The sequence below is a fragment of the Akebia trifoliata genome, chromosome 14 (genome assembly GCF_017979445.1).
Source record: "Akebia trifoliata isolate Shusen 1 chromosome 14, ASM1797944v1, whole genome shotgun sequence".
NCBI classification, from domain to species: domain Eukaryota; kingdom Viridiplantae; phylum Streptophyta; class Magnoliopsida; order Ranunculales; family Lardizabalaceae; genus Akebia; species Akebia trifoliata.
This window is the reverse complement of record NC_141388.1, coordinates 25,256,726-25,328,814: the sequence shown is the minus strand read 5'-3', so window position 1 is coordinate 25,328,814 and position 72,089 is coordinate 25,256,726. Positions and strand designations below refer to the sequence as shown.

At 33.0% G+C, this 72,089-nt stretch overlaps 1 protein-coding gene, 1 long non-coding RNA gene and 1 pseudogene across 27 annotated transcripts in view; all 3 read right to left on the bottom strand.

The window, feature by feature from the left end:
• Positions 1-12,888, bottom strand: part of LOC147386607 (putative disease resistance protein At4g27220) — a 13,110-nt gene extending 222 nt beyond the window's left edge. For 2 of the 17 annotated variants that reach the window (XM_086422164.1, XM_086422153.1), the window contains exons 1-8: positions 12,588-12,880; positions 8,823-11,569; positions 8,191-8,278; positions 7,757-8,103; positions 5,835-6,797; positions 5,373-5,497; positions 300-1,109; positions 30-152 (exon numbers count right to left, since the gene is read on the bottom strand). In XM_086422164.1, coding sequence (XP_086278290.1) covers positions 7,760-8,103; positions 8,191-8,278; positions 8,823-11,561 — 3,171 coding nt within the window. In that variant the 5' untranslated portion in view covers positions 11,562-11,569; positions 12,588-12,880 and the 3' untranslated portion in view covers positions 30-152; positions 300-1,109; positions 5,373-5,497; positions 5,835-6,797; positions 7,757-7,759. Of the gene's footprint in view, positions 1-29; positions 153-299; positions 1,110-1,167; positions 1,278-2,887; positions 3,470-5,372; positions 5,498-5,834; positions 6,798-7,403; positions 8,104-8,190; positions 8,279-8,822; positions 11,570-12,587 lie in introns of those variants that run through there. The other 15 variants (XM_086422170.1, XM_086422157.1, XM_086422162.1 and 12 more) reach the window with 15 other exon arrangements.
• A 7,136-nt stretch (positions 12,889-20,024) lies between these two features.
• LOC147386606 (uncharacterized) lies at positions 20,025-24,786 on the bottom strand (annotated as a pseudogene).
• Positions 24,787-38,600: 13,814 nt separating this feature from the next.
• On the bottom strand, positions 38,601-44,391 carry LOC147386605 (uncharacterized). 10 transcript variants are annotated; one of them, XR_015171786.1, is made up of 5 exons: positions 41,993-44,045; positions 41,067-41,170; positions 40,350-40,402; positions 39,867-39,935; positions 39,471-39,785 (listed from the first exon to the last, which is right to left on the bottom strand). It is a non-coding gene; the product is annotated as an uncharacterized LOC147386605 (long non-coding RNA). The 10 variants fall into 10 exon arrangements; XR_015171789.1 differs by lacking the exon at positions 41,067-41,170 and having other exon boundaries at positions 39,471-39,574; positions 39,679-39,785; XR_015171790.1 differs by lacking the exon at positions 41,067-41,170 and adding an exon at positions 38,601-38,817 and having other exon boundaries at positions 39,679-39,935.
• Between the last annotated feature and the right edge of the window lie 27,698 nt (positions 44,392-72,089).

Here is a 72,089-nt window from a genome sequence, read left to right as displayed (position 1 = left end):
TGTTAAAATTTAATTAATGACATAATTACCTCAAGCCAATTATTTGCAAGGCTTCTAAAGCCAGTTGCAAAAATTATGGCATCAAACGCCATTGCCTTTCCATCCTAAAAACCAACTTGTTTCCTTCTACGCTTTGATATCTCCAGCACAACCTGCATATATTGATTATTGACACACAAATTGAGTGTCATGTTAGTATCATACAATTAATAATATAAGCGATAGATGTGATTTATAAGGTGTATCCATATGCATTGTATCATGATCTCACGAAGATAAACTTAACGCTTTTATGGTACCTTTATCTCTTTATTTCGGATCATCTCCACCGTCCCAACACCTATAACTGGAGACCTTCCCGTGACTCCTTCGAGATAAAATGGCCCTTGTGTCGGCCTTTTTATCCTAAATTTGGATAAATCTAGGTACATAAGTTTGGCAAGCGTCACTAAAAACAATGGAAGGGACCTCAGCAGTAACAGCGGGACCCCTGTAGCTCAGCGTAGCACAACAGAATACAAGACATTTACACGAAAGTGAGGACATGGAACTGCATCCGCCCGCAAGAATTGAAGCTAACAAAATTACAAATTAAACGAACTAAACATAATTATAAAATACAGAAATAAACATTTATAAATTTTCAAAGTGAAGGGGAGACTCAGGAGGATATAAAGAGAAATGGTTACTATCATCAAAGTAGTTGTTGCTTATCTGTCACAAGTAATGGCCATAAAACATAATTATTCCCAGAAAATACATGAAAATAATGCAAAGAGGAGTGAGAAGGACAGGTTTTTACTATTGTATGTAGGTTCTCATCTTCAGTAATGTTGGTTATTGGAACAGCTAATCAGGTTTCATCGTCAATTGGTTTGTACAACGGTGAATCCTTCTAGCAGTTTGAGCCGCGGCCGTCGATGATACCTTCACCTTGAATTGTAATCCCTCTCAGCTTTGTGAATTCAAGCCATTGAAACAGTCCTCAACCCTAAGCTTTGAAGCTTGTTGGAGCAATGATGGTACCATCCAACTGCAAGAGATCCAACACTTCAATACTAACATTGGAGGCATACCACCAGGATTATTCCCGATGTATCCTTGCAAACCTACAAATCAATATAGAACCTCCCCAAGTGAGAAGATAAATATATAAAAAAAACATGTAACGATAATATAATCTGCGAGGAAGGTAAAACCTAATTTCTTTCATGAAGCAACCAAGCTTCAAAGAGACTAATGAAGAATTCATATCAGTAGATGAACAACATCCAAACCTATAATCCATGGATTTTATAATGAGCTAATCATATAATGAAGTTCAGCACAAAGTAAAACTTCCAAAGGCAGAAAAAGTAACAAGTAGCATAATTTATTTGATTTTATGGTATCCCATAAACAAACAAATAAGTTATTCCACTTAGAGTGGACAATGAAGAGAAATGGAAATTATATTGCAGGAGTCAAAGATCATAATCATAGAAATAAAAAATAACTGGAACTAGAAATTCTTAGACTAAACTGTAAGATTTTTCTGGTATGTGGCTCACATGGTTGGGTTTCTAGAAATACTTGGAACTCTCTAAATTTCAATCCTATTGAAAACTCTAATCGAAGTTAAATTGGGAAATAAATTTTTATTGCTTGCAGTTTTTTTCATGGGTTAGGAAACATATTGGGATAGAAACTTTGGCTCTCTCTCTCCATCTATAAATGCGGATGTAATCTCATCAATGGTATTATCACACACAAGTCAAATATATTTGGAAACCATATAAGAAGCAATTGGGGATGTAATCCCATCAACGGTATTAGTTTATCAGTTTTAAAAAAAAATGAATTTGAGCCTAGAGCCCTTCTAACGTATGTGTCACTCACTAAGTCAAACCTCATAATGTTGCTAACCATGGCAATAAAGCACCAATGTAGGCTGAACAACAGAATAAATCATGTCATTCATAAAAAAGCATCATAAACAGGTCATGAGTCATAATAAGATCAAGCAGATTGACACAGTTCAACAGATTAGTGAAATCTGGAATAGATAACACTCTTATCTATAATATAGCTTTTGGTTAGAGAAAAAGAACTTCATGCCAGTATTCTTCTCGAGACTCTTCATTAGTGTAAATTGTTTCAAAAACAGTAAGAGGTGTAAATGAGAGTTCTTAGAGTTTCTCAATACAAATATACCATCACCGTAAAATAACAATCTCGGGTTTAAACCAAGTGACATGAAGTTGTGTCCAATATAGTTTCTTAGAGTTTCTCAATACAAATATACCAAGACCATAAAATAACAATCTTGGGTTTAAACCAAGTGACATGAAGTTGTGTCCAATATAGCTTCTTCTTCTTCTTCTTCTCTTTTCTTTTCTTTTTTTTTTTTAACGGAAAAAAGCGAAGTTGTACTTCAAATCAGTATTGATTTTGAGTATCTTCATGTGTTTTGTTTAATTTGTTTCACTGTCCTACTGCTCTCTGTTATAATGTGTGTACAAAAGAAAAAGGTGGTGTCAAGGTCCAAATGAGTTCTTAGTGTTTCTCCATACAAATATACTAGTTTTGAACATTTGAACAAAACGATCTCAGGTTTAAATGTCTAATATATATTTTTTCTATTATTAATACAACTCTCGATTAAAGAAAAAGAATTTGAACTTCATATCATGCCAAGTATCTTCATTACTGTAATGGGTCTAAAAAACAATCAAAACTAGCTTCTTACATGCCTAGGTTGAACTTATCTCTTCATCTTTTGGCAGAAATAATTCAATAATATTATTCAACAAGACCCATTAGTATCAAAAACCCTCCAAATTCACAACCTTAGACAAGGAATTGAGAATGTCAATAATTTCTATTGTTTTTAGACTAGAAAGATCACCTGCAATGAATTCAACGACCACGCCATCGACCTCTATCGAACTATAACCAGGTTTCTTCTTCAACCCCAACTCTTTGAGCAAGCTTCTAACTCTCTTGGCTTCAGATTCCCAACCAGCTTCTTTGTAGATGATATATAGGATCACATAAGTTCCACAATCTGCTACTATCAAATTAGCAAGCTTTTTCCAAACTTTTTTACCTACTTCAACATTTCCATAAATTCTACAAGCACCCAATAGAGCCCCCCACACGTTAGCATCCCCTTCACAGTATCCTCCCATCTTTTCCTCTATAAACTTCTCAGCTTCCTCTAACATACCCGCTCGAGCCAAGAGATCGACCACACACACATAATGCTCAAGTCGAGGCTTAATTTGATAGACCGAACCCATTTGATTGAACAATTTAAAGCCCTCAACAACCAAACCCCTTTGTTTATCGCTTATTACAAGCTGCCATTCTCCAGGTTTCCATCTTCGTCACCATGGTTGAAACGATAGCGAGTCATTGTCGTCGCAATAGAGAGGAAGAGGATTAGGATTTGAGCTAAAACGAGGAGAAGAGATGAGAGAAATCTGATCTGCGTTTAGAGTTAGGATTTGAGTTAGAGAAGGCAAAACAAGGAGAAGATAAAAGAGAGAAGAGAGGAGAGAAATCTGAGTTTAGTCTTTATTCAGGGAGGTGTTTACAATTTCTAAAACTTTTAAGTGATTTAAATCAGACGTGGGTTATTAACATCTCAATCCGATCTGCGCCGTTAGATCTATCGTGATCCAACGATCACGATAAGTTGTATGGATGTTGGTTTGAGAATTTGCCTGTTGATCCCTTCCCCTCTATAAATATTTTAATAATGTGTTAAATATATTTTTAATGGGTGGGTGTTCAAACAATTTTATTGAGCTTTTTGTTGACCCAATATCTATCTATTCAACAAGATGGACATGTTTTTCAAGTCTAAACCAAACATTCTAAAGGAATGTGAGGGACTCCCATAAAGCAAGCCTGAAAATGGGATCATGCCCCCTACTCTCGTAGTAACTCATCATGGGGGCATACTTACATGTGGAAATCAAACAATCCCTTCTATCATCAAAGACATTATCCCTCAAAATCACCTAATAGATTTATCGTTTACTATGTCGTACCTCCTTAGAACCATGGGAAATTGCATATCACTTTGTAAATCCAATAAATATTCTCCATCCGAATCGATGGGGCACGAAAAGGTCTTACGAATATCGAAAAGTGATGGCAAGATCCTCGAATATAGAACGTCGATCCTCATGAAGGATCTTTTGGTAAATTTCATCGGAACTGCCGTATGTATCTCATAAGAAAATTCGTAACATCATCTTCCACCAAATTATGAGTTGAAGATTGGCCATATGTATTATCTTGTTAGCTGCCCGGGTTATCTTGATTCTACTAATAAGGTGGAAAGGTGAATCTATATACTTATAAAGTCTTTTATTTTGTTCATGTTGAATTTGTGGTATGCCTCTTTTGTTACTAGCACACATCGGGATTCATCCGCAAATGTACAAATTTAGTTCAAAAGGGACCTCAATGATAACAGTTTGGTTTACTCTTCATATTCAAATTTGGGTTCATGTTCCCAACTCAATTCAAGACCACCACAACAGCATGAAACTTATCACTTATTTTTATTCGGTCTCATGAGAGAAGTGCGGTTTTTGTATAGATTTATGTTGAATGCCACAGTAATGCTACCGAATTCGTGGTCACTAGACTGAACCACAAATCGGTGGTTTATACAATCAAGCGAACAACAAACCCACATAATTTTGGTTGGATTCAACAAACCCAACAATTTAGTTCAGTGAACCAAACCACCAATTTATTATATTTTTTTCATTATTCATATTTAAAATTGTTATTTAACTTAGAATTTTTTAAAATTATAAGTGTACTTATAACTTGTACACTTGAATTATATATATGCACAAGAGCTAAGTAAGAAACGAATGACCTCTACCAACCCCCACAAATCAGATCCATTCTAGAGTGGTGAATCACAAAACCCGTATTCGAACCGAGCAAGAACCACGAAACAAGTAACATAACCCTGAACTAGGACTATCAATGGATCGGATTGGGGTTAATTTGGTACTGATCTAATAAGGATCGAATTTGACTGATCCGATAAGTATCTGATCGGCTTTTTATCCAAACCCAATATTAAGATCCAAATTCAATCCATTAATAATTAGGTCAGATCTGATTTTATATACAAAATCTAAATAAACTTCATACATCTCAATAAATATATAATATAATTTATATACTTTGTAATATAATTTACATTAGTCTACAAGCTGGAAAGGTGAATCTACTATTTCAAGAAATGACAATGAACTATCAAATTCAAGTAAATAGATTTACCATAAACCAAAAATAATCAAAAACAGCAGCACATTGTATTTCAGGAAAGTAAACAAAAAATTGAACCATAAACTCACCTGAAATCTGATTTCGTCCAAAAAGTGATTAAGATCAAAGCTGGAGTACGACCAATAAAATCTTTAAAAACCTGTCTTTTGGTGTTGAAGCTCAACTGAGTTGATCCCCTCTCGATATTAAAAACCTAGAAAATGAAATCTAGGGTTTAAGATTCGATTGCTACACCGTAATCAAAAGTACCACTTTCTTTGATTAAAATCTTAGCTATAAAATAAGAAGTTTGGGTTTTGGTTTGAAACGGAACCAAAAATTCAATTAAAATTATAAAAATTGGGATTTTGGTTTGAAATTAAATCAAAATTTGGATTAACACTATAGAAATTAAGATTATACAGAGAGAGAGAGAGACCGAAAGCTCAACCTCACAGATTGAAAGAAATAATAAAACAAAAATCATTAAGTGAGATCGAGAGTTCAAACCCTATAATAGAAAAATCAACAAAATATGCAGGAAAACATACCTTTTCTATCCAAGGAAATCTATTTCTCAAAATTTCGGGAGGCCGAGATTAGATCGGATCTGTTTAAATTGAACTCTCACACGTTTGAGAGATCAAGAGATAGAGATTGATAGAAAGAGATAAATCGACGGAGAGAGACCTTAATTTGAAGAACTATTTCAAAAGAGATCTTCAAGTATGAGATAAGAGAGAGAAAGAGAGACTTCATTTTTTGAGCTTGAGATGAGAGACAGAGAGATTAGCGAAATCAAGTTTGAGATGAGAGAGACGGTTTTGATTTTGAGACGAGAGACAGAGAGAGTGAGTCAATGAGAGTGTGAGATTAGAGTCAGTTCGCATGTCTAAATGGCTCTGTAGCGACGATCAAAATCTGACCGTCACTAAAAGTCGTTGCTATGTCTTTTTTCCTATAGTGACTTCCTAGAAGAATACATGTATAACCCAAGCTCACTCTACTTCGGAAAAGGTCCCTTTTGATTTTGCCTCAATCTTGAAGCCCAAGACTAAACACGAAAACAAGACATCCAAATTTAACACGGTCACCTTCTGATTCAAACACTTGCCGAATGGACTTGACAGAGAACCGAGGAAAAAAGGGTCAGCATAGAGCGCTTTCACTTGGAAGCTTTGAAAGTAAAAAAAAGAAGATAACTTGGAAGGTTTTAGAAAAGAGTCGTGATAATTTGACTCCCTCATGTGGTATACACAAAATACTCATCTGACGCTAGGTGTGTCAGAACTATAGACTTTATGTCTCGAGATACACGACTGCACATCCCCATAAATTTGTGCAGTTGTGTATCTCGGTGAAATAAAATCTATAGTTCTGGCACACCCCATGTCAGGTGAGTATTTTGAGTATGCCACGTGGGGGTGTCAAATTATCATTACTCATTAGAAAAACCTCAAACCTCTTAGATGCTTATAAATGTGCATCCAGGCGAGATCGGACCAAATTGCCATCTACAAAACAAGAAAGAAAAAAAAACTATAAGAAAATGCATTAGTGCCTGTAAGATATGGAAGAAATAGACAGATCATACAAGCAAATTAATGTAACAGTGATAAAATAAAGATAACATGTATCAACCTTTTAATTGTAGTTGGCCACATTGTGATAGGTGAACCGTGATGAAGAAGAAAGCATAAATTTTAAAAGCATTGAAATGCAAAGCAATACGATCAAAATTGAATTCATAGGATGGAGGGTATAGATTTCTTTATATATCGAAATTTTGCTGAAGAAATCCATGGCATTGTATATCGAAAAGGATTCATGGTGTTGCACTTCAACTGAAAGGTATAAAAAAGAATATTTAAATAAGCCAAACCTTGGTTAGGGACCATTAAATCTGGACAAACATTGTGTTTTTAGTTGCTATATTTGGTTCAAAAAACAAAAATATCATAAATGTAGATCATTTACACTTTGTAAAGACAAGGAAAAAGGAAAAATAGAATATCAAAATTGATTTAAAAGATCAGAACGATCACAGCATCATGAAGATACATAAATCTCAGAGATCTAGTAAAATTTGTCTGATTTTCTCAAATGATAAGGATCCATACCCAAAAACCCATGACATGAGTCACCTTCTATCGAATGCCATCAATTTCCCCCTCCATGCATTTAAATCATCCAGGCTTATCACATGAAAGTACTTCACCACCTTTAAACATTTCTTTTTTATATTCTTCAGCAAGCCTTTATAAATATAAAACCAAAATAAGCCTAATATTCTATATTATACTAAAGGTAAGGTGTCTTCGTGGCCTTACCTTTAGTATAAGATAAACCACTACAACATCAACCGCCCAGTCCAGTCCGATCCGATCGGATGGACGATTCCTCTAATCTCTCTCTCTCGTCACTATTATCCATGTAATTCTCTTTATTTACATTATTATTATTTTATTCTCACCTTTTACATAATAGAGCAAGCATTCGGATTCTCATCGCTGAACATCTGAGGTGCATGTGCATACCCCACGTACCCATGCTCGTGTCCGTGTCCGTGTCCGTACCCATACCCGTTTACATAGTAGTTGTTGATGTCCTCAATTTTTACTTCTCCGGTTTTCTTTTTGCCCCCACCACCAGTACCGTTCTCTTTCTTCTCTCCACCCCCAACATCATCTTTCTTAGGAGGAACGATTTCTACATTTCTGTTCAACTTCTCTGTCAAGTAAGGTAGAAGCTCTTTCAGGTCCATAAGCCCCTTCACTGTTACTAGATCCTTCTGTGAGTCAATTTTCAATACTTGAACTCCTACAACAAACAGTACTTAATGTTAATTTATAAAACTAATTTTGAATTAAAAAAACAAAATTAAAAGTCTTAATTAATTAATCTGACCTTTGGTTTTGGATATAATTCTGCGAATTTTCTTCACGCATCCTTGACAATGCAAACGGATCTTCAATACGACAGTCGTCACTGGAAGCTGTAAAGGAATCGAAACAACAAAAAGCAGACTTTTTAGTTAAAATACGTGTTGATTTCAGCAAAACTTGATAATTTTAAATGGAAGTCTAGCTAGCCGGGTGCTCTACTGTAACTATAACCTAGAAAGGAAACTCACGATTCCGATTCTAACGATCTGGCAGGAAACCTAAAAGTCTTTAAACAAAGATGACATCTATTTGTTGTATACCATGTAACCAACGAGGTTGAACACAAAGAACTAAATACTTGTGTGGAAAGACATCAAACAAAATAAACAATTTCGTTCTTCTTTGATTTTACCGAAAAAGGAACTCTTTATCAATAAATAAATAAAAAGATTTTTCCTGTAAGAAATAGGGGATGTTTGCTAACAAAGTTGAGATCTTTTAAAGAAATTTACTCTCGAAATTCAAAACCTCAAGTTTCAAACACATTGTTCCATCCCTACTTACTTGACTAGACCTTTATTATGATGATACATGTGGGGTTTTACTGCGTTTGGATTTTGACATATGATGAAGAACAAAAGAGTAGCGACTTACAAAGAGGGGTTGTAGGCGCAACTTGACACTTTGGTCTTCCCATTCCAACCCTTCAAACCATTCAACATCTCCAGAAAGCTCCCTCAGTTTAGTAGCGCTTTGCAGGCCCAAAGGACGCTTTTTCAAGTTAGGACAATCGTGCACATGTAGTAATTCCAAGGAAGGCCAAAGTATATTGGGCCGATAGAAACCCAAGAGCTCCGGTAATGCTAGTAGGTGTAATGTCTTTAATCGAGGGAACTGAACCATCTCGTCCTCTTCTACCATTATTTCATCTTCCTCATCCTCCTCTGATTTTATTATTTTCTTCATTTGGTTGCAGTCTTGAATCTCAAGATTCTCTAATCTCTGAAGTCTTTGAACCATGGTTCGTGTAAAGAGATATTTTTCATTGCAGCTTGCAATTTTAAGAACCTTCAGGTTGTCAAATCCTCCTTCACCAACTTTTACAATACTCTTGAGACTCTGGCAGTGGTGCAAATAAAGTAACTCTGTTTTTCTCAACAATACGTTCACCCAGTTCGCAAGTGGATCTGATATAGCATTAAGTTCCATACTCCTCTGGTAATCAGGACGCTTAAGTTCCATACTCACCCTCTGGTAATCAAGAAGCCCAACTCTGGGACAACTTACAGTTATAATAAATTTTTTCAAGTCTTCACCAAATATGGAGCTCTCTTGGGACAAACATTTGACATTGTTTACTACATTCAAGTGTAGGGTAGTCAACAATTTCAAAGATCCCAACTCTGGTAATCTAGCATTACTTTCCTCTCCCATTTCCCTATCCCCCAAAGAACCATAAATCCCCATGTACAACTCTTCTAAGCAAGACAAGTTCAATAACACAGTTTTTGGAATAATTTTAAGATAGGGGATGTTTGAAAAGCTTAAAAACCTTAGATTGGTCAATCCCCCTATTCCTTCTGGCAAGCTTTGTATCTCAGTTTCACTTAAATTAAGATATTCAAGTTTCTTCAATTCTCCAACTAGAGATACATCACTCAGTGGATTATCCTCTAGACAAAGTGTTCGAAGGTTCACAAGGCATGAAAGTGATGGTGGTAGAGATGAAAGTAAATTTTGACTTAGATCCAGGGCTACAAGGGATGTCATTCTTTCAAAAAAGCAATCTGGGATTTTGGTAAAAGAGGCATTTGATGATAATGATAAGGACAAGAGTTGTGGACATTCCGGTTGATCAGGGAGCTTACTGATTTTATTGCCTATTAGTGATAATCTTTTGCATGTTCTTAAATTTTTCATAACAGGCCACCTTTTCAATCCCAAGCCAGCTTTTACAATAAAACTGTTACTTTCCTCCTCTGCAATTGATATGGCTGCATCACGAACAATGTCGTGCATCATTACACATCCAACTCGCCGCCTATTATCACCTTTTAACAACAAACATGAAGCCATAAGTTTGTCGAATATTGTATGCAACCTTCTTCTGGTATCTTCTAAAGTGTCGACATTTGGAAGCAGTTCCTCTCCCAATACAAGCCATATCAAATCATCCACATTAAAATTTGTATCTTCAGGGAAAAAACAACAAAATAAGAAGAAATGTTTGATTTCTTCGCTTTGCAAGCAATCATAGCTCAACTTTATCGAGGGGAAGACTTCCGACATACCTTGGAAGTAGATGGACATTTTCAGTTGGTTAGCCGCGTCTTCCCACACAAGTTGGTCCTTGCCTCGTAATGCCCTTCCGAGTGTAAAAATTGCTAACGGCAAACCTTCACATTCATTAGCAACCTCCATAGCCAATTTTTCGTCCACGATATCACCCACATTCAATCGAAACAGATCCCATGAATCTTGATTCGATAGCCCTTCAACTTTGATATTCTTTTGGGTATCCAAAGCATTACAAATATCTTCGCTTCTGGATGTGAGTAGAACTTTGCAAGACTTCTGATCATTTCTGAAAGAGATTCCCAAATCAGCCAAATTCAGATACTTCCATATATCATCCAAGATAACAAGGATTTTCTTTTCCTTCAACCTCACCCCTAACTGTTCTGCTCTTGTAGAGATGTCGGGTGCAAAGTTTTCAATTCCCAATTTCACTGCTAGTTCACCTTGAATTTTAATCAAATCTGGGTTTTGGGACACAGTTGCCATCACAACCCTGTCAAAGAGTTGTCGATCTCTCCTCACTTGTACTCCTACTTCTTTGATCAAGGTTGTTTTACCCACTCCTCCCATCCCCCACACCCCGACTCTGTTGATCTTCTCATCCTTCAATGCTTCAATGATTTTATTCATAGTAGATTCTCTGGATGAAAAAGCCTGAAAATCTCCAGAGGATTGCAAGTCAGGAAGAGGTGCGGGATCTGATACACAACTGGCGCTACTGTAGTTTCTCCCTTCGTATATGAGTTCATTCATGATGTCGATCTTCTCGTGTGCATCTTTGCCTAGATGATAACGAGCCAAGCACCACCAGCCTTGGAACCACCTATTGATATCTTCGAATGCACGAATCAATACCGTCGCCTCACCTTGAACGGTGATCACCTTATTTCGCCAACTTTCAACAATTGGTTTGATCAAATCCCCTTTCTCCTGAGCTGTTTGGACATATCGTTCAATGCCATCACTCATACTTCCCAAATCAGTCAATTTTCCTTCAAGGATTTGAACATTTGTCTTGCAGTTAAAAGGATAACCGACGTGAGTCAGGATACAAGGAATTGAGCAACTAATGGCTTCTCTAGCAATCGATTCCATTATTGTACCTGTTGGACAACGAGTTGGTTAAAAACTAAAATGAGTTATGCGTCCATATATATATTTAATTTTTCATGGAAAAAAATAGGACAAAATGGGTTGTATAATAGAATTTTGAAAGAAATTAACGAAATTGAAACAGAAGATATCTATATGGAAGTTTTGTTGAAGCAAAAAAGAAAAAAAAACAGCTTCTTTTGAAGAATTGCATGCAATTTTAATTGTTAATTCTTTGGTTTTCATAGATACTCATGAATACCGAGATAATTAGCAAAACGTCATCAACTAACATATCATATTAGGAAGTTCTGTTGAAGATAAAAAAAATAAAATAAAAGAAACACTTTCGTTACTAACATAGTAAGATTTATTCCTTACTAAAGGTTGTTTGGAGAGAAGCAGGAATTCTCTAGTTTTTAATTCTTTTGAAGTTTTGCCTCAACTTGGCCTTGGTAAATTTTTCAATCAATAAAATTTGCCAGCAAAAAACCAAACAGGTCGTTTTGCTCAAATGGATTATCGCATTAGCAATCCAATACCACAGACCTCTAGATTTCATGAAAAAACTCAGATTCAAAAGAAAAAGAAAAAAATCAAAAAACAATTATTTTTTAGGGCTTGATCTAAGGTGTTGAAAATGGACGACTACCAAACTTCAACGGAACTCCCAAATTTAAAATTAAAATATAACGGTGAAAAAAAATACACTTATTTTAGAACAAAAAAAAAAAAATTCAAAGTTCATAGAATTATATCCTCTACAACCCTGAAGCATCGGTTCATGCTCTTGGATGCCACAAGGTTAGCCCAAGGACCCTTAGTAAGAGTGGAATCCTCACTTAGTAAGGTAAGTCCAACTCAATGAAAAAAGAGAGTAATGTTTCAGCTTCTTTGGCTGTCATAGATATTCAAGAATATACATATTTTCCTTAAAATGAAATGAAAAACCAGGAAAGAATAGATATCCATTCCTATACTTAAACCATCAAAATAAAATGAAATGAAATGAAGAAGAAGACGACTTACTGAGCACAAAGGATCACAGTGGCTCGTTCTTCAGCAGTAGAGGGGTAGAAGTTGAGAGAGAGAGAGAGAGAAAAAAACTATATAAAGGACTAGTCTAGGTCAAAAGTTGACAGCTGCACATAATTTTTAATTTGCTATCGGTTGCACGCATCTCACTCTACTTTATATTTTTGACAGTTGCACTCGAAAAGAGAGAAGTTCTAAATTGAATTTCCGTGGACACTTTCAGCTATAGATTTATTTCCTCAACTTATAGATAAAAAAGAAGATTAATATGTGTGCGCCACCACATTAAGGTGTCCCCCATGTGTCCCTGCTGAGGTCACTCTAGCACGATTGAAAAAAGAAATCTATGATTGCATTGTATTACTCTCTCTCTCTCTCTCTTATTGAAGAATAAGGAAGAAACTCTTTTTCTTTCTCTGGTTGAAAAAACAAAGAAGAAGAAAATCTTTTCTATTTTTTGTTGAATGTGGAGTACAACTAACTTTTATATATTATTCAAAGCTTTATTTGTTCCAATTTTCAAAAACAGGGAAATCTACAATTTGGTCACTTTATGTACACAACCGAAAATTCTTTTATATATATATATATATTCAGGAAATACAAATTCAAAGACAGATCTTCATAAATTTTACTCCATCCTCTAGGTAGAATTTCACACCATCCTCTTCAACTTTAATATCTTTTTCCTTGAACTTTCATATTTCTCAAAAGAAAATTTTTATTTTCATTTAATATTGTCAAGATATATAATTTTTTGGGCCACTTATTGTGATGGGTGACTTTTGAACAGTAAATTTAACCTAAAAAAGAAAAAAATGTCTAAAAAAATAAGATAAAAAGAATTGGTTCATGAGAACCAACATTTCGTATGATTGAACCATTGATTTATAAACAAACCAATAGTTCTATATAAAGGACCGGATCCAAAGTAAACCAAACTGATATTTTTGAAAATCCGGTTTATGTTGAAGGACAATGAGGAAGCTCTCTTTCTCTCTCTTGTTGAAAGACGAAGAAGAAGATGAAAATTTCCTCTCTTCTTGGTTGAAGAAGATGGAGTGGGACTAATTGTTTTCTTGATTTTTTAAGTGATGGGAAGCAATCAGTCGAGATCTTTTACTCACAAAATAATTAATATGGGATTTCATAAATTCTCGATTGATCAATAGCATAAAGCCTAGCTGGTAGTTTTGTATATTGAGTATGCCCACAATACAAGTGGATTCATGTGATTGGTCGATCTGAGATTCTGTGAAATTCAAGATTGACTTTTCTATGAGTAATTTTTATTTTTTGCAATGGGTCATAGGTAGCGTGCAATTAGTCTATGGCTAATTTATCTAATGCCCCTGATGATCATTTTTTTTACTCTAGTTAAGGCATATTAAAAATGTGAATAATTACATTAAATAAATCTAGAGTCAGTGATTCAGAGGCCCCACACGACATTATTGTGTGTTCACATCGTAACAATTATTATATTATACATTGATTCCGTTTTAAATAAATTTATAGTCGGTGATTCAGAGACCCCACATGGCATTATTGTGTGTTCACATGCTAACAATTAGTATTATACATTGATTCTATTTAAATAAATCAATAGGCGATGATTCAGAGACCCCACATGGCATTTTTGTTATTCCCTTGAATGGTTGAGGTACAAAAGTCTTGTTAGGATGTGATCACATACATCCGGTTTATGCTAGTTCAAAATCACTACGACATAAGCACCGTACAACAATTTATATTTTCATTAATCTAACTGACCTCATTTTTTGAAGGGATGGTATATCATAAACCAATATGACTGAACAATCTCAACCGTTTTGCGTGAAGAGTACGAGAAAGACTGCCTCATCAAAAAGTGGGCTCTTAAATAAAACGGTTGGATCTATTTGCTTGTTTTTCGGGGTCTGTTACACCATTAGTTTCAAAATTGATGCGATGGTGTTGAAATTAGGGTTGTCATCGGAACGGATTGGATCAGACCCAAAATCTGATCCAATAACTTTGCATTTGGATAGATGTTTTGGATTTCGATCCAATATCTTAATGGATCGAATCTGGATCAATCACGTCTATATATGATTTCTTAATATGTTAAAAAATATATAAATTATATTATATAGTTATGGAGATGTAGATCTTGTATAAAATCATGTTTGGCACAATTTGGGTCCAATCCAATTGTTAATGGATTGGATCTGAATCTTAATATTGAGTTCCAATAAAAACTTGGGGATAACTTCATGCAACTCACCTTAACAAAAGTTTCCCTAACGACAGACCAATTATCTCTCCTTTGAAGTTTTTAGCATTAGAGGTAAGTTTACAAAAGAATAAAAAATCGGGATGAAGCAGTTACAACAGCTAATTTTGCTAATGCATCTGTAATACCATTGCCTTCCTTGAACACATGGTGGACCTCCCATTGGAAAAGGTTTGAATTATCTATCTAATTTCATATCATAAGGATTTCAATTTTCAAGGAATATTTTGACCATTGACTATATCAACAAGGAATTTAATTATACCCAGTCTCAATAATCAAATACTTTCCCAAGAGAAACATTAGCAGCAAACCATGAAATAAGGATTTGAGTTTTGCCCAGTTATTAGTACACCTACTCCAGTTATTAATACCTATGATCTCGCTACCTCATGTTTTAATTTTATTAGTGAGATTGTCATCTTAAAATTAGAAGAAATATTTGTGATCTCACCACCTCATTATCATGCATGTTTTGAGAATTAAAATGAACACCGTACTTAAATAAGAATTTTACCAAAATTATGCATTTTTTTGGAATTTTCTATACATTAATAATTTTGAAGATATGAAACTTTCGTTTGCTTATATATGAAAATGAAAATGAAAATGAAAGGAGAATGACACACTTAAAATTTTGAAGATTTAATCATAATGCTTGATCAGAGTATTTTTTACACCTATAATATCTAAATTTTTTATATTTTGAAAATATCCACCTAGCGTTGAACTCAAAAAATTTAAAATACAAAGTTGTTGAGATCGATGATTGAAAACATCTATCTTGACAAGATTTGGAAATGTTAACCTTTAAGGGGCAAGAGCATGAGTCATACATTTTGTGCTATTTGCGATCAATTGATGAGTACATGTTTCAAATTTAATAGATTTGACAAGAGGATATATCCATTGGACAATCCCTAATATCATATTCTTCGTTCATTTTATACAATTTTCAGCTTTCTTCTTGGTATAATTATTTTTCTTTTGATTTGCATCAAATCTTTTTCTAGAAACTTTAGATTTCAAATTATGGGTGTTGCAAAAGATTTTATTATTGTGGAGCCTAATGGTACAGGTCAATAAGGAGTATTGTTTATCATTTAATATAATACCTTTTACTAATTAATGTTGCACCGGTATTTGAGATTATGGGTGCCACAAATGGTGTTTTCATAATTTCACAACTATTATGTCAAACCTAATTGTGTTTCTTTAGAGTACATATTTTCTTTTTTCGATGAAAGGGTGTAATTTGTAATTATAGTTTTTCTCTTCATAGTGGAATCGGTGTGATCCATAGATGTATCTCAATTTTGAGGGAACCATGTAAACCTTCGTGTTCTCTGTATGATTTGTGTTTGTTTTTGTTTTGATTTTTTTGCCCTTGTTTTCTTAACAAAAGGTTTGTGATTATTTTCTCATTCTTTATAAGAAAGAGTATATCATTGTTTCTTTGGGGAATGAATTCTCTTTCATTGTTGATGACACTTTGTTTTGTTAAAAAATACTAGTTTCAAACAACTTTTATAGTAGAACATCAAACCTATACATGGTTGAGATGGTAAGATTATCCCAGTCATAGTCACAAAATTCTTTGAATTTTTCAAAAAACTTATAAAATTCTCTGAATAAGTAACTAGATGATTAAATTGGTGAATAGATGAATTAATTGATGATTTATCGGTTAATCATTGAATATGAAAACATTTTTATATTCACCTTCAAAAGTCTATTATCTTCAACATTGCAGTCTCTCCATGAAAAGACAAGGCTTTAAGGGGAAGATAATGAGTTTTTGCACGAAACCCTTAAACATCATCTGTGTATTCTTTTAAATTTTTTTATTTTTTTATGAATATTTTTAGAATTTATCCGTGAATTGAACCTCCATCGAATAACTACAAACTACTATAATCTCAATTAGGGGGTGTCAATGGGTTGGTTTCGACTCGAGTCCTAAGATACTTAGAAGCATAGCAATTATATTTTTTTGGTCCTCGTTCCAAAATAAAATCGGAACCCTCAATAAACGCGGGTACCCTCAATAAACACGGGTACCCATTAATTTCGATTCTCAAGAATCAAATGAGAAAAAAAGTATTTCAAATCATTATAATGTTTTTTTCCTTTCAAAATATTAACATATTATCTACAAAATTATCAATTTAGTTATAATTTTTTATACTATAGATATAAGTTAATGATTTTTTTTTTAAATGAAAATTTATCCTCTCTAAAAGTTACAAAATTATCAACTTAGTTATACAAATTTCTATTTTCATTATTAGAATTCAAGCATTTTGATATATGAAATTACTACAAATATTATTCTATGATATGTCATGAACTTCATCCCATGCTTTGAACTTAAAACCTAATGAATTGTTCTTATAGCTTCAACAAATTTGTAATTTTACAAAGCGATGTTTCGATGTCTTCTTCATAATACATTAAGGACATTGATTTTGGAGGGTTACCTACAGATAAACACCTTCATCCGTGTACTAAAAACCACCTTCATTCTTTATAATATGTCGAAACTATTCTTTCAATGTCTGAAAGTGCCCTCGATCCACGGGGTGTGCCCAAGGCCTTTTCAAACAAATGGGCCCATGGGCCTGATCATATTATCACATGGGTACCATAGAAATATTAATCAAGATAATATAAAAACCCATCACATCAAAATTAAGATCAAAGCAATCACATCATATATGGCACATTAGATAGGCTATCAACACAAAGACTAATAATCTGAGCCAACATTGAAACAAACACACAATTTTTAGTGCAAGCCAAAATGAATTTTTTTTTTTTTTTTTGTTCAATCAATGATCACTTTTGGGTAATCCAAAAATAATTTGAAATTTCAAAGAATATCAAATTAAAGATAGCATGATAATTGTTGAGATGAGGAGTCATGACCCTTATTTTTTTTAGAAAAGAAAGAAATAAAAAATTATAAAAGAAAAGAAATTAAAGAAACCTATTATTAACTATTACTAAACAAATTAAACAAATTGATATAAAAAAAAATACCAACTATTAAAGAATTAAAGAAACCTAAAAAAAACTGTCCAAAATAAAATTCTATTACCACACCAATTTTACATGTTTGAGAGAAAAACTCACAAATATTCTAATGATGCATTACATGTAAAATTGGTGTGCCTGAAAAAAGGAATTTATTCTTTCTTTAATGCAGCGCAAGGGCTGCCAGGAAGTTGTTTTTTTTATTTTTTTATTTTTTTATTTTTTTATATAAATCATATGTTACTGCCAGCAACATACAATTCAACCTTTTTCTCTTTTATATATATTGCTATCCACCATTTGTGTTGCTACCACACACAATCTTCAACATTTTTATTTATTTATTTATTGTGTTGCTACCAGCACGTGCAACACAACACATCCACACCTCTCTCTCTCTGTCTCATCCAAGTCATTTGTCGACTAGCCATCTGATGACCCAAATTTGAAAACCGTTCTTTGTATTGTAGGTTAAACCCAAATGGGTGCTGGTGTGATCATCGGAGACTCCATTGGGTAAAGTGGTTTAATACTCCAATCTTTTAAATTGAAGACTCCCATGTCATGAGGCCCATACTGCGGATCCCAAGAAAATGATTCCCTACTATCATTCGTGAAGTAGATGCAAATCAGCTTACATCCCAAGAAATCCGAAGCAAAAAAATGGCATTGAAGAATTGTCACCTAAGAACAGTTTGAGTCCACACCAATTCCTCACCTCGATCCACTTACGCAAAATTTGGTCAAGTTTAGAGACATTGAATCCAACAGTTCCATATTTGTAACTACAATATCCACAAGACCTATCATCACCAATGAAGTCCAATTCCCTTATAACCAACAACACCTCCCCAAATGATTCCACAATATACTTTTTTTAATATATATATTTATAATAAGAGAGATGGAAATTTTATAATCTTGAGATTTGGAGAATTAATATCAAAAGTCACACTCCTTCCCCAAATATTTACAGCATAAAACAGACCTTTATATAAACATCAGCAAACCCATGCCTTCTGTTTGCTATAGAAGTCCAAATCTGGTTACCAGATTTGAAAAATCCAAATCTTGAATCTTTACCATAGATCACTGTAACTGCAAAATTGGGGGTTAAAGCTGGATTAACAGATAGAAATGCTTTGCAGACGTCACTAGGTAATAAAACCTTAGAATTTTGATCTTGGATATCTAAAGCATTAAAACAAGGGAGATCGATTTCATTGTTGATGGATAAAAAGGGGTTTAATAGGTCACATTTCAAGGTTTGATCCTCTACTGATTCTTGCTTCTTTCTGTAACCATAAATCTAATTCTAGAGTTTTTTCTGTTGACGATGTTTTGAATGGCATGGCTGTTCTCAATAGGCACAAACTTATCTTTCTCTTTCTCCATTTGCTTGTTCTGAATTCGATGAACAAATTTAAGATTTTGGAGAAGAGATACCGAAATGCTTCTTCTCTATTTCTCGTTATTTGTTCCTCTCCATGCTTGTGATAGTCATGAATATTCGTTGGCAGAATAGTAAAAATCCAACCAAATTCTGTCTTCAAGTTCACCTAGAGAATGTCTTCTCAAGGAGAGAGAGAGAGAGAAGAATGAGAGAGAGAAGGCGTCCCTTCTTTTTACTGCCCATTTCAGCACACATATGGAGAAGAAGATAGAAAGAGAAAAAAAAACGTTTTTACCATTAGCACCTCACGCAAATTTTTTTTTTTTTTCAATTCTTTTTTTTTTTTAATTTTTTTTTTCTTGGAATCCTCTCCTCATCATGAACAACATTAAAAAAAGGAAATTTTTTTATTTATTACTAAATCACTCACAAATAATTTATTTGAGAAGAAGATGAAAAATAAAAAATCATTTTCTGCTAACGGCACACCACGTAGAAAAAAAATACTTTTATTTATTTATTATTATTTTTTTTTTTACAATTTTTTTTTTAGAATTATCTCCTCATCACGAACAACATTAAAAAAAGTAATTTTTTTTTTTTATTTCTTAGCTAATCATTCACAAATAATTTATTTTCACAACTTATCACCCATGCATAGTAATGTGCTAAAAATTTTATCCAAAAATTTTCTAAACCAAAAATAAAATTCCATGACTCTCACCCTAATCACCATCATTTCATCCTCAATTTATATGTCAATTTGAATATTTCATTATTTAGGATTGTTCTACATGACCCCCGATTGAACCATAAAAAAAATATATGCCAAATTAAAGTATCCAAAATCGAATCAAAGGATACCAATAAAGGATAATACAAACCTAAAAAAATAATCCAAAAAATGGGCCAACACCCATTTTTCCACATCATCATTATCTCAATATCCTGCATTATTTAAGGTTATCCCAAACGATCATAAATTGAATCATAGCAAATAATATTCCATAATAATATGATAAAAATGATGTCGAGATAATATAATACAATCTTAAAAATAAACGAATCAAATAAATTTAAAAAAAAAAAAAAAACTAGGTCTAAATGGCAATGTTCGCGTACTTGGAGCTGTTCAAGTTTGATCATCAATATTCCCTAGTGGAGTCGCCACTGAAAGCACCCTCGATTCGTGGGATGTGCGGATCCGCTTTTGATTTTCAAGGTTTGGGAGTCGCCACTTAGTTATTACGGTCTAGGAACCGAGCATTAACTCAAGATGAATAAAGACAACTAATCTACAAAAAGAAACTAAGTCCGGGGATTACGTTACGGGGTTGGAAGGTGCTAGGCACCAACCTCGCCCGGCAAATGTCGATCTCTACTATTTCTCAAGAAGATTACATTGCTAAAAAAACCTAAAATAAATAAATAAAACAAATAAAAAAAGATAAAAGAAAAATATACTTATACGATTGCAATAAGTCGTTCCCTTAGAACTGGTAGAGTGGTTCTTCGTAAGATATTTCTCGCTTCGTTTCTATCACTGGATCCACTTCAGATCTCCAACATGAAGTGCCTCCTTCTTAGATCTGAGTGTTTTCCTAAATTTTTTTATGAATTTTTGAGTGTTTTGTGGAGAGTTTCTAGGTGTTTTTGAACAAAAACTAGGGTTTGGATGATAGATAAGGGGTTAGGGCTTCAAAATCAGGGTTTTGGGAAGGTTATGGAGGCTTTTTTATGTACTTTTTTTAGGATTTTCTTAAGTCTTATGAAATTAATTTGGTTTTATTATATTAGGGTTTTAATTAGGATTTTGACTTAAGTCTTATGAGATTGACTTGGTTTCTTTAGATTAGGTTTTAATTAGGATTTTGACTTAAGTCTTATGAGATTGACTTGGTTTATATTTTTAAATTAATTTTATTAAGATTTTACTTTATGTTAGTTAATATTTTATTTATTAATTTCGAAATTAAAAATTTTAAAAATTAAAAAATTACCATTTTGCCTCCAAAGCAAACTTTTGTATTTCAAGTTGATTTTCGATGTTCCAGGATATTTTGGAATTGATTTTTCGTAAGGAATTCAATGAGATTATTGATTTGTGTTATTTATGAATTTTTTGGCATGAAATGATCACGAACCCTATGAGGGGTATTTTCGTAATTTTGTCTAATCTAGTGAAAATTGGCGAAATAGTTTATTTGGTTTCACTTTATTATTTTATATGTTCAGAAGAGTTTTCCTAAGCATAAGGGGGCTCTAAAGATGTTTTGATGTTAGGGTATTTTGATAATTTAGTCATTTTTTAGTGATTTTTATCGTAAAACTTCTTTTTGTCTGTGAAATGATGATTTCTATGTTTTTAGGGTTATATTTTCCTAGCGTAACGTGATTTCTACAATTTTATTAGTTTGAGATACCTAATCCGAATTTCTGAAACATGTCTAGGACCAAGTAAAGCATTGGAATATCGCCTATCATTGGAAATCGTCGCGATCGGGTTGACGAGTTGATTAATCAGGTGAATGCAAAAATGAGATGTCTACAATGTCTTGAAGAGAAAATTAATTCATAAAGTCCATATATCAAATTGAAAATTTTAGTTAATCAGTATTTAACTAGTAAGAACTTCAAATCTAATAATTCTAGAGAAGTAAACCAATTTAACTTAACTAATTTAGAGAGTAAACAAACATCTCGAACCTAGATGACACAACTTGTTAATAGTCATCCATCACATTTATTCCCTTAAATCTGTCAAGCTCGGTTTGCGAGTGAGAGGCACCCAAATGTCCCGATGCTTATCCACATTGCTTGACTTTTCATTTAAGGCATCATCACCTCAAAAACATGCTTTATACTCAGAATCCCCTCCCAAAATTGAATTTCTTACACAATTATTTTGAGTTTTTGTGTCTTTATCAACATGAGCTACAATCATAGATTCACATTGACAATGTCTTCTTTCTTTGTTGAAGAAAGTATTTCCATTCCTGATAAAGTCTTTGATATTTTTTGGAACAATGCCTAGAGAGAGATTTATTGATGAACCTAGAGTATCAGTAATAAATCGAAAACAAATACTTGAGGTGAAGATAATGACCACTGTAATCGTTAGGACATGGGAGAATTATAAATAGTTGAGTACTATTAGACTCATGATCCGGCGGTGTTTGACAGAAAATAATTTTATCTCATGAAAGGAATCCAATGAATTTACACTAACAAATGGAAATTTAAAAATTTTAAGATAACAAATAGTCAAGTTTAAAAATTTAGGTTATAAACCATCTAATACATCGACTTTTTCACAATAATTTGATTGGGTTGGCTCGATACAATTTGAGGTCTTAAGTGAAACCTCAATGTGAGACATTTTTAAATTTATTATTTTACTATAAAGATTAATAATTATCTATTTAAATAATAAAAAAATATTTAAAATTTACTTTTCTTGCTTTTTGAGATGTAAAACTGTTAATTAAGTTTTTTTAATTCAATTTTTGGTAATATATCTTTTTCAATAGAAAAAATTGCTACCACTTAATTTTTCTTGTGACATAATTGATCGTAAATAAGATTTTATCAATTTCAACTTTGAAAAGTTTTTTCTACAAAAGCAACTGTTACAAGTATTGTTAATAATATTCTTAGGTCATACATGTGTTTGGAAAGGAATTTAATTTTTTTTATGTAATTCAATGCCTCAATTGGAGTCTTTATTTTTGAAAATAAATCTAAACCATCGATGTCAGAAAAGATATCAATTTTTAGAAAATATTCCATATTAAGGGAATATTTATTCAAACTTTCATTATTTAATGATTTTAATTTTTTAAAGTCAAATAAAAAATAAAAAAATATGTTTATATATTTGAAACAATTTAAACATATTTTGAATTGACGAAATAACTTGATCTATTGTATGTATAAAATAATTAATTCTAAAAGATTCTTCAGCTGATTGAATTGACTTACGTTCAACATTTTCATCAAATTGTCTTTTTCAATGAATTATACGTTTTTTCACGAAATACAGATTCTCTTTCTATTTTAATTGCAAATATTTTTAGCAGTATTTAAACTTGATGTAAATTCATTATTTCTATATATATATATATATATATATATATATATATAGAACAGCGTTCCTAAGACTCATATTGGGACTCACATTGCGACACACCGTTTTGTCTTATATGGGCAAAAATATTTGGAATGGGCTGATTTTTTGTGAGGATGATCTCTATGGTGAGGAGATCATCCTTGCCAAAAATCAGCTCATTATGAAACTTCTAGACCGTCCAATTTTTGTTGAAAAATTATAGACCGTCCAATTTTTGTAAATCAATTTTGATGGGGTTAGAAGTTTTGGAATGGGATGATTTTTTGCCAGGATGATCCCCTCATCACAGAGATCATCCTCACAAAAAATCAGCTCATTCCAAACATTTTTTCCCATATAAGACAAAACGGTGTGTCGCAATGTGAGTCTCAATATGAGTCTTAGGAACGTGACCCATATATATATATATATATATATATATATATATATATATATATATATATATATATATATTAAACCTTTTAATTGATCTATAATAACATTAATATCCATGTCTTTAGATTGTAAATTCTTATTGACTGAGTTAACATCAAATAATATATCATACCTAATAAAAATTCAAAATTTTCAAGCTTACATATTTCTAACATTCAACTTTACTCTTTATGTTAGGATTATTGTACGGAAATCTAACAATCCAAATCAAACGCTCATAGTTTTATTCTTGCATCCAAATAAAAAAATTATACTAGTTTTTTTTAATTTAAATAAAGCATATCTTATTTATGTAGTTTGATATTTCATTGCTTTAATACTTTCAATGCGATTTTCTCAATGAGTTTGTGACAATGACTTAATAGTTAAAATAGGTATATAATCTTGTAAAATTTTTCATTGTTTCGTAGAAGAAAAAATAATGTATATATAAGTTGTACTACCCCAAAAAAAGATATTGTTTTAATACAAGAATTTTCCATATCACAAAGTATTAAGTTAAGATTATATCAACTACATGGTGTGCAAAATACTTTAAGATTTAATTTTGTATACTCTTTATTGCTTTCCTTTCGTAATAGACCCATTATCACATCATTAATATCAAGTTTAAGATTGTTTACTACGTTTTTATGTTTGTCAAAAAACCATTTTTTAGAAGTATCATCTATTTTTAAAAATTCTATAAAATATTATTCTATATTTATTGGACATAATGATACATCTACACATCATAATGAAGAATCATTTGTTCTTGATGACTTATATCTGGAGTACAATCATGTATAATTAAAAAATATTTTGCTTCTTTAATTGTTTTAATAATTATATTTTTTATTTCAGATAATAACATATTTATCAATTCATTTTGGATATTGTGTCCAAGATAATGATTATGGATTTTCCCAATTTTAATTCGTCGAATATATTTTTACATTATTGGATCGAATTCTGCAATCATTTCATTTAACCTTAAAAAACGTTTATTATTATCTTGATAGATCTTCTCATTACTTCCACGAAATGCTATATTATTTTTTGAAAGATTCTTAACAATTGCAATAATTCTCAATAATACCTTTATATAATATTCTCTTTCCTTGTTAATTTATTCTTAAACATTTTTATCAATTGTCTTATTTTTTAACAAGCTCATTTCTAAATCGATCAAAGTATTCATATTAAAAATATATTCACTTAATTTATTTCATGACTTTTAAGTTTCAAAGTAAGAATTTCCCAATCCTTCATTCTTTCATTAACTAATTAATTAGTGCTACGTTTAGAATAAAATAATTTGCAACAAAAACAAAATACTTTATTAAATTATTTTGAATATACTTACCATTTCGTATTATGCTTCTCTCCATTTGGTAATTTTTGAATGTAATGTATAATTGAAAAATGCCTAGATTTTTCATCTTTGGAAAAATTAAAGTCATTATCTATAATTGGACATTTTCTACTATTAAAGCTCTTAATTTTATATCAATATTTTTTCATTCTCCTGGATCATAAATACTTTTTACTATAAAATCGTAAGATTCATTAATATTTTTAGTTTTTATTCTTGTTTTTTCTAAATTTTTTTTCTTAATTAAAAATTGTTAAATTATATTTGATCATCATTTTTGCAATTTTTCATTATTATCTTCTTGTTCATCTAATAAATTTTTATTTAAAATATTTGTTGTATTTATTTTATTTGTGGTAACAAATTTATCTATGGCTCCTTTTGAGATTGAATTAATTTTTCTATATATATTTTTAAATTTTTTCATAATCAAATTTATATTTTCTATGGTCATGTTTCTAATTGACAAAAGTCCTTCAAAATAAATACAATCACTTTAATGAATCATAAAATAAAGTAAAAATAAACTACAGTATAAATTTAAAGAGCAATAGAACCTGAGATTATGAAAAATGAGAGAATCGATGATCTCTATAAACTTTGAATGCCAGATCAATTAATAATCAATGCTAACCACCGTTTACCACTAATTCGCCAGCAATCTTTAAAATAAATCCACGAGCCGTCAAATATTCGTTAAGAGAAAGAGAGAGAGATCAGAACTTAGACGAGAGGAAAAGAATAAGAGAGATTTCAAAGTGTTAGAGAGATGTGACTTAAGAGGGAAAATGTTAAAGGACGTTTGTAAATGTCATTTTTTTTATTCTTTAAAGAAATTTAGTAAATTTTTTATTTAAAATTTATAATATTTTTTGAGGAAGTGTCCAAAGTGGGTGGTGTTTCATTTATTATTTTTTTTAAATTTTAATTGAAAAAATAAACTAGAAATGAAAAAGAAAGAGAAAATAATTAGGTGGTTAATTATTTGTTATGAACAAATTAAGAAATCTTCGGAAATAGGAGAGTTTGTGTGGGGGGGGGGGGATTGTAATTACTTATTTCCAATGTGCTACTCAATTAAAGTCAACATTTTTGGGGGTCTTAAGCTGGATTATGAATTTAGCCATTTAGGATATCTTATTGTTGGGAATATACTAAAAACATAATATTCATAGATCTAGGATTTGATCTTGAACGAAACATAATAATTGAATTGAAATAATAAACGTAAAATACCTGAATTCGTTATTTCGATAATCCGTGAAGAATACTTTGATGTCGATCTTGATCTACGAAGAATATATGTATTACCCCAACTCTGCTTATACCCTTGGTGATGGGAACCTCTATCTCAATAATAGAATAATCTGTTCGAGAGAGGAGAGGACGACCACTTATTTATAAAAAATGATACTAGATTTTTTACCCATCGTACAATTCTAGTATTAGGTGAATACGACTTAAATTTTGATAAGATGTTCACTAACCCATCATATTTGATGTTGGTAACCAATGCCAAACCACAAACATAATTTTCAATTTTACCCTTTATGTTTTGAACAAATTATAATCTAGTATTTATATAAAATTTGTATATGTAAAAATGTCATAAAATAATTTTAATTAAGAAAATAATAATAATATTCCAATAATCTCCCACTTGGCCTTCACATATACCTTTAGTTTAAAATGACTCTTTGGATTGTTGTCTTTTGAATAATCGAGTGCACTATTTAAAACAATAATTACTCAAAATAATTCAGATAATCTTTAACTATCACCTTCATTCAAAGATACCACTAATCATGGATCATGAATGGGACAAAGTGCTCATTTGTTGGTCTTAAGACAATTCCATAGTCTCAAAACTAGTATCATTAATGAATTCAGGAGTTTACCTTTACATGAACTTTCTTTATGGTATTAGAGCAATGTATACTCATCAATGTAGTGTATATATATATATATTCCCTAAGTGTCCAACTTCATACTTATCGTATGTCATTCTAATATTTGACTGGTAACCAATCATGTGATGTCCCATCAACATTTTATCCAAAATGAAGACTTCATTAATGTGATACCAAATCACGTATAGCCTAAGCATTTTCAATACTTTACGAGTACATCTACTCATAAGCAAAGATAACATGTGTATACAATAATGCAAAAATAATAACTAGTCATATTCAATTTACTTAAATATCAATAAATAGTCTATCAGGAGTATAAATAAATCAAAATAAACATAAAAGAAACTTAATACTTAAATAACTTGAACAAATGACATGATAACTCCTATACAAGTTACATGTTCCTTGAAAATCTTTTGTGGGAGTCTTTTTGTGATAAGATTAACTATCATATTACTAGAATCTATCTTGGTAATCTCGATCAATCATTCACGAATCTTTTCACATACTAAAAGATATTTTATTTCGATGTGCTTGTTTCCTCTAGTCACTCTTTCATTCTTTGTAAATTCAATAGTTGCCTTATTATCACAATAAATAATAATAAGTCTATCAATGAAATCCACGATATATAATTCACCGATAAAATTATTTAACCAAATTGCTTGACGGGTTGCTTCGTAGCATCCAATGAACTCTGAATACATGGTTGAATCTGTCAAAATGGTCTGTTTTGAACTTTTCCATGAGATAGCTCTATGCTCAAACATGAAAATATAACTTGAAGTAGACTTCAAGCTATCAAGACAGCCAGCATGATCCTCATAGCGTACTTTCTTTACTACTCTCTAATGAGCAATACTGGGATTTTGTTGATATCTCTCAAGCATACCAATGATGTAACTAATATCGGGTCGGATGCAAATCATTACATATATAAAACTACCAACTATTGAGACATATTCTAATGCATCAACCTCCATTTTCTCAAACTTGTTCTTGGGACACTAATCTTGGTTGAATACATCTCTTTTTACCATAGGAGTCTCACCAGGGGCACATTTATCCATACCATATCTTTTGAGCACATTTTCAATATATACCCTATGTGACAAATCTAAAAACCCAGCTTGTCTATCTCTGTGAATTTTAATCCCTAGAACATATTGATTATCCCCCATATCCTTCATGTTAAAACTTTGTGACAAAAAATACTTTGTATAATACAAGAGATGAATATCATTACTTGCCAATAATATATTATCAACATATGGCACAATAATGATAAATCGACTCCTACTCATCTTGAGATATATGCATTTATCGACAACATTTTCTTTAAATCTGTATTCGATCACCACTTGATCAAATTTCAAATACCACTATCTTAATGCTTGTTACAAGCTATAGATTGCTCTTTCCAACTTGTAAACAATATGTTCTTTTTTATAAACTTTAAAACCATTATGTTGTGCCATATAAATCTCCTCCTCCAGTTTACCATTCAGAAACGTTATTTTTACATCCATCTGATGTAAATTTAAATCATAGTACTCAACTATCACCAAGATGATTCTCAATGAATTTTTATAAGAAATTGGGGAATAAGCCTCATTGAAATCAATACTTGGCTTTTGCTTGAAACCTTTCGTCATAAGTCTCGTTTTAAATCTCTCGACCTTATCTTTTGAATCTTTTTTAATTTTGAAAACTCATTTACATTCTATTATCTTACGGCCTTTTGGAAGTGTCGTTAGTTCCTATACTTCATTCTTTTCCATAGATCTCAATTTTTCTTTTATTGCTTCCTATCAGAATTGAGATTCATTTGAGTCCATGACATCTTTGAATGTTGAAAGATCATCTACAACACCTTTGATAACATCTTCTTCTTGAAAGTATACCTCATAATCATCTGTAATAGTGGGTCTATGTTCTCGAGTAAATCTTCTAATATGAATGATTGGTTGTGTAATAGGAGCCACCATCGCTTGAGGATTAGATTTTGGTTGGATTGTTGCATCTTCTTCTTCAATGACTGTACAGACATGTGAAGCCACCAAATGAGGTAAATGTTATAGAATAAAACATATTGGTGGATCATTATGTTTCTTTTCAAATATAACATTTTTCCACTTTTCATTCCTACTATTTTAGTTATATTCAAGAAACCTAGCACGATTGGTTTCAACAATCTCCATATGTCTTGACAAACAGAAAAATCTATAATCCTTTGACTTCTCGGGATAACTAAGAAAGTGACAAGTTGTTGTTCGAAGATCAAGTTTTTTCTTATTTGGATTGTACAACTTTGTCTAGGAAAGACACCTCCAAACATGAAAATAGCCAAGGCTTGGTTTCCTACTAGTCCATAACTTGAAAGGAGTTTCTGGAGCTACTTTGCAGTGAACTTTATTGAGAATGTAAACTACCGTCTTTAAGGCTTCACCCCAAAAGTTTTTTGATAAGTCTAAGCAACTCATTATATTGCAAACAACTTTTTGATAAGTTCGATTTCTTCTTTCAGCAAGCCCATTTTGCTCAGGTGTTCTACGTGTGGTTTGTTGAGGACTATGCCTTGTTCCCTCAAATATTCCACAAACTTCCCATGGTTTACACTATCATTATCTATCTTCCCATAATACTTTCTACCTGTACTAGATCTAACAACTTTGATCTTCTTATCCAATTACTTCTCAATTTCTACTTAATAGATTTTGAAAATTTCTAATGCTTCATCTTTATAGTGGATCAACTATAAATAGGAAAATCTAGAATAATCGTCGATGATAGTAATAAAATAACATTAACCGCCTCGAGAAATAATCGAAAAAGGACAACAAATATCTATATGAACTAACCCCAGCAAATCAATTACTTTAGTAGCTTCAAGCTTCCGTTGCTTAATCATCTTATCCTTAAGGCAATCTACACAGACATTAAAATCTAAAAATCTAGAGGGCCTAAAATTCCTTCCTTAACTAAAAATTCTAGTATTTTCTTGGAAATATGACATAATCTCAAATGTCATAATATAAAAGAGTTTTTTGTTGAACTTGAACTCTTAGACCCCGGAATACACGAATCAACAGATAAGCATAATGAAGAAAAAACAAACGTACTATCCAAAGATAATTGATAAAGACCATCTAATAAAACTTTATGTCCAACAATGTCATCATGATAATGACCGTGTATCTTATTTTCACGAAAAGTAAAATTGTAACCAACAATATCTAATCTAGAAATGAAAATAATGTTTCGTCTAAAAAATGGGATGTAAAAAGTGTCCTCTAATATCAAGGAATGTCTTATATCAAGAATGAGGTGATAAGCTCCAACAGCCTCAACCTGCAATGCCTTTGCATTCCTAAGAAAAATTTTATCCTCTTGTCTGAAGTTTTTCCTACTTACGAACCCCTATAAAGAATGAGAAATATACACAGATGCACCTGAATAATCTATCATGAGTTTGAAGGAACATTAACTAAATTTGATTCATGACAAATTAAAACTGAATTAGTATCTCTTAGATTCTTTTTCAAAAAATTTTTATAAGCAAAGCAATCCCATTTCAGTGTCCTTTCTTCTTGTAGAACCAAAATTCTTCATTACATGTTTTCCCAGCTTCTATTTTTTTCTTGATTTTTTTTTTCTGATTCTTGAAACCTTTGAATCCCTTTCCTTGTTTGAAGTTTTTATTGCCGCCTTTTTTGAAATCCTTATTCTTGAAAATTTTCTTGCTACTTGTGTGAATTGTCAACTATGCTGACTCAACCTTCCAACCTCTCAATCTTGTCTCCTTAGTGACATAAAGGAAAATCAGCTGATTCAGATCCTATTTAGTTTCTTGTGCACTATAATTGACTGTAAAAGTGACATAAGACTTAGGCAGAGATAAAATTGCCATGTGAACCTGAAGATCATCTTCAAAATTAATCCCCTACTCAAGAAGACCAATGACAAGCTTAAAAATCTTAATAATGTGTTTCTGCACATTTCCATTACCACTATATTTTAGATTCATTAATTGACCCAAATACTCATAATGAACAGATCTCTTTGTTCCCACAAACTATTTCTTGATAATATATAATAGTTCTTTAGTTGTATCTATGGTTTAAATACCACATCGAAGAGTCTTACTTATAAATGCTCGAATGATCATCTTAGACAATCTATTAGCCTTTTCCTATTTAGTAAAATGGGTACTCACCATCTAGGTAGAATCTGAAAATGGAACTAGTGGCATGTCCTCAAAAAGAACAAAATCAAAGTCCATACATCACCGCAAGATGTCAGTATTCATCCTCTAGGATGAATAATTAGAGCCACTGAGAGGTTCAATCCCTGTCAGACTCTTTTGAATCAATGATCCATCCATAGTTATAATAAGATATGGTCAAACATTAATATATACTGTGAGATTCAATTATTTCAATTCGTACCAGGGGTTTTAGTCGAATCGTTGCAGAGTATTTTATTGAAGCTAAAACTTTCCACTATACAGGCATAAACAAGTCGTATCATCAAAACTCACCTTTAGGCCGAAATCTCAATATGTTGTACGTTCCCTAAAATTACGTTGGAGTACACACATAGACCTAACCACTCATGTTTCAGTTTAATCCAGATACTATCCACACTTTTAGGCAATAGGGTTATCCTTCTCTCCCATTTACACTTGTGACTATTCTATTCATTCGATTTACACAAGCACCCCTAAATCACCTTTAGGTAAAAGTTTGTGATTCCATGCAAAAGAGTGTCATAAAGTGATCTTAATGAGATACTAAGTCCAAAATTCAAGAACTCGTAACTTTCATAGAACGGTTACCTTTAGGCAAACTACTATCTTATTTCTATTACGTTTCTTAAACGATCACTCAAAGTGTCTTCCTAAACTCCTATAGATAAGACCTATATCCTAATATATCTACATTCCTTTTCTAATTGTTCTTATTTTGAATGTGGTACAAACATTTGTGATAATTATAACAACTAAAAATTAAATATAAAAGAAAGTAATTCTAGATATATTATCCAAGAAAGGTACATACTTTATCTAAATTTTACTGTTATATGTTATTGTCAATAAATTATTTTATTGAATAGATCTTGAAAAAAGATTCAAAATGGATTCTTGCTTTGTCCAAATCGGAGTTAAAACGAATATGTTATGATTTTTTCAAAGTTTTAAAAGAAAAAATGATTTTTTATGGGCTGATTCATTTTTGAACTAACTGAAACGGTTCGGTTGAATCAATTTGACTTGAACTAGGTTAGAGTTTGACTCAAATGGGTTGGATAAATGGGTCGGATTTTTGAATCAAACATAACCCAACAAAATATTAAAACATTTGTTTTATTTGAATCGGGTTTAGCCCAAACTAATGATCAAACGGGCTTTGCCCAATAGAAACTTAAAAAACAACTTGGCCCAAACCAAATCTTAAATCGGGCTTGGCCCAACGCAACTTGAATCGGGCTTGGCCCAACTCAATAGTTAATCATCTTTTTCATCAAGAAGACTATATCGACTAATGAAACCTTATCCCCCGCCATCCAAAATGCAGTTGCTACTTCGTCGATCGACAGGTCTGATCAACGGCGTCAGGTGACACTTACAGTCACTGAAAACTATTTCCAACTGTCTGATTTGAAGAAAAAATCCACGATTGGATTCGAAAAATGTTGAAATCAAAAATTCAAAAAAGTAAAAAAATGGTTCGTTTTGTTTCATTTGTCTCTGCCGCTAGATTTAGCTCCAACTGACAACAATAGAATGAAAATTTCTACTTTGAAAATTTTCTTTAAATAAATAATGAAAAGAAACGATTTGAACCTTACTGTCGTTTCCATGGGTTCAGCCCATGAAGGTCTCCGGTCGATCATCACAGATATGTGAATTTAAATAATTAATTTGTTTGTTTTTTTGATCGATTTTTTAATAGAATCAAAGTGATCCTTTAGATTCTTTCATCAAAAATTGAACAAGGGTTTTTAATGTTCTTTGAAAAAGGAAAAAACATAGTTTTATTTTGGAATAAAACAACTTTAAAATTGAAGAAAAAATTTTCTTAAACCAAAATAGATTTAGGTCAACTCAGATTGTAATCAAGGTTTAAGAACAAATCCATCATGGCTCAGATACCAATTGTTGGGAAAATACTACAAACATAATATTCATGGATATAAGATTTAATCTTAAACAAAACATAATAATTGAATTGAAACAATAAATGTAAAATACCTGGCTTCGCCATTTCGATAAATCACGAAAAATACTTTGATGTCAATCTTGATTTACGAAGAATATGCATACTATCCCAACTCTACCTACACCTTTGGTGATGAAACCTTTATTTCAATAATAGAATAATCTATTTGTAAAGAAGGGGATGACTACCTATTTATAAAAGAAGATACTAGATTTTCTACCCATTGTAGAATTCTAGTATTAGGTGAATATCACTTAAATTTTGATAAGATGTTCACTAATCCGTCATATTTGATATTGGTAACCAATGCTAGACCACAAGCATGATTTTCAATTTTACCCTTTATATTTTGAACAAATTACAATCCAGTATTTATATAAAATTTGTATATGCAAAAAAGCCAAAAAAATAATTTTTAAATTAGGAACATCTACTTTAACAAAATAAAAAAATAAAAAAATTGGAAATCCTTCCTAAATATTCTAGGATCAATTACCACAAAGACGTATTTTTTGAAAATATGTAATAAAAAATATGAATTCTTTAGTACCCAATTTATCAAATATTAGTTTAAAAGGGATTTTTGAAGTGAAAATACCATAATTACCCTTTCAATGATTTTTGAAGTCTAAAAGACAATATATTTATTTGAGAATATTTGAGTTACTCCTATGTTTTATAATTATGATCATCTTTTGCAGATAAAATAAAAAAAAACTGGATTTTCTTACAAAAACTAATAATCTTTAAAACACATAGATGATGATGACCACCAATGATGATGATGGAAATGAGGATGATCATCATCAAATTGATTTGGTTTGTGAATATTAGATTTCTTAAAATATATAAATGATTTTAAATAATTAAAACATAATTTTAAAACTCGATTCGAATGTTCATCAAATTGGTTCAACTCAAAAATTAGTAAGTTGACACAAATGTGTCAAATAAAATTATATTGAATTTAGTTTTTAATAAATAAAATATTTATTTTTTATTTTTCATAGAAATATTAATAACTAAATAAATTGGTTGAGTTTTTTAATTGACTCCCTATATTTTTAGATCAACACTTTTTAAAGTTGTTAAAGGGTATTTCAAGTATTTTTCTTTAAAAATTTCTTCAAAAGATCCTTAATAGACTAATATTTTATTAAGAGGGACTCAAATAATCCACATTCTTTATTAGGAGACTATTCGGTACATATTCTCAATAGAGAGTCTTTTAAAATCATTCTCCCAATATTCTAACATTAATACAAGATACCTTTGCTAAAAGTGCTCTGTTCAAATTTTTTTTTATTACGTTAAAAAAAAAATGTTGGGGGCCTTCTATCTTAGTGGGGCCATAGGCGGTAGCCTAAATGGCCTAATGCTTGAGCCGGTCCTGAGTTTGATATTTTTATGATCCCCAAATAAGTACAATAAATCAGATGGTATTTTTATGAAAGGAGCACAGACAATCTCCCTTCCATCCTCTCATCCTGGTTTTTAATTTAATTATCTAACTCCACCAATATTCGGGATAAGGAATGGATGATTATACCCCACCATCCAAAAGAAACATTTACCATTGGATGTTTTTTAGGCTTTTTGTCCGACAGAATAGTACGAACAATCAATGAATGGTTAATCTGCAAATTATAGATTGAAGAGTTTTTACAAGTAGATCATGATTGAACGATTTTCATTGTTTAGTGTGAAGAGTACGACAAAGACTGCCTCATAAAAAAGTTGGCTCTTAAATAAAATGTTTGGAATTATTTGCATGTTTTTCAGGGTCTGTTACCCCATTAGTTTCAAAATTGATGCAATGGTATTGAAATTAGAACTGTCAATGGATTGGATCAGATTAGACCCAAAATCCGATCCAATAACTTTGGGTCTAGATAAATGTTTAGAATTTCGATCTTATATCTTATTGGATCAGATCTGGATCAACCAAATCCACATATGATCCAATAATATGTTAGGAAATATATAAATTATATTATATCATTATGTGAAAAAAGGCTCATATTTGATGGACCAACCCGTCAAATATGCCTGTTAAATATTTTCTTGTAGATTTTTTTGATAGCCCTTAACTGTTAATTTTTTGGAGGATGAGCTTCAAATTTTTTTTTTTTTATAGTCTATGACCGTCAAATATAGAGGTTTAATAAACAATAAGACGGTCATCTAGTTCACCAATCACAATAATTGAAATAGTAATAAAAAAATCATAAAACAAAGATCATTCGTAGAAACATAATCTTGACCACCCAGGAAACTCAATTCACATTAAATATGTAAAACCCCGAATTTTCGATTCGTATCTCGAAGAAAATAAATAGTGAAATTTTGAGAAAATCCTAAAAGTGGGACTTAAGGGTAAAATTTTAGGATGTTTTTGATCATTTTTTAGGAAATGTGACATCACCATTAGATTCAAAATAATCGAAAAATATACTTTAACCTGTAAGTACGCTCAAATGCGAGTTTGAACATAAAAATTGTAAAATCATCGATTATCAAGTCGGACTAAGATAAAATAATGACTTTTTACTAAAACAAGAATTGTTAAAATTTTACCATACCATTAAATTCTTAACAAAAAATTATAGAAAATGAATTATTTATTTGTCATTTTTGAAGTACAGAAAGTCGAATTATCGTAAAAAACGAAAACGATATCAATTTTAAGGTCGCATCGGACCAAAAAATGTAGATTTTTGTTAGAATAGAATTTATAGAAATTAACTACACCATTAGATCCGGAATGAAAAATTAAATGAAATAGAGTATTCATTCGTTACTTTTGGAGTCCGGACGGTCAAATTATCGTCGAACAGAATAATAGGTAAAATACCGATTTCGTTCCAAAAATTTATATAAATAAATTTAAATTTTTTTTTACTATTCATTGTCATTGTAATTCATCCAAAAACCAGCCAACAAATTTTTAAAAAAATTATTTTTCTTCCCAATTTTCAAACTCTGATTCGTCGTGAACAGTCCGTCTTCGACTATAGAAGTAGAATGGAGAAATGTCTACAGTCTCATTCTCTACAAAATCTATCCAAGTTCCTTCCGTTTTCTAGCATTTTTCACCCTGTATCGTCAAAAATTAGTCATATATATATGGGGGTTTCGTAACTTCGACTTCGGATTTCATTTGTTCCGGGGTCAAACCATCATCTATTGTAGAAGGGAGAAAGGACGATGGCGTTGAGATCTTCGAAACTACCGGGTCAAATTCAAAAATCAATCATCTTGAAGTTCGATCCACCTCGATTTCCACATCAATCGTATCAATTTTTACCATGCACTTCAATCTTTTCGCACAGAGATAGTAAGGAACTCTTAATTTCTATTAGTGATTGTAGATTGTGAAAATTGCATTTAAGATTTTATTAAAAATTTGTGATGTATTTCCAAAAATATAGAATTCAATTGGTTATTTTAAATTCATGCCAGAAATTGCATATTTGATATGTTTTATTGTATTTTCTAACAAATTATACGTGGGTAAGATATTTCATTGGGTTATTTCTGTCAATTGGGAGAGTGCACCGGTCGGACCCATTTTGATATAAGTTTTGTACTTTTTAAATGTTATTGATAAAAATAAATTTCATAGTTAGAAAAATGATTTAATATTCAATGAACTCATATTAAATTAATGAATATCAGAAAGTGAATATTTTTTTTAAGAGATTAAAAACTGTAAAAATCGAAAAAAAGGAAAAAATGGTATGAAATGGTAAAATGTCAAAGTCACACCCGATGGGTGATGTTCTACATTTTACATTCTTGTATTGTGTATAGGTTAATGAACGGATATCTAAGGATAATGTTACTGGTTGCATGTTTATTTACTTTCTGTTAGTGTGAGGCGTTGTTTACTTTTTCATTCCATTATTTATTTTAAGCCGGGTGGCCACAGTTGCATGGTAGGAAATTGGATATCAATTCTCCACCTTATATTGTTAATTTCTCTTTTATTTTCAAATGAAAATAATATATATATATATAGCTATTTTGTGAGTTGTTAAAGAATCTGTGAATGCCTGAAGGGATAGTGCGTCATATCATCCGGAGTGGTGCACTATCCTGGGATGTATGGTAGGGACCATCAAACTCATACGTAGTGTAGGACGCATACGAGAGTGAAGTTACAATTGGAATCCGGATTTATTCATTTCTATATTTACCAGTGAACTTGTAACGTAAAGGTGGTCGTATACGAATGATTTGTATATTTGGGAATCACACGCATGCCTGATATGTATAGACGAAGATGATTAGTCAGTGATCACTAACAATCTATAGTAGTCGAATGTTCTGACACATTGAAAAGAGACCCATTGCTTACGGTCATGTCAAACGATCAGCTTGAGCCGGATAAATGGTCCCATAAGTGTGATAAATAACGATCAGCCACAAAATCATGAATTGATAATTCATTATAAAACATCATATCCCGACTGAGAACGATTTAATCGTGAATCCCAACTCTCTAATTCCACTACTCCACCATTGTGTACTATGTATCTGTTGTTTTATTTTGATATATAAAATGAAATGCATGTTTAATGTTTTCATTTGATCAATTAGATTTATATAAAAAAAATGTTATAGTGAGTACTGCTGATGATTTAATGTGAGTTTTAAAATATTTAATTCTCATCCCTGACTATATGTACTAGCTAATCATAGTTTCTTTTGTAAAACTTTTATATATTTTAAAATGACTCAGTATGTTTATTCATTTATGTTAGGAGAGGTTATTGGCATAAATTAGTTGCTTCCTTATTGGGTAACCATTGTTACCCACTCTTTCCTTCTCAATTTTTTTTAGTTTTAGATTCAGAGCCTGGAGAGGTAGGTATAGAACATGAGTGATGATCATCTGGTGAGTCAGATAGACAACTAGTGTCCGTCACCTGGTAAGTATTGGGGCTATACCCTCTACTGGTGTCAGTTCATCCATGTAGTCTTATGGATTTTATCTTAAGTGTTAGGACTTTTGTTAGAGTGGGGAGTTTTGTATAATCTTGTATTTTGGTTATCCTTCCGCTTTCTGATCTATCGTACGCTATTATATGTATATAGACTTCTGCTTGTATTATATTTTGTATGTATATATGCAGGATAATGTATGTTGTTTATTAGATACAGATCGCTTTGGAATGCTAATATAAACAGAGGAGACCATGTCGAAATTTCGAGGCGTCACCTAGTACTTCGAGATCTGACATGAGACTTTGTGTTATCGTTTGGCGAGGCGCCACAAAATATATTTAGAAATCAAACACTAAACGTATCATTGCAATACCAACTAATTCACAAATAACACTTCCATCTATTCCAAATAGTTTTAAGAATTCCCACCAGGGGATGCAAGAGCTTGAGGTCCTTGCTGATTCAGCTGACGATCCCGCTCTAGAAAGTACACACCTTGAACCAAGTGTGCACTTTCCCTTCAAAATCAAAAGTTAATTTTCACATACATGTATTATTAATGTTGTAGTATAAATTTAGGAAATCAGCATGAAAAATTGATACAAATAAGGACAATTAATCTATGACCCACATCAGAGAGGCCCTACTAAACTACAACTGCAATTTTAAAGCTTATCTAACTTGAAAATTTTTGGACTCGAGCATTCTTTTTCCGAATTCACAAAAGAATAAGATGGCATAAACGATTGCAACCATTCAATGGGTTTGATTTTCAACCAAGGATATCAGTTCCAACCCCGTTCACGTGTGATACGTAGATTAGTGTTTGGTAAATAATCGAGATGGTCTATCCCGGAGATGACATCAAATTCTACTTATATAAGATAAGAAACCGAGGAGGTATAAGGGAAAAAGATCTTACCAATCAATAGCATTGAGTATGGTTATCTACCACTAGAAAATAAACTTGTGCTTAAGACAATTTATAGAAAATTACTACTATATGAGTATAGAAATGAGATATACAACTTTATATAGCAACCATTAAAAGCAAAACGGGTATATATATGGTCTACAGACAATGCACAAACAGATTCTACCAATGAAGTACAAAACAAAAATAAAGATGAAAGACATCCTATAAGCCTTTTGAAGAAATTGAGAAGAGCTATTTTTCCATGTAAACCGTCAATATGTTTGATGCTTTGTCCAGGACAGGTATAGGAAATATAGAGTTGTTTTTTAAAAGTTGCCTTAACCAAATACCTTGCAATTCTGTTTATCAAAACAATAAAGAAAAAAAAAAACATGTACCATGTCATGGCCTTCAAATAAATACCATAATGAATGAGAAATAACAAGGGTGGCATATCACATACTGAAATGATCAGTCAGTATTTCTATCATTTTCGATAACTTGGGGTTTGATGCACCATGAGACAAGCTTTGCTGCTTTAAAAATGTTGCCTTCCATATGACTTCATTCCTACTTAGAAGTTTAGCAAAATACCATGAACAAGAATTTACTTGAATAAATACCTAAAATGTTTATTGTGATGTCACCTACTTGAAGAACATATGCATGAGCTTTTTTCTAGTCCAAAGCCTCAAATCCTTGTACATTGGTAAAAAATAACTGTAAAAGCTAAAAGAAAATTAATTAAAACATTGAAAATTGTTATTGACCCTCCATGCTATCCAATTCATGAAAAGATGATGGTAAATGGAACCCTAAAGTTAGAAAAACATGGATATTTTAATCTTGAAGGTAAAAGATCCAAATACTCTTTTTTTTTTTTATTATCATTTTCAATAACTTGGGTTTTGTAGATTAACATAATATAGCCACCATATTAAAAAGTGTTGTGCTCTTCTTACCACTTTTAGACTGATGAAATCAGTAATAAGCCCACTCGTGATCGAATTCTCTAGTAATGAAATTATGTGTTTTTATTGGGAATTAACAAACTAATGGTTATGAAGGCATTTTACATTGAAATCTACTAATAGAAAAAAGAAAAATGAGGCAAGTAATTGATCAAAGTCAAACCTTTAGATGTTTTTCATGACTTTGCTACATATACATTGTGCCCACAAGCAGACCTGAAAGCAAAATGCAATACTAATGCTCACGCACACAAAAATAATGGATGCTCTTATGTAAATTATATTTCTAGAGGTATGTCAAATCCTAATGATATCCATATGCAAAGGTGAAAACTATAAATTCGAACAATGACCATCAAATCTAATGCTACCGATTCTTCTATGAGAGAAAAAATTACTAACCTTATTTTAAAGTTAACTTAAAAAAGGATGGCATCTCTCTGACAATAATCTCAAAACCATTCAATTAGAATAAGGTGCTAGACAAAGAATATACGGTAGTATGATAGTGCAATTCAACCAAGGGGCGATGATGTGCTTGGAACTCATTTTCTTTTATTTTTTAAAGCAAACACATATGAATTAGTATGTGTGAGGCTTTCAAATAAGGATAGTCATTTTTTCTTTAAATTACAATATCAATTGCATATGATAGATGCCAATTATTCGACAATGACACTAATTTTTTTTCAGTTGTGTTTCTTCTGCTAATTGCAAATTGATTACAAGGATTTTAGTGCTTCGCCAGATCTAGATATGTTTTCCATGTTTTTGACTCCTACCATATTATAATTTTTCTGGTGTGTCAACTTATGGTATTTTCTGGATTTATTTTTCACCTCCTATCTGTAGTAAAAATCGGTACTAGTCCAACACCAACCTGAAGCAAACAAAGCTCAAAAAAGCAAGCTTTTCATTGACACCACAACAACTCTTAGGACCCCATAGGACCATCCCTGATAGTTAAGAACTATGTCATGCAACCTGACAATAGAAGCAGTATAACATTTTCAGCAGTAGTCATCTTTAATCTCTCTAAACTGCTAAACATTGTTGTATAAAGAACCAATATATTTGGAATGTGTACAAATTCAAAAAATTTAACGATAAGGTGAGACACCTAACATATTCAAATATTCATAGTTGATCAAGAAAGTATTAGGACTCAATGCTTTCAAAAGTTCACTACCGTTCTCCATAGTGCACAGACACAATGGTATTATTTCTGTTCCAATGAGGAAACAATAACTTCTATACCATCAACTAGCGTTATATGGCATATAAGTTTTTACTATATAGGGCCTTTTCATGAAGCCTAGATCTTGGAAGAAACCTCACCAAAGAGACAGATTTTCTTTTATAATGCTACACTATCTGGAGCACATGGGACATAATGAAAGTTATCATTTAATAGTGTAGAACATCACATGGTTAATTTGCTCAAAAAAATCAAAGTCAAGATAAAAGCAGAGTACAAGATTTGGGGAAAAAAAATTCCCCAACATGTACCAAGCAATTCAAAAAAACATGTTTTGTTCAGGATTCCAAAATTAGAACAAGTCTAGAATTCCAAAATATAAGATAATAATATCCACACACTCAATAAGAAGACAATCACAATTGAAACAACCCCCATAACAGGATTCAAGCAAAACTAAGTTTTAAATATAGGTATGCAATCAGATTATCAGAAAATGGGTAGTCAAAATAAAATATGAATTTTCTAAAATCCAAAATAAAACAAATCCAATACCAAAACCATAAATATAAACCAGAGAAGCATAAATGGCTTATTTAGAAACTTACTTTCTTATTTAAGAGATGAACCTCTCACTTCCTGAGGAACCCACAAACTCATTCCCACCAATTGTTGTTTTCAGTCCAAGAGAAACCACATGAGGTCAGAATCAAGTACACAAAAATTACAAGATATAAAATATTTAGTTGAATTGAATCAAAGCCAAAAAGTAATTCTTTTATGGGTGAGAAACAACCATAATGACTCTACTGCCATTTTCATAATTTCAAGATTATACTAAACAGTATACATAATTCCAAGTTCCAAGTATTTATATATATTATGAATGATTTGATCTTTCAAGTTTATAAGTTTAGATAATCAGCTTGCACTTGCAATATTTAAGAAATCTGTATCTTTCATGATTTGGAAGCTTAGATAACCAAATTACAACATTATAACATTAACATTACAATGGTGGTTCAGCTTATTAGATCCTTCTGGTGTGTTAGTAGGATTGGAAAGTTAAAAAAGAACAGATTCTTTATTATGCCATTCAATTATTTAAACTACTCCACTAACCCAAGTTAAATGCTTGCATGGACACTAACTTCATGACATATAGCATCTTATGTACTCTGTCGCCTATCATTTTGCCTGCTTGGTCATCCACGTGTCAAGGGTTCATTTGCTTCCTTAAAGAACTAGAGTTTATTTAAAATTTTATAATGCTTTTGAGTGGTAGATGATTATAAAAATATTATTTCTCCAAAGCGTAGGAAAAATATTGGATATTGAAGATGAAGAGATTTGACCAAAGTAGCAGACATATATTTAAGAAACTAGCATGGAAGTTGAGATTAGTTTTCCACTTGCCCCCTCAATCAGCCAAAGACCTACTTAGTCTTTAATTTATGTTGCGCCTTCTACACGGGGCCTAAAGTTAATGAGAATATCTTAGTAAATTGTCATATGCAAATCTTATTACCAAATCCTGCTTATGAAACCTAAAACATAATTCTCTTATTATATTTTGATTTCAATTTGGATGACCATTTCACTTTGAAAATATGTGTACATTTTGTAAGAGCTTGCTAGTTGTGAAGGGTTTTTGGCAGAAAAATGGAATTGCTTTTGATGATATATATTTTTTTTTCTCATAATGGAGATGTCGTCAATTTAGGCCGTATTGGGCTATAAGTTTGAACTTGAAACTATTTTTTCTCATACTAGTCAAGCTTGGATTCAACAATTATTCGGCATTGGTTAGTTCAGTTTAATTTGGAAAAGAATCAAACAAAAAAAATTTCAAGACATAACCTATTAAATTATGCTAATTTCACATACACATTCCACACTTGACTAGCACTTGAGAACATAGAGAGCAAATAAAAGAACAGTACAATGTGAGAGATGCCTTGGAATCCATGGTTTTTAGAATAGATGAGAAGGCGGCATGGTATCTAGTATGCAACCTTAATCAGAACATGCATTGTTTTACCATCCCAAAGTCAGCAAGCTTACTATATGAATACTCAAGCAAATTAAAAGAGTAACTAAACTAGAACCAAATACACAGAATCAATAAAGGAGTTAGACCATATACATTTGATTAAACAACATTACAAGTCCATTTTGGGAAACCCAAGTAAAGAACATCTAAAGCTTAAGAATTGTGCACGCAGAAATAATTTCTAAGTTTTAGTTAAGCGCAAGACCCTCACCTTCTCAAGAGGGAGATCTACGCTTAAATTAATTTCCATGAGAAAGAATAATCCCATGACATTGGATATGCAAATATTATAAAAATTAAGTTTTCCAATTTTAGAGATGGATCACAACTATCAAGTTTATGGGTGTCTAGGTTTGCGTTGCTCACCAAATTGGTGATCTATTGATGAGATGAACTGGATAGAAATCAAAATTTGATCGGTAAAGCACCAAATTAAGCTTAGAGCTATAAAATCTTCAATTTGAGTTCTCAAAACTTTAGAGACCCTTAAAACTCCATCATTTTCAACCTTGAGAGATCAAGAGAGAGAGAGAGAGAGAGATGTAAGATCTAGATAACGAGACATGTAAAAATCTACCATTTTCAACTTTGAGAGATCGAGAGAGAGAGATTACCAATGAAACAATCGAGAGATGTGCGATTGCGAGATCGATAGATGTGAGATCAAGAGATATTCGAGAGATTGAGAGATGTGAGAGATCGCAAGAGATGTGAGATCAGGAGATGGAGAGAGATCGAAAGATGTGAGATTGAGAAATGTGCGATCAGCAAAGATCAAGAGATGCTAGATAGAGATCGAGAGAGAGTAAAGCTAATGAGGTTGTATAGTCTTCTCTTTTGTTCTTCAGATTTGTTTTCTTTTTCAATTTAAAAAATATGTATTTGACTGCCTTAAGCCCACGAATTACATTTCTAAAAATTCTTCGGCTCATGCCATACGATTTTTTTCGTCAAATTTCAAGTTTTTCACATAGTGTATGTTTGTCGAGATGTGTGAAGTTTATTTAGATCTTATACATAAAATTGTGTTTGTCCCGATTTGGGCCGGATTCGATTGTTAATAGATCGGATCTGAGTCTTAATATTGAGTTCCAATAAAACTTGATTCAATTAGGGTTCGGTCTGATCTAGACCCAATCCATTGAAAGCCCTAATTGTAATTAACAAAAAAACTTACATAATGCATGTGTCCTCCACTAGTTTTGGGGATAACTTAACAAAAGTTTCAAAGTAGTAAAAAATATCCATTTTGACAATTTGTATAGCTAAATGATAAAAACATTCCTTTCTATTCATGTGTTGAATATGGGAAATTCCCATTTCAATACATTGGGAATTATTTTTCAACAAGATCAACACTTTTATTATGATCCTCACTTCTAGAATAAGTACTTGTGATCTCATAGTTAAATGCGTTATGATGTATCTGATTTATTAGGCCACGATATCACTACATCATGTTTTAATTTTTATCAATGAGATTGTCAATTTTAAAATAATTACTTGTGATCTCTCTCACTTTTTTTTGTGCCACGCAAGCAAAGAATAAATTTTAAAAATAGAGTAGGAGGCAAATCCAATTATCTCTCTTTCAAAGTTATTTTTTTGGCCATTAGAGGTAAGTTTACAAAAGAATAAAAAATTGACGATAAAGCAATTAGAATTGTTAATTTTGCCAATTCATCCACAACGTGATTGCCTTCCTTGAACACATGTTGTTTCTCCCACTGGAAGTCTGAAGAATCTGTCTAATTTCATACCATAAGGATTCCAATTTTCAAGGAATATTCTGACCATTGCCTATATCAACGAGGAATTTATAATCACTCTCAATGATCAAATACTTTACCAGAAGAGGCATTAGGAGCAAACCATGAAATAAGGCTTTGAATTCCGCCCAGTTATCATTATACCTATTCCAGTTATTAGTACCTATGATCTCATTTCCTCATACTTTAATTTTATCAGCAAGATTGTCATTTTAAAATTAGAATAAATATTTGTGATCTCGCTACCTGTAGACACTCCATTTTTGCACTCACCTGATTAATCAACTCGTCAACCTGATTGCGATAGTTCCCAATGATGGATGAATATTCCAATGCTTTATTTTGTTGTTAGATATGTTTTAAAAATTCAGATGAGGTATCTCAAACAAACAAAACTTTAGAAACCACGCTACGCTAGAAAAATGTGACTCAAAAACGTAGAAATCATCATTTTATAGATAAAAAAAAAGTTTTACGATAAAAATTACTAAAATTGATCAAAATACCCCTAACATCAAAACATCTTTAGAGCCCACATTACACTTAGGAAAACCCTTTTGAACCCATAAAACAACAAATTGAAATCAAATAAATCATTCCGTCAATTTTTATCAAATTCGATAAAATTATGAAAATACCATTTATAAGGTTCACAATCATTTCATACAAAATTTTTTGTAAATGATACAAACCCATAATCCCATTGAATTCCTTATGAAAAATCGATTACAAAACATCCTAGAACATCGAAAAATGATTTGAAACGCAAAAATTCTCTTCATGGGCAAAACGATAATTTTTCAATTTTAAAAATCTTAAATTTCAGAATTAATAAATAAAATATTAATTAACGTAAAGTGAAATTTTAATAAAATTAATTTAAAAATTTGAACCCAAAAAATTAATCAATCAAGTCCTTAGGCAAAATTGTTAATGGTTGCCTACTTATTAAGTGGAGCCCCCTTGATATTTATTAAAAGACCCTTCCATCTAGGGGTCCAAATAATTAAAGATATAATTAGAGGGTTCTCCACAAAATTTAAAAATATATTCTTTCATTGTACGCAAGATTAAAAAACCTAATTTAAAAGACCAAGTCAATCTCATAAGATGTAAGTCAAAACCCTAATTAAAATCCTAATCTTAAGAAACCTAGTCAATCAAATAAGACTTAAGTCAAAATCCTAATTCACCTTACGTAAAAGGAGACCTAATCAAACACTAATTCTTCCAAAAATATTCTATAAATATAGAGCCTCCACAACTTAATTTCATAGGTTAAAATAAATCCTAGAAAAAGTAGGTCAAAAAGTCCCCTTAACCTTCCCCAAATTGTAAAGCTCTAACTCCCTACCTATCATCCAAACCCTAGGTTTTACAGAAAAAACTTTCAAAAACTATCCAGAAAATACCCAGAAATCCCTTTAAAAAATTTAAGAAATACTTAGATCTAAGAAGGAAGTACTTCATCTTGGAGATCCGAAGCAGATCGAGTGACGGAAATAAAGCGATGAGTATTTTATGATGAGCCATTCTACCAATTCTGATGGAAAAAATCGCTGCGATCGTCGTATAGGTATATATTTTATTTTATTTATTTTATTTATTTATTTTAGGTCTGTTAGCAATGTAACCACTTTTTTGGGAAATAGTAGAAACCAGCGTTTGCCAGACGGGGTTGGTACCTAACACCTTCCAACCCCGTAACGTGATCCCCATACCATAGTTTCTTTTGTAAATTAGTTGTTTTTATGTATTAGAGTCAATGCTCGGTTCCTAGACCATAATAACTAGGTGACGACTCCCAAATCTCAAAAATAAAAAACGGATCCGCACACTCTGCGGATTGAGGGCGCTTTCAGTGGCGACTCCACTAGGGATTATTGAGGATCAAACTTGAAAAACCCTAAGTAAGGGAGCATTGCTAAAATGACTTAGAATGTTTTTGTTTTGAGTTGTTTGTTTATTTGTTTATTTTTTGTTTTTATCATTATTTTTTGTTCAACTATTGATCATGTGTTTGGACTTTGAATATTTGACTTTGACATGTTATTTTCTATGGTTCAATCAAGGGCCATTTGGAATGACCCTAGATAATGTAAGATTTAAGGAAGTTAGTTGAGAATAGAGTAATGCTTGTCGAATCGTGAAGCTAGTTTTTTTTTTTTAGGTGTATGACTTGTCCTTTAATAGTTTTTTTTTTTTTTTGTTAAATAAATAAATAAATAGATAAAATAAAAAAATTTAGGCGTGTCTAATTTTTCCTCGGACAATATGTTTAAAAAAAAAAATCTTTTCATGTTTAGGAATGTGATTTGTTTTTTAATAGTTTTTTTTTTCAAATTTTTTTTTTTTTTTTTTTTGCTTTAGATGTATTTAGTTTTTTAGTATTACGAGTTGTGATGTCTGTTAACAGCAAGCAAAAAAAAACCAAAAAATAAAATAAAATAATAATTTCAGTGTGTTGTTAGCAACAACAATGGATAAGTCGTTATGGATGGAATGTCGTTAGTAAAGATGTTGTTTTAATTTTCAAACCCTTAATATGGTGTGCTGTTAGCGTTTTATTTTTTTTCCCTTTTCTATCTTCTTCTCCAAAAAGAAAGAAGCGGCAGCAGAGAGTGATGTTTCTCTCTCTCTCTCTCTTTCTCCCTCTGAGGAAGAACAAGGGATTGATACACATTCAAGAGTCGAATCTTTTGAAGAAAAGAAGAAATCCAATTTGATCAGCTTCGCTATCATCTTCTCCTATTTTAATTAGTGTTAAGGATTTCATTTTTATTTTGGGATCATTCATAGTGGTTTGAAACTTGATAACTTGATCCTGACTAGAAACCACAAAAAGGCGAAACTTGTAGGCTTTGGTGCTGCACGAAGCTAGAAATCAATAGGGGTGATGATTGCTGAAACATGAACATACTATTGGGACAACAACATAAAAAATAAAATGTATTTTTATAGATTTTCCATTTGGTTACAAATAATCTCACTCTTAGTATGAAAATACCATCCGCATGGAGAATTTAATAAATTGATAAAAATAAGATTTTGTTGATATGCTTTCACGATGGAGAGATCGTAGACCGCTTTGGCGGGTCGTTGAGATATATATAGAAAACAATGCAGACGTTAAAGAGATGTTCTTTGGAGTACCGAAAGATTTCCAAACCATATAGATTTTCATCACAAAATCTCGATGCCTTGTTGAAATGGAAAATGATACCAACCATATGCATGCACAGAATATGTTTGAAAATAGGTATGGGACATCATGAACTCGTATCTATCATGGTAAAAAATTTATTTTTTGTGTTTTATTTGTGGTTGATATGAATGATTTACGATTTTACACATGTAGAAGGGAAAAAAATATTAGAGCTTATTGTGGTCCCTTCGAAGTTGTTGAAAATAGAAAGATGTGCAACTAGGTTTGTTCTTTCTTTAATTTTATTTTAAGTTAATAAGTGGTTATAGTCTGAGTTATATTGATGCGATTCATCTCTAATTATTCTTTCAATCCCATTTACAAAGGAATAGTGAAGACGATCCTATTTCAACAATCCAACCAAAGGATGCAATGATACTGGACGAGTTTCAGATTCATCACCTATTAGCTTAGTATATGAAACTAGGCATACGCTAGGGTGATTCGAACCTTAAAAAATCATATATATATTTTTTATTGATTTTTTGATTCACATTGTCATGTCTAGAGTAAAGTTGGGAGTTTAATTTATCCACCTACGTATCAAAATATTTCAAATTCATATCCCCCTAATCCAAACCTACACGTCGATATTTCAAGATATTCAACCCCTATGTATGTCTACTCGTGTTACTTTCTTCAATTAATCTTCTTAGAAATGTTTATAAATTTGGCACATCTATGTTCAGGTACAATTTTTCTTTTACAATGAATTATCTTTTTGATGGTGGGGATATTGATATGGACGAGAGTGTTTTCTTTCGTAGAAAAAAAAGAAAATTCTTTGAGTCTTATAATTCATCTAGAAAAAAAGTCTCGAAAAATAGTTCATGTAGTAGTTCCGACTCAAGAGAAGAGTTTAGTCGCAGCATAGACATGGGATTAGATTCTGACAAAGGATCTGATGGTGTTAAATCTGACAATATGTGGGAAAACGATTATGATAAAGGATATGATAGTCCATATTTTGATGATGAAGTTATTGAGTTTTCTCTTGAAAATCGTTCTAGAGGACGGATGAAATTAAAAGTTAGAAATACTTATGGTTCAAAAAATTTATTTCAAGTAGCGTTGAAGGAGTGTGCAATGTTGTCAAATTTCCATATTGAACCCATAAGGACTTGTCACACAACGATCTCAGTCAAGTGTGTTGTCCAAAGTTGACATTGGAGCATTCATGCTACTAAATTCCGTGGGGTTCCAACTTTTGAAATAAAAAAGTTAATCTCTAATCATCTGTGTGCATTACCAACACGTGGTCATGACTGTAGACACCCCACTTTTTGCATCTGCCTAATTCGACAATTCGTCACCCGTTTACCGTGAATTTTTAATGATGATCGCTAAGAACTCGAAGGCTTGTGAGTACTATTTCTGACTTTTCCCATTTCCAATCTTTCCACCCTCCTCTACTCGTTACGACTCGACATAGAAATTTACGCACGCCTAGGATCGCTACACCTTATACCCGATTTAGCAAGCATGCAAGCTTAGGTTTGCTATACAGTTTGATAACTTAGAGACCTTGTTACGTTAGGAAAACGCAAGCTTAAAACTTAAAAATAACCATGTTGGGACTGAAAGAAATCTCACGTCAAAATTCGTAAAAATTTGTAAAAATCGACAAAATGACAAAAATACCCTTCATAAATTTTGGACCTCCGAAAAATCTTAAAAATATCACCATCGCACTCAGAATATGATTTTAAGTCTAACATAACCCAAATCGATGGAAATAAATAAATTTAAGGAAAATTACGAAAATGATTGAAATACGCCTCAATGTCCAACTTTAACCTAGAGACCCTATTCTTAGGAAAATATAAAAAAAATCAAACTCAAATTAAAAATTAAACAATTAAAATTAAAATCAAACAATTCAAATTAAAAATTAAACAATTAAAATTCAAAATTAAATAAAGATCAAAGTTAAACAATTAAAATTTAAAATGTAATCTAATAAAAATTAAGTTTGTCACGTCCCAAAATCCCAACATGAATCCCTATGATTCATTAATCAGAATCACTAGGTGTGAGGTAACCAAATCATACAACCTGATAGAACAATCATAGATAAAACACTATAAAAAAGAATATATGCAGCGGAATCTATATTAGATAATCTCAATATCAGATCAGTGGAAGCTAAATAGTCATAATCATAACCCATGACAAACCTAAACATTTTAATCGTCTCTTAAAAACACAACTTCTCAAAATATACATCATGTCCCAAAATTTGAATTACATTACACTTGTTACACAACTAGACAAATCCTCAAGCAGACGAAGGCTGCAGATCCTCGACAAAATCCTCTATAGGAATCTCCTCGAATGACTCTTCCTAGGCAAGCTCTTTAAAAGCTATGGCATTTGAAAGGGGGAGAATAAGGTGAGTAACAAGGGAATGTTACTCAGCAGGATGAACGTCATTCTAACAACGAGTCATATATGCACGAATAATCATCCAAACAGTTAAAATAATGTAGATTTTCATAATGTAACATACGATAAATGCCTAAGCATACTTAATAAGTAGTTATAAATAACTTCAATTTATTATTTCTATCATTTTAAGTAACATATACATTATTTGAATGGAAAACATCTATCAGCATCACAAAATTAAAAAAATACATAATAAAAATACGGTGGTACAGTCGATAAGAGAGTAAAGGAACATGCTGATACAATAGCCTCGACATGGCAAATTAATATTCCAAACTTCAAATCCGATATGGATCCCATTGTTAAACTTTGATTATGTGACCGATCATCATACCACAATTATGGGACCGTTTGTTCGACTCAGACTGGCCGTTGGCCAAGAACTCAATATTGAGTTCACCTTACAGTAAGGCCTACCGTTTGACGATTGCAGACTAACAGTGATCACTAATTTATCCAGGAGACTCCTTGCATTGAAGTTTATCAAGAGGCAATACATCTGAATCCCACCTACCTTTACACTTGTAACACCCCTGATTTTTAATTCATATCTCGAGAAAATTAAATGGTGAGATTTGGAGGAAAATATCGAAGGAGAAATTTAGAGTAAAATACTCGAATATTGTTATGACTAATTTCAAGGAAAATTGACTTCTTCATTAGATTTAAAATGATCGAAATATATACATTAGCCTGTAAGAAAGTTCGAATTCAAGTTCGGATGAAAAATATTATAAAATCCTCGAATTTCGCATTAAGTGGGATCCAAAATAGTGAAATTTTGTTAGAAAGAGAATAAAAAAGATTTGATGACACCATTAGATCCGTAGAGAAAAATTATTCGAAATGGTATACTCACTTGTCAATTTTCAAGTCCGATTAGTTAAGTTACGATCGAAACTAGAAATGATGAGAAAATTACAAGTATGCCCTCAGCTTTGTTATAAAAGAAATCTGATTTCTTTTATTTCATTCATTTATCTTCTTCTCTAAGAAATCCCAAACGACAGCCACTTTTCAACCTAAGGGTTTCAACCCATTTCCACCAAGTTATAGAGTGAACGAGTCCGAATTGAACCTCGACGAAAAAGGCAAAGTTGTCGGCGTTGTCGAGCTCCACGTGCTGACTCCATTTAACCTCCATTTCCTTTTCGTTCTCTTGGTCCCCCACAAAAATCAGTAAGTGGGTTTATTTATAACCACTTGGAGCCTCATCCAAATCGTAGGAGAGTCGTTGTTTGTCATTAGAAAGGGGAATAACACATTCAAAGAGGGTTTCATGACCAACCACTCCGTTGGCACCCGAGTTCAACCACTTTCGGAACTTCGAACCGCCAAACATTGATCCTCAGTGTTGATTCTTCACCATTGACAACCACAAACAAAGGTAGGGGACTTTCGATTCCTATTGGTAACTTTAGATTTCAAAATGTGCATTTAGGTTGTTTTAACAAAACTTATTGTTTGTTTTAAATCGTAGAAATCTTTGTTTGAATTGAAATTCATGCTAGAAATAAGGATTTGATGTGTTTTATCTATGTTTTAAATATTGAATTCGTGGGTGGGTTGAGGGGTTTGAAGAATTGAACAAAGATCCAAAAAAGGGATCGAAAAATCTCAAAAATCGTGAGGAAGATCAGTACTATCGGTAGGACCGTCGGTACCACCTACACCCATCGATGACCATTCTGTCGTCGGTAAAATCCTTTTATCGGCAGGAACTGTCGGGTCCATCAACAGAACAAGCTTCTGCCGTCGACAGCATTGTTCTGAATCAAAAATAGACTCTGACTCTTGGCTTGACCTCCCCATTGCCTATACTTGATTTTCCACCCTTCATTTCATTAAAAACATTTACTTTCCATTTACTTTAAGTTCTTTAATGAAATGAAGGTTTTACCCCCCATTTCGGAACAATGGGAATAGTTTCGAGATCCGAATATCAAAGAATCAAAATCCAAATTTTGGTTTCAAGAATAAAACGTAGTTTTCGATGTTTTCGACAAATTTTCAAAATGTAATTACTTTAGCATTACTTTGAATTAGATTACAAAAACTATATGGTGTCTAATCTCGTGATCGAGACTTTCATTTCGAAAAATTCGTTTTTAATTTCGAGAATTTTGAAAAATTGAGTTTCCTACACTTAGCCAAATTTTCACAAACTTTCCTTGTTTTTAACAGCTTTGGTCCCGTGTATCGCCGGGACCTTATTTTGAATAAACTTTGATGATTTTCGATGGAAAGACCAAAAATAACCTTGAAAGATTGAAAATGAATGATTTGATTCGAAAAGACAAAAAGTGAAAGTACCGAAAGAATGGGGAAAGGGATGAAACGGTAAAATGTTAGAATCACACCCGAGGGGTGATGTCTGCATTTTACATTGTATGTTGTATGTAGGTTGGTGAAAGAATATCCAGGTTATTAATGAAAGGATTGCATGTTTACTTACGATTATGTTGGCGCATGCGCTGAGTACTGTTATTTATTTTTACGTCGGGTAGCCACAGTTGCATGGTAGGAACTGGATATCTATTCTTAACCCTGTTCAGTTAATTTCTCTTTTGTTTTAAATGAAAAACAATATATATATATATATATATATATATATATATGTAGCTATTTTGTGAGCTGTTAAAGGGTTTGTGAATGTCTAAAGGGATAGTGCGTCATATCATCCGGAGGGGTGTACTATCTTGGGATGTACGGTAGGGACCACCAAGCTCATACATGGTATGGGACGCGTATGAGAGTGGAGTCATAACTGGAATCCGGGTTCATTTCTTCTTATATTTACTAGTGAATGTGTATTGTAAAGGTGGTCGTATACGAGTAGAATGCTATTTTGGGAATCACATGCACGCCTGATAGGCATAGACGAAGATGATTGGTTAGTGATCACTAACACTTTAGTAGTAGTTGAACGTTCTGACACATCGAAAAGAGACCCATTGCTTACGGTCACATTAAACAACCTGCCTGAGCTGGATAAATGGTCTCGTAAGCGTGGTAGACACTACCAACCACAAAATCAAGAACTAAAAGACATATTTACATAGTAACATCATGTCCCGACTGGGACTGATCCAGTCGTGAATCCCAACGCTCAAATTCCATTACTGTAATATCCCAAATTTTTAATTCGTATCTAGAGGAAAAATAAATAGTGAAATTTTAAGAAAATCTTGAAAGTGGGACTTAGGATAAAACTGTAGGACCTTGTTTTGATCATTTTTAATAGAATCTGACCTCACCATTAGATTTAAAATGATCGAAAAACATAGTTTAGCCTGTAAGCACGCTCAAATGCGAGTCCGAATATAAAAGTTGCAAAATCCTCGATTACCGGGTCGGACCAGGCTAAAACAGTGACTTTTTATTAGAGCAATAATTTTTAAAATTCGATTATACCATTGGGTTCGTAACGAAAAATTATTGAATATAGACTATTCATTTATCATTTTTGGAGATCAGAAAGTTGAATTATCGTCAGAAACGAAAACGACATCAAGTTTAGGGGTCACATCAGGCCAAAAATGTAAATTTTTTATAGAGACAAAATTTGAAGAAATTGACTACACCATTAGATCCGAACGAAAAAATTAGGTGAAATAGAGTATTCATTTGTCAGTTTTGGAATCCGGATGATCAAATTATCATCGATCGAAACAATAACAAAATACCGAATTCGTCCCACATTTTATTTAAATAACATTAATTTTTTTTTTTCTCTCATCTTCCCCACTCGTCCAAACAGTGCGAAAAAAAAAAATGAAAAAAAAGAAATTTGTTTTTCCTCCGATTTTTCCACTTCAGATCTCTCGCAAACGGTCCATTTTCGACGATCGCCGCAGAAGAGAAAAAGGTCCGCAGCTACGTTCTCTACAAAACCCACCCAACCTTTCTTCGTTTCACTTTCTATTTCATCCAATATCGTCAAAATCAGCCGTATTTGGATACGAAAATTTTGAAACTTTGACCTCGGATTTCGTCCGTTTCGGGGTCAAACCGTCTTTCGACGCAGAAGGGAGAAACGTCCGCAGCCTCATTCTCTACATAACCCAACCAAATTTCTTCCATTTTCTCGTATTTTTCACCCCGTATAGTCAAAAATCAGCCATATTTTTATACGGAGATTTTCGTAACTTCGACCTCGATTTTCATCGGTTTCGGGGTCAAACTGCCTTTTGCCGTAGAAGGGAGAAGAGACGAGCACATCGAGATCTTCAAAACCACCAGGTCGATTTCAAAAATCAGCCGCTTCGAAGTTCGGTCCATCTCGATTTCCGCGCAGATCGCCTTGATTTTTGCGCACACGCTTTGATCCTTTTGCCTAGAGATTGTAAGGAACTCTCAATTTCTATTAGTAATCTAGATTGTGAAAATTGCATTTAGGATTTTATCGAAAAATTTGGATGTATTTTAAAATATAGAATTATTTTGTTATTTCAAAAATTCACGCCAGAAATTGCATGTTAGATATGTTTAATTGTATTTTTAATAAATTATACGTGGGTAGAGTATTATAACGGGTTATTTCCATAAATTGGGTCTTGTGCACTGTTCGGACCCCGTTTTGATATAAAAATTGTATTGTTTTTCAATATTATTGATAGAAATAAATTCTATAGTTGGAAAATGTGATTTAATATTCAATGAACTCATTTTGAGTTGATGAATATCAGAAAATAGATATTTTATTGAAGAGATTGAAAACTGTAAAAATCAGAAAAAAAAGGGAAAAAGGGTATGAAACGGTAAAATGTCAGAGTCACACCCGAGGGGTGATGTCTGCATTTTACGTTGTTGTGTTGTATGCAGGTTGGTGAATGGATATCCAGGGATAATGTTACTGGTTGCATGTTTATTTACTTTCTGTTAGCGCGAGGCGCTCTGTTATGTTATTTATTTTAGGCCGGGTGGCCACACTTGCATGGTAGGAAACTGGATATCTATTCTCAACCTTGTATTGTTAATTTCTCTTTTGTTTTCAAATGAAAATAATATATATAGCTATTTTGTGAGCTGTTAAAGAGTTTGTGAATGCCTGAAGGGATAGTGCATCATATCATCCGGAGTGGTGTACTATCCTGGGATGTACGGTAGGGACCACCAAACTCATACGTGGTATGGGACGCGTATGACAGTGGAGTCACAACTGGAATCCGGGTTTATTCCTCTCTATCTTTACCAGTGAACTTGTAATGTAAAGGTGGTCGTATACGAATGGTTTGTATCTTTGGGAATCACATGTACGCCTGATAGGCATAGACGAAGATGATTAGTCAGTGATCACTAACAATCTATAGTAGTCGAACGTTCTGACACATCGAAAAGAGACCCATTGCTTACGGTCACGTCAAACGGCCAGCCTGAGCCGGATAAATGGTCAACCAAACGTGGTAAGGGCAGCGACCGACCACAAAATCAGGAACTAAAAGCCAGAAAGGAATTGTAACATCATGTCCCGACTGGGAGCGATCCAGTCGTGAATCCCAACTCTCTAATTCCAATACTCCACCATCGTGTATTATGTATCTGTTGCTTATTTTGATATATAAAATGAAATGCATGTTTATTGTTTCCATTTGATCAATTAGATTTGTATAAAAAGAGAATGTTATAGTGAGTACTGCTGATCGATGTAATGTGAGTTTTAAAATATTTAGTTGCTCATCCCTGGCTATATGTACCAGTTAATCGTAGTTTTCTTCTGTAAAACTTTGTTTATTTTAAAATGATTCAGTATGTTTATTTGTTCATGTTAGGAGAGGTTATTGGCAGAAATTATTGTTTCCTTACTGGGTAACCATTGTTACTCACCCTTTCATTCTCCATTTTTTTAGTTTCAGATCCGAAGCTTAGCGAGGCAGGAGTAGAGCACGAATGAGAATCATCTGGTGGGTCAGATAGACAGCCAGAGTTCGTCACTTGGTGAGTATTGGGGTTATTACCCCTAGTGGTGTCGATTTATCCGAGAGTATTATACATGTTGTTCTGAGTGTTAGGATTTCTGTTAGAGTGAGAAATTTTGTATAATCCTGTATCTTGGTTATTCTTCCGCACTCTGATCTTTCGTACGTTATTAGACTTATATAGGCTTCCGCTAGTATTATATTTTATATCTGTATGCAGGATTGTATGCCGTTTATCAGGTACTGATTAAACGCCTTGGATTGCTAACATAAACAGAGGAGACCATGCCGAAATTTCGAGGTGCCACCTAGTACCTCGAGATCTGACATGGGGATTTGTGTTAGCGTTCGGCGGGGCGCCACAGATGGTATCAGAGCATAGTATTAGATCCGTATGGGATACTGATCTGCTATGTTTTAGAGAATTTGTTGATACCATAGATATTAGATCGACAATCATAGAGTGTCACTAGGAATTCGGTATCCGAGCTCATCAGTAGTTCCGTATTGGAATTACGAGTTCTTCCGTGTCTAGAATTCTATAGAGCTTAGTAAGCCTAAGATAGGATTCTTGATTCGTTCTGTTAGTAATGAAAATGGAATCCATTAATAAGTTCCAGGCTGTAGTAGAATTCATAGTTACGTAAGAGTAGTTTTGGCCTTATTCTAATAAGCTCCTTGTTACGGATAAATACAAGCGGGAGGAGCTAATGAGGTAAAGACCGAAACGCAACAGAGACGAGGCAGATTCTGGATCAAACTACTGACCTGATAATATAGCTAATGTTATTCATGGGACAGATGGCCGAGTCTCATGTCAAGTTTAGAGAAGAAATATGAATAACACAACCATCAATACCTCAAAGCCAAATGAAAGGAAAACAAGTAGTATCTAATAAGATACAAGCAATTATGAAACTAGCAAATTCATAGGCAAAATAACTATATATGAGGAGTAAGATGATAGACATACCAACTCAATGGATGAAAGAATTTTATAAGAAACAACATATACTACTAAATCAGTTGAAAAGAAGAGTTGCGATATATTACAAATGTGGTAAATTGGGATATAAAGTAGAACAATGTTCGAGTCAATATCACTCGATTAAGGATGCGTACCTCAAAAAGATGCTAGACAAACCAATTGAAGGAACAATAAGGCCACCAGATTTAAATAAAGTTGATAACGTATTTGTGCCATCCCGAACAGACAAGACTATTGATCGGAAGTGAGAGATGGTGTAAGACTTGCCACGATTGTAAGGCACACCACTAAATCTAAGAATGAGGAAGCGTTGGACTTCTTCGCAAAAGGAAAATACTATTTCACCTTAGAGACCATTACCACAAGGTCATGCCTTTGAAGAATAAGAGAATCCCCCAGCCCAAAGGATAGGTAAATCCAGCGATGTGGTTGTAGAATTTTCAACGATTACGTTTATCGAGATTTGGGGACTTTTCCGATCTGATTGAGGTCAATGAGTGGATTTTGAATACTAGAGAGATTTTGAGTAATATGTAATACCCAAGAGATCAGTGGGTGACGGTGATTACATTCTAGTTGGACGAGGATGCTAATCATTAGTAACATTTTGAGATGAATGTATTGGGAGATGGATCGTTTGAGTGGGTAGAATTCGAGAGGATATTTGTTGATAGATTTATATTTGAGATTGCTCGAGAAATCAAACACTAGGAGTTTTTGAGATTAGTGCAGGGTAATCTATTGATTACCGACTATGATATGAGGTTCACTAAGTTGTCACGATATGCGCCCGAGCTTATCCTGACAGATTTGCAGAAGGCCCGTAAATTCTTTAAAAGACTATAACCCTACCTAAGGGCCAAGAGATCGATGATTAAGACTACCAATTATAGAAATACGGTAAATCGAGCTTAAAGGATAAAACGAGAGGAGATAGAGTTTCAGACCTTCAAGGGGTAAATGAGTCGACCTTAGATTTCTTTTCTTCCCAGATCAGATTCGAGCAAGAGACCGATTTATTCGAAGTCAATCTCCTCCAAATCCATGTATCTATAATATAGAACTCCTCCACTATCAAGTTGTAGAGTTCCCCAATCGCCGAGTTATAGAGCAGTTGGAGCTCCAATGATGCCAACAAGGCCAAAGGAATCAACAAGGTAGGTTCAGAGCTTACAAACCCCAGTCTACCAACTGCCTACTCCACAGAGATCTACGAAGACAAAATCATTGACATTGTTACGCATATGGTCAGGTGGAACATATTAGGAAATAATGCTCTCATCACAGTCGCGAGCAAGGATTGTGACCTAGGAGAAAGTACATGTCTCCGACGAAGTTTTGGAAAGTACGATCTCTAATTATAATGTTAGAAATTGAAATTATATTCAATACTGGTTCTTCTAGATCATATAATTCTATGAAGAGTTTGCACACTTGCTAGAGCTAGAAACCACTGACACAGGTCAAGTAATGAAATTATCTATACCATTGAGAGGCCTAATGACTGAACTATTAGATGAAGCAGCTCTTGCTTTTCGACTTCTTGAATCGATTCTCCTCCTTTGAAAAGATAAATCATCTTTTTCCTTTTATCTTTTTATCCTCGGTGTCGGTTCTTACTCTTCTTTTGCCTTCTCCTTTCACGATCGCCTTCCAGTAGAAGAATTCGTTATTATCGTTCTCGTTATGTGATCAATGCCTTATACAGACAAGCACTCACTTCAAGACTTCGATCGTGGTTCCTTTTCACTCCTCAAAACGAAAGCGTTATAAGTAAATATTATGATTCCGTAGAAGCAGCAGCTACCACCTACCTGTGCCCACATCCATCCTAAAGAGATTTGGTAGAGTATAAGTTAAGAGGTGGGTCAATGTAAAAAATGAGAAAGAATAATCTTGTGACAATGTTACATTAATGGTGACTTAATGGAATTGTGAGAAAATAAATGTAGGATTTATCCCCTCGAGTAAGATTTTAAATTATAAAGGTTATGACAGAGGTTTTGAGGAAATATCGCAATAAGTAAAAATGTAATATCGAATCGAATATAAGGATAGTGGTGTGTTGCGGTAAGACTATGCTTTTGGGAGTAATATTCATAATAATTATGAGTAAAACATAATATATGATGTAATTGATGAGAGAAGTAAGGATGAGGAATAAAGAAGATGTGAAAGGATTGTTGTTGATAGACATTGGTGGGCAAGTGATACAAGGTGAATTGATTATTATTTTATGATTATACAAATAATGGATTAGTTGGAGTATGAGTTTGAAATAGAGTGATTAATTAATGAAAGTGTTGGGTTGACAGAAAATGGCAGATATAAGTCTACGAGCTATAAATGAGATTGACTTGGGACTAAGAATAGATAATAATCGAAAATAGGTAGTGTTTATTATACATATTGTGTTAGTGGAATCGCGACAAAGTTTGATAAGTATGATTTCAATTTCGAGGACGAAATTTTTATTAAGGGGGGGAGAATGTAATATCCCAAATTTTTAATTCGTATCTAGAGGAAAAATAAATAGTGGAATTTTAAGAACATCTTGAAAGTGGGACTTAGGGTAAAACTGTGGGACTTTGTTTTGATCATTTTTAATAGAATCTGACCTCACCATTAGATTCAAAATGATCGAAAAACATAGTTTAGCCTGTAAGCACGCTCAAATGCGAGTCCGAATATAAAAGTTACAAAATCCTCGATTATCGGGTCGGACCAGGCTAAAACAGTGACTTTTTATTAGAGCAATAATTTTTAAAATTCGATTATACCATTGGGTTCGTAACGAAAAATTATTGAATATAGACTATTCATTTATCATTTTTGGAGATCAGAAAGTTGAATTATCGTCAGAAACGAAAACGACATCAAGTTTAGGGGTCACATCAGGCCAAAAATGTAAATTTTTTATAGAGACAAAATTTGAAGAAATTGACTACACCATTAGATCCGAAACGAAAAATTAGGTGAAATAGAGTATTCATTTGTCAGTTTTGGAATCCGGATGATCAAATTATCATCGATCGAAACAATTAACAAAATACCGAATTCGTCCCACATTTTATTTAAATAACATTAAATTTTTTTTTTCTCTCATCTTCCCCACTCGTCCAAACAGTGCGAAAAAAAAAAACGAAAAAAAAAGAAATTTGTTTTTCCTCCGATTTTTCCACTTCAGATCTCTCACAAACGGTCCATTTTCGACGATCACCGCAGAAGAGAAAAAGGTCCGCAGCTACGTTCTCTACAAAACCCACCCAACCTTTCTTCGTTTCACTTTCTATTTCATCCAATATCGTTAAAAATCAGCCGTATTTGGATACGAAAATTTCGAAACTTTGACCTCGGATTTCGTCCGTTTCGGGGTCAAACCGTCTTTCGACGCAGAAGGGAGAAACGTCCGCAGCCTCATTCTCTACATAACCCAACCAAATTCCTTCCGTTTTCTCGTATTTTTCACCCCGTATAGTCAAAAATCAGCCGTATTTTTATATGGAGATTTTCGTAACTTCGACCTCGATTTTCATCGGTTTCGGGGTCAAACCGCCTTTCGCCGTAGAAGGGAGAAGAGACGAGCACATCGAGATCTTCAAAATCACCAGGTCGATTTCAAAAATCAGCCGCTTCGAAGTTCGGTCCGTCTCGATTTCCGCGCGCGATCGCCTCGATTTTCGCGCACACGCTTTGATCCTTTCGCCTAGAGATTGTAAGGAACTCTCAATTTCTATTAGTAATCTAGATTGTGAAAATTGCATTTAGGATTTTATCGAAAAATTTGGATGTATTTTTAAAATATAGAATTATTTTGTTATTTCAAAAATTCACGCCAGAAATTGCATGTTTGATATGTTTAATTGTATTTTTAATAAATTATACGTGGGTAGAGTATTATAACGGGTTATTTCCATAAATTGGGTCTTGCGCACTGTTCGGATCCCGTTTTGATATAAAAATTGTATTCTTTTTCAATATTATTGATAGAAATAAATTCTATAGTTGGAAAATGTGATTTAATATTCAATGAACTCATTTTGAGTTGATGAATATCAGAAAATAGATATTTTATTGAAGATATTGAAAACTGTAAAAATCAGAAAAAAAAGGGAAAAAGGGTATGAAACGGTAAAATGTCAGAGTCACACCCGAGGGGTGATGTCTGCATTTTACGTTGTTGTGTTGTATGCAGGTTGGTGAACGGATATCCAGGGATAATGTTACTGGTTGCATGTTTATTTACTTTCTGTTAGCGCGAGGCGCTCTGTTATGTTATTTATTTTAGGCCGGGTGGCCACACTTGCATGGTAGGAAACTGGATATCTATTCTCCACCTTGTATTGTTAATTTCTCTTTTGTTTTCAAATGAAAATAATATATATAGCTATTTTGTGAGCTGTTAAAGAGTTTGTGAATGCCTGAAGGGATAGTGCATCATATCATCCGGAGTGGTGTACTATCTTGGGATGTACGGTAGGGACCACCAAACTCATACGTGGTATGGGACGCGTATGAGAGTGGAGTCACAATTGGAATCCGGGTTTATTCCTCTCTATCTTTACCAGTGAACTTGTAATGTAAAGGTGGTCGTATACGAATGGTTTGTATCTTTGGGAATCACATGTACGCCTGATAGGCATAGACGAAGATGATTAGTCAGTGATCACTAACAATCTATAGTAGTCGAACGTTCTGACACATCGAAAAGAGACCCATTGCTTACGGTCACGTCAAACGGCCAGCCTGAGCCGGATAAATGGTCAACCAAACGTGGTAAGGGCAGCGATCGACCACAAAAAAATGGAACTAAATGCCAGAAAGGAATTGTAACATCATGTCCCGACTGGGAGCGATCCAGTCGTGAATCCCAACTCTCTAATTCCAATACTCCACCATCGTGTATTATTTATCTGTTGCTTAGTTTGATATATAAAATGAAATGCATGTTTATTGTTTCCATTTGATCAATTAGATTTGTATAAAAAGAGAATGTTATAGTGAGTACTGCTGATCGATGTAATGTGAGTTTTAAAATATTTAGTTGCTCATCCCTGGCTATATGTACCAGTTAATCGTAGTTTTCTTCTATAAAACTTTGTTTATTTTAAAATGATTCAGTATGTTTATTTGTTCATGTTAGGAGAGGTTATTGGCAGAAATTATTGTTTCCTTACTGGGTAACCATTGTTACTCACCCTTTCATTCTCCATTTTTTTAGTTTCAGATCCGAAGCTTAGCGAGGCAGGAGTAGAGCACAAGTGAGAATCATCTGGTGGGTCAGATAGACAGCCAAAGTTCGTCACTTGGTGAGTATTGGGGTTATTACCCCTAGTGGTGTCGATTTATCCGAGAGTATTATACATGTTGTTCTGAATGTTAGGATTTCTGTTAGAGTGAGAAATTTTGTATAATCCTGTATCCTGGTTATTCTTCCGCACTCTGATCTTTCGTACGTTATTAGACTTATATAGGCTTCCGCTAGTATTATATTTTATATCTGTATGCAGGATTGTATGCCGTTTATCAGGTACTGATTAAACGCCTTGGATTGCTAACATAAACAGAGGAGACCATACCGAAATTTCGAGGTGCCACCTAGTACCTCGAGATCTGACATGGGGATTTGTGTTAGCGTTCGGCGGGGCGCCACAATTACTCCACCGCTTGTATTATGTATCTGTTGTTATATTTCGAATTATAAATTGCAAAGTATGTCTATTATTTAAATGTTGTCAACTATATTTGCATAAAAGGACAAATGTATAATGAGTATGAATGATTGATGTTATATGAAGTTTTTTAAACTGTTTAGTTGCTTATCCTTGGTCGTATGTACCAGTTAATCGTAGTTTCAATTGTAAAACTTGGATGTTTTAAAACGATGTAGTATAATTATTCGACCATGTTAAGTGAGGTTATTAATAGGAATTGTTTGTGAACTTACTCAGTAACTATTGTTACTCACCCTTTCCTTCCTATTTTTTTTAGTTTCAACATTCGCAGTTACGGAGGCAGGTGCAGAGTCGGTAAGTGAAGAATACCTGGTCGGTCAGATCGACGATCAGAATTTGTTGTACGATGAGCACTAGGGCCATACCCTTAGTGTTGTCAGTTTCATCCAGGATGTATGTAATTTTTGGATTGAGAATTTAGGTCTATGTTAGAGAGAGAGTATTTTTGGTAAGCTTGTATATTATTAAACCTTCCGCGCTCTGATCTATTTACATGTTAGATGTAATTAGTCTTCCGCTGTCATTACTATATTTGCATCTTAATATACAAGATTGTTTGAAATTGATTTATCAGGTTTGAGTTCCGTGAAATGCTAACATAAACAGAAGAGACCACGCCAAAATTTCGAGGCGCCACTTAGTGCCTCGAGGTGGCATTGGGATTTGTGTTAGCGTTTGACGGGGCGTTACAACACTACACAAAAATCGCTTTTACACAAAACGTTCCTTAAGAAAGAAGTAGAAGAAATTCCCGAATCTCATACTACCGAAAAGCATATGACATCTAGTGCTGATTCTAGATTGACCCATTACTTTCGGATATACAGCAATGCATCACTCTTTCTAGGTTTTCTATAAATCTTTTCTAGTAAATAAAATAGTTTGTTTGTATAGTATATATACTAGTTTCTTTTTATAAAAATATAAACTAGCTCGGTAGTGTCCTCTAGTAGTATCCATCTGTTCTTCCATCAATCTATCAACCCATCCATCTATCCATCTATCATGTCTTATGTGACATGGCCATCGTATAAGACTGGAGTTGCTGTCCCATCATTCAATCGAGAACTTACATTCTCTCTATCCATTCATCAATTAATCGATTAATCTATCGTTTAACTTCCTACCTATCTATCAAAGTATATTTATTTTTAAATTTATTCAAGACCCATAATGTATCAAAAATTTCCATTAGATGGTTTTAGTTGAGTCAAAAGGCTCAAAAAATGCGATAAAACTATAAGCTGTAAACGTTGGACAAATTATCAAAATTCGGCTAAGTGATAGAAAAGGTGATTTTTCAAAATTGTTGAAATTGACGATGTATTTTTGTAATAGGTAGCCCTTGGCAACATGAGAAATACCATGTAATTTTTATAACCTAATTCAAAGTAATGCAAAAGATATCGTAATTTGAAAATCAGACGAAAACGTTGAAATTTAAGTTTTATTCTTGAAACCAAAAATTGGATTTTGATCCTTTGAGTTTTGGATCTCGAAACTATTTTCATTGTTCTGAAATGGAGGGTAAACCTTAATTTCATTAAATAACTAAAAGTAAATGGAAAGTAAAATTAAAGAGGACATTTATTTAACTATTTTTTATGAAATGAAGGGTGGGAAAACATGTATGAGCCATAAGGAGAATAAAACATGTATGAGCCATAAGGAGAGCAACCCAAGAGCCATAACTCAATTTGGATAAAAAACTTCTGTTAGTGGCTGTTGGTGGCAGAAGCATGATTCTTTCGATCCCACCGACAAAATGGCTTGCGGTAGGTGTCGCATCGCCAGCTTCTACAGACAGCATTGAACCATTTCGAGAAATTTTGGTTTTTTGATTCACTTTTCGGATTTCTCTTTTATTCTTCGAATACTTCGACTCACCCGTGAAATTAATGTTAAATCTTGATAAAAACATGACAAATCTTTATTCCTAACATGAAATCAAATTAATAGTAATCTAAAATCATGCTTAACTCAAATCGAAATTACGTGAACTTTGTTGATTCATCGCTAATTGTTTAGATAAAATAACATCAATGATTAGAATCATATTCTATGGAAAACATCATATAACTTGAGAGTAGAAGGTAAGGCATCCTAGTTGTGTGACTTTCGACGATTGATCAAAGGCAAAGAGTGGTAAGAATGTTAAGGTTGGTGATCTTAGATGTGAGATGGTTGATGGTTGCAGACACCTTGATAATGGTAATATTTCTTCCTTCTATGATGGAGAATGAACCTTCCTCGAGGTAGATGAAATCCCACGTGGAGTGTGTCGAAACCCTTTCATTGATTCTTGATGGAGAGTGGGGAAGAAAGATAGAAAACTATGATTAAAACCTGGGGGAATGTAGAGTTTGTCGACGCTGATAACTTATTCTTTTTTGTCGAGGCTCAATGGCGGCCTATTTCTGAAGGACCTTGAGGAGAAGAGGGTTGACACCCTTGGGGGCTTGCTCAGCTAGGCTTAGGTTTGTTGAGAGAGGAGAAATGAAATGAAAAAAACCTTAAGTTTTTTTTTATAATGACTTAAGGACAAAGTTGGTAATTTCACATTATTTTTATTTTCGACGATAACTTGACTTCCCGTACTCGAAAATCGACGAATGAATATTTCATTTTCTATAATTTTTCGTTGCGGACCAATGGTACATTCAGATTTTTCTAATTCTTGCTTTAACAAAATTTCACTGTTTTGAGTCTCATTTGATGCGAAATTTGAGGATTTTTTAACTTTTCCGAACTCGAATTCAAGCATGTTTACGGGCTAAAATATATTTTTCGACCATTTTGAATCCAATGGCGAATTCATATTTCACCAAAAATGAACAAAGTAAAATCTGAGTATTTTACCTTAAGTCCCTTTGTCCGAAATTTCTCCAATTTCATTATTATATTTTCTCGAGATACTAACTAGAATTCAGAGTATTATAAAGTTTAAATAAACAATTAAAATCGACTAACAAATTAAAATTGAAATCAGATTCCCACCGACCAATTAAATCGAAAGTGAAACTCAATCACAAATTTAAATCGATTGACAAAATAAAATATAAATCAAATGGCCAATTAAAATTCAAACTAAAAATTAAAATCAAATTTAAACTAATAAAATTCAAAACAAAATTAATCAATCAATAAAAATGCAAAACAAAAAAAATTAATCAAAACTTAGTTAGAATCAAGAATAAACTCACCAACGGAAGACTACCGTGGTACAAGTATCATGGGATTGCTCCCCATTCTTTATAAGAAAAAAGGAAAGTAAAAGAAAAGTGTGAAGGAAAAAGGAAATTTTTTTTTTATAGAAACATAGTTGTTATATAAAGAGCCATCAACATCTTCTTCTTCTTCTTCTTTAACGTCCTTGGGCTGGACTCTCGACTTTCTCTATGCACGTTTCTCTTCCTGCGACATCTTCTTCCCCAATGGCTCCCTCCTTTACGGGCTGATCCCTCTCCTCCTTTTGAATTTTCTATGTCTTCTTCCTATCCTCTCTTACTCTCAGACCTTCTGTGGCGCCCCGCCGAATACTAACACAAATCCCCATGTCAGATCTCGAGGTACTAGGTGGCACCTCGAAATTTCGGCATGGTCTCCTCTGTTTATGTTAGCATTCCAAGGCATTCAACCTGCACCTGATAAACGACATACAATCCTGCATACATATACAAAATATAATACTAGCGGAAGCTTAAATACGTCTAATAACGTACGAAAGATCAGAGTGCGGAAGAATAACCAGAATACAAGATTATACAAAATTTCTCACTCTAACAGAATTCCTAACACTCAAGACAGAATCCATAAAACTACCTGGGGGAATTGACACCACTAGGGGGTATAGCCCTAGTACTTACCAGGTGACGAACTCTGGTTGTCTATCTGACCAACCAGATGATCCTCATTCGTACTCTATACTTGCCTCTCCAAGCTTCGGATCTGAAACTAAAAAATAGAGAAAGAAAGGGTGAGTAACAATTGTTACCCAGTAGGGAAACAAACAATTTCTGCCAATAACCCCTCCTAGCATGAACGAATAAGCATACTGAATCATTTTAAAATAATCAAAGTTTTACATAATAAACTACGATTAACTGGTACATATAGTCAGGGATGAGCAACTAAACATTTTAAAACTGACATTACATCAATCAACAGTACTCACTATACCATTTTCTTTATGTACAAATCTAATTGATCAAATGGAAACATTAAACATGCATTTCATTTTATATATCAAAGTAAAGCAGCAGATACATAATACACAATGGTGGAGTATTGGAATTAGAGAGTTGGGATTCACGACTGGATCGCTCCCAGTCTGGACATGATGTTACAATTCCTTTCTGGCTTTTAGTTCCTGATTTTGTGGCCGGTCGCTGCCCTTACCACGTTTGGTTGACCATTTATCCGGCTCAGGCTGACCGTTTGACGTGACCGTAAGCAATGGGTCTCTTTTCGATGTGTCAGAACGTTCGACTACTATAGATTGTTAGTGATCACTGACCAATCATCTTCGTCTATGCCTATCAGGCGTACATGTGATTCCCAAATATACAAACCATTCGTATACGACCACCTTTACATTACAAGTTCACTGGTAAAGATAGAGAGGAATAAACCCGGATTCCAGTTGTGACTCCACTCTCATACGCGTCCCATACCACGTATGAGCTTGGTGGTCCCTACCGTACATCCCAGGATAGTACACCACTCCGGATGATATGACGCACTATCCCTTCAGGCATTCACAAACTCTTTAACAGCTCACAAAATAGCTACATATGTATATTATTTTCATTTGAAAATAAAGAGAAATTAACAATACAAGGTTGAGAATAGATATCCAGTTTCCTACCATGCAAGTGTGGCCACCCGGCCTAAAATAAATAACATAATAGAGCGCCTCGCGTTAACAGAAAGTAAATAAACATGCAACCAGTAACATTATCCCTGGATATCCGTTCACCAACCTGCATACAACACAACAACGTAAAATGCATATATCACCCCTCGGGTGTGACTCTGACATTTTACCGTTTCATACCCTTTTTCCCTTTTTTCGACTTTTACAGTTTTCAATCTCTTCATAAAATATTCATTTTCTGATATTCATCAACTCAATATGAGTTCATTGAATATTAAATCACATTTTTCAACTATAGAATTTATTTCTATCAATAATATTGAAAAAAAATACAAATTTCATATCAAAACGGGGTCCGAGCAGTGCACAAGACCCAATTTATGGCAATAACCCGTTAAAATACCCTACCCATGTATAATTTATTAAAAATACAATTAAACATATCAAACATGCAATTTCTGGCGTGAATTTTTGAAATAACAAAATAATTCTATATTTTAAAAATACATCCAAATTTTTCGATAAAATCCTAAATGCAATTTTCACAATCTAGATTACTAATAGAAATTAAGAGTTCCTTACAATCTTCAGGCGAAAGGATCGAAGCGTGTGCGCGGAAATCGAGGCAATTGGCACGGAAATCGAGACAGACCGAACTTCGAAGCGGTTGATTTTCGAAACCGGCCTGGTGGTTTTGAAGATCTCGATGTGCTCGTCTCTTCTCCATTCTACGATGAAAGACGGTTTGACCCCGAAATTGATGAAAATCGAGGTTGAAGTTACGAAATCTCCGTATAAAAATACGGCTGGTTTTTGACTATACGGAGTGAAAAAGGCGAGAAAACGAAAGGAATTTGGTTGGGTTATGTAGAGAATGAGGCTGCGGACGTTTCTCCCTTCTGCGTCGAAAGACGGTTTGACCCCGAAACGGACGAAATCCGAGGTCAAAGTTTCGAAATTTCCGTATCCAAATACGACTGATTTTTGACGATATCGGGTGAAATAGAAAGTGAAACAAAGAAAGATTGGGTGGGTTTTGTAGAGAACGTAGCTGCGGACATTTCTCCCTTCTGCGTCGATCGTCGACGGCGGGCCGTTTGTGAAAGATCTGAGGTGGAAGAATCGGAGGAAAAACAAATTTTTTTTTATTTTTTTATTTTTTCGTTTATTATGCTGTAAGGACGAGTTGGGGAAGATGAGTTATATAAAAAATTAAATTTTTTATTTTTTTTTATAAAAGTTAGGACGAAATCGGTATTTCGCCTATTGTTTTGATCGATGATAACTTGATCATCCGGAATCCAAAACTGACGAATGAATACTCCATTTCATCTAATTTTTCGTTCCGGATCTAATGGTGTAGTCAATTTCTACAAATTATGTCTCCATCAAAATTTTACATTTTTGGCCTGAGGTGACCCATAAACTTGATGTCGTTTTTGTTTTTGACGATAATTCAACTTTCTGGTCTCCAAATTTGATAAATAAATAGTCCATGTTGAATAATTTTTCGTTATGAATCCAATGATATAATCAAATTTTAAAAATTATTACTCTAATAAAAAGTCACTATTTTAGCCTAGTCCGACCCGGTAATCGAGGATTTTGCAACTTTTATATTTGGACTCGCATTTGAACGTGCTTATAGGTTAAACTATGTTTTTCGATCATTTTGAATCTAATGGTGAGGTCAGATTCCATTAAAAATGATCAAAACAAGGTCCCACAGTTTTACCCTAATTCCCACTTTCAAGATTTTCTTAAAATTATACTATTTATTTTTCCTCGAGATACGAATTAAAAATTTGGGGTGTTACATTCTCCCCCCCTTAATAAAAATTTCATCCTCGAAATTGAAATCAAACCTTATTGAGCTTTGTCACGATTCCACTAACACGACATAAATAAGAGACAACGCTTATTTTCGATTACCATCTATTGTTAGTCCCAAACCAATCTGATTTATAACTCGTAGACTTACGTCTCCCATATTCCGTCAACCCAACACATTCATTAATTAATCACTCTAATTCAAACTTATACTCCAACTAATCCATTATTTATATAACCACAAGATAACAATCAATTCACATTGTATCACTTCCCCACCAATATCTATCAACCACAATCCTTTCACATTTTCTTTATTCTTCATCTTTACTTCTCTCATTAATTACATCTTTACTTCTCTTATTAATTACATCGTCTATTATGTTTTACTCATAATTGTTATGAATATTACTCCTCAATGCATAGTCTTACCGCAAACACACCATTATCTTTATATTCAATTCAATATTACATTTTCTACTTATTGCGATATTTCCTCAAAACCTCTGTCATAACCTTTATAATTTAAGATCTTACTCGAGGGGATAAATCATACATCTATTTTCTCACAATTCCATTAAGTCATCATTAATGCAACATTGTCACAAGATTAGTCTTTCTCACATTTTACATCGACCCACCTCCTAACTTATACTCTACTAAATCTTTTTAGGATGGATGTGGGCACAGGTAGGTAGTAGCCGCTGCTTCTACGGAATCATAATCATTACTTATAACGCTTTCATTTCGAAGAGTGAAAATGAGTCGCAATCGAAGTCTCGAAGTGAGCGCTTGTTTATAGAAAACATTGATCACGTACTAGAAGGCGATCGTGAAATGAGAAGGCAAAAGAAGAGTTAGAGCCGACACCGATGATAGAAAGATGAAACGGAAAAGAAGATCTATCTTTTCAAATGAGGAGAATCGATTCAAGAAGTCGTAAAGCAAGAGCTGCTTTATCTAATAGTTCAGTCGTTAGGCCTCCCAATGGTATAAATAATTTCATTACTTGACTTGTGTCAGTGGTTTCTCCCTCTAGCAAGTGTGCAAACTCTTCACAGAATTATATAATCTAGAGGAACCAATATTGAGTAAAACTCCGCGTTCTAACATTATAATTAGAAACTGTACCTTCTAAAACTTCATTGGAGAGAGGTACTTTCTCCTAGGTCACAATCCTTGCTCGCGACTGTGATAGAGGGTATTATTTCCTAATATGTTCCACCTGACCACACGCGTAACAATGTCAATAATTTTGTCTTCGTAGATCTCTGTGGAGTAGGCAGTTGGTAGATTGGGATTTGTAGGCTCTGAATTTACCTTGTTGATTCCTTTGGCCTTATTGGCATCATTGGAGCTTCAACTACCTTCTAACTCAGTGATGGGAAACTCTACAACTCAGTAGTGGAGGAGTTCTATATTGTGGATACACTGATCCGGGGAAGATTAACCTCAAATACATCGGCCTCTTGGCCGAATCTGATCTGGGAAGAAAAGAAATCTAAGGTCAAAGCCCCCTGGAGGTCTGTAACTCTATCTCCTCTTGTTTTATCCTTTACGCTTGATTTACCGTATCTCTATATTTGGTAGTCTCAATCATCGATCTCTTGGCCCTTAGGTAGGGTTATAGTCTTTTAAAGAATCTACGGGCCTTCTGCAAATCTGTCAGGATAAGCTTGGGTGCATATCGTGACAACCTAATTAACATCATATCTTAGTCTATAATTGATTGATGACCTTGCACTAATCTCAAAAATTCCTTGTGCTTGATTTCTCGAGCAGTTTCGGATATAAATTTATCCTCTCGAATTCTACCTACTCAAACGATCCATTTCCCAATACATTTATCTCAAAACGTTACTAATGATTGGTATCCTCGTCCA